The following is a 70,409-nucleotide window of genomic DNA, read 5'->3' as shown; positions in this document are numbered from 1 at the left end:
CTGTGGGATGCAAGGGCTTCTGTTCAAGGGTGTCCTCTGCCTACAGACACAGGAGAAGCCCTGCTTGGATCCAAACTGGGAAAAACAGAGCCACACACACACAGTTAGTTGTTGCCTTCCAATAACAGCTGTCCTGAAGCAGCACATCTCTGCCTTTTTGCTGTCGAGACTTTGCACTCTGCGAGGGCAGCCTCGATTAGAAGCTGCTTGTTGTGACAGCCTGGGGAGAAGTCTTTGTTGGATCAAAAACTCCCTCTTTGTCTTTGGAGAAGAAGGGTCCCCCTCTCCTTTCCAAGGTAACCTCTGAAGCAGCACTCAGTGCTCTCACCTCTGTTTTGGATAAAACTGTTCCCCCTCAGTGAGAAGCTGAGCCCAGCAGGTGAACAGCCAGGTACAAGGGACTCATCAAAACCAGCAGCTGTGCATGACTTTCCTCCTGCAACAACAAATTTGCAGCTGATAAGGGACATTGATTTTCAGTAGATTTCAGTAGAGTCAAGCCATTTGGGAGTGGGGAGCTAGAATTTCTTGGTGTAATTATATGGCCAGAACTTTGCCATTTCTTTGCTGTGAAAGAAGGGGCAGGGAAAATCACGTAAGAAAAACCTGCCAGAGAAAGCAAAGCTGGGAAGAAACTAAACCCAGGTCTTCGCTGGGGATGGTATTTAAGCTGGGTCACCATGCACCCCTGATGGCACCGAACCATGGGTGAGGGCTGCTGGCTCTATTCGTGGCAGAGGGAGGGAGCCAGGCTGGCACATCTGCAAACAGAGCCGCATAAGAGGTATCCTGGCAAGCCCTGCCCTGCTGAACTGGTGGCTTTCCAGCCCACTCCTGGCCTCCACACAGGCACCTACTGCCTGGCAAAGCCAGGACGCAGCTGCTTTTTGCAGTCATGTCTCCATCTCTTGGCTGCCACTCTCCCAGAGCCAAGGCAGCCCCTGCCTCTTCCATCCTTTTTGCCCATAAATGCTTCTGGCTCAAAGGCAGGAGCACCAAGAGCCCGTTCCCAACCCTGCACAGCTGCACGCTTTGCCTACACGACACATTTTGGAGGAGCGAGAGCCAGTGTGTGCTCCCAAACTGTCATATTGCACAATTCTTCCTTTTCCCCTGTAGCCCTTTTCCCAACAGCTTGGATGTTTCAGCTGGAGGATGGGGAGAAAGCTTTCCCCAGAGTGACAGTGGGAGGACAGATCCCACGGGACAGACATCTGCCACCCCTGCCTGCGGCCCCGAACGCATCAGAGCCGAGCTGTGCTCGTCGTGCCGGGGCTCGGTGGGAATTAAACCCAGGGGACCTCATCTCCTCTCCTTTGCTTGAAGCGCTGTGGGAGATGAAGATCAGATCTGTGCCACACACTTTGAAAATGTGAGGGATTAATTTAGTCCCTCGAAATATCCCTGCCTCCCAAAGTACACAGAGCGAGCACGGCTCTCGTTTAGCGCTCGCGCTCGGGGAAGAGGCTGTCATCCTCCCCGCGGGAAGGCAGGGATTGTTTTCAGTCAGAGCAAGCAAGAAAGGTGCATCTGATGTAGAGCAGACAAAAGATGCGATGAAGATGTAGTGCTGGGGAGGGAGGGGGATGGAGAAGCACTCGTGGCATGGCTTTCAATTAGGTGCCCTATTTTGTTGGCAGGGGTGGGGAGGCGTTTTCATCTGTTCCGTAGGCAGACAGCGATTGCTCAGGACCAGTGCCCTCTGCGAGGATGCTCATATCTCCACCCGAAAGCGAGTGAGAGAGGGACTATCAAACAAATGTTAAATCATGAAAGCAGCCACACAAGCAGCCTATTAAAGTCTGAGGGAGCGCTGTCACATCCGCTTTCCCGACCGGCAGCTGCACTTTCAACTTCATTTCACAATTCAGGAGCTGTTCATCACTCAGCACTCCCCCAGACTCCTCTTGCATTAGCAACACCCAGATCCAAGGCTTGTTTGCAATTAGCACATAGATACCATGGATTTAGAGTTGATTTGTCCTAGAAGGTGGGATTTAAGTGTTGGCTGTAACAAACTTGGTGGAAATTCAGCACGTTCCCTCATAGACTTCATGTGTTTTTTGAGTAGTTCAGCACAGCTGAGATCTGCAAATAAATTCCTTACCTGCTTCTATTCTATTCTTTAATGCAGTATTTCTTTGGATTAAATTGGACAGCATGATTGAACATGGCTCTGTCACCCACATGGCTTGGCAATGCAGCTCCTTCTGATTGCAGAAGTCTAGCAAGGCAATTTGCTCCCACCAGATGCCAGGGGAAAGCTGGGAGATGAGAAGCTGTTAAAAGCAGCTATTTGAGTGTGGTTCTGGGCTCCAGCCCAGCAGGAGAGCAGGTCAGGCAGCTGCTGGACAGAGCTGGATGAGCTGCTGGGGTGAGAGGCTTTGGAAAGTGGCCATTCAGAAAAACCAAGCACCCTGCTGGGGTCAGGACAGCGCTGTCTGCCTGTTGCTGTCTGAGATTCCTTTCTTTTTCTGGAGAAAAAGGAGTGCTCTGAAGGAAGTCACTTCAGCTCTGTCTTTAGGCCTTGTTTGGTTGTGAGAATCATCCAATTATGCTGTGCAAGAAAACAGAAATTCCAAGAGGTTCATAACCTCAAAAGTATAAAAAGCAATTAAAAATGTACAAAAGTTCCAGGATTTGCAAGTGTTTGTCTGAAGTGATGTTGCAGGTATCCTGGTATGTTATGCAGTTTTTGTGCTTTCTCATAAGATAAATTGTAGTGCTAATTGACCCTGTGAATTTAACTTGTCTGAAATTTCTCTTTGCTTGAGGTTCCTGGAAAAGGTTATACATTAGGAAATGTAATCATAAGAATTCATTAAATTCATGATTGAGGAGAGGTGGGGAACCTTCACCTCTGAGAGGGTCAGGAGCAAACGGTCTAATGAGGAAGGTTTCTGGCATTGCTGATCCTGCCCTGGTGCACAGGGGTGGAGGATGATCACCTTCCTAAATTCTCTTCCTACCTCATTTTCCCTCAGTGGCCAACCACAGACCAGCCTAAGAGGGGACTTCCCAGGCATATGTGTCTTTAAAGAGCATCAGGAGATCCTCAGCATTCAAAGAGAATGTGTCCCAGGAACTGTTAATTTTGCTCTCCAGTTCTTGGATTTGGCAGACTGCACACAGCTAGAGCATTTCCTCTCCTTGTGAGAAGCAGAGGAAGAGACAGAGGAAGCAGGAGCAGGCAGGGATCCACTGAAGGCCACACTCCTCTGGCACAGCCCACAGCTCCTCATTCCTGACATTTATATTGGCTCCACTGAGACACCACACTGAGCATGGGATTCATCCTGACTTAAATGCTTACAACGATTTTTCTCTTCCCAAACTTGTGCAGATGAATTATACCCTGGAAGAAAACCCCTCTCCCTGTTTGCTGTGGAGGGAATAGAGCCAAGGGCTGCACAGCACAGCCCTGGAAGAGACACTAAGGCAGGCAGGATGGGTCCCTGCTGCTCAGTTCTGCCTGGGAACACTTTGCCTGTACTGTAATCCACGGAATAAAATCAGGTTTCCATAAGGCATAGCCTCGTGGCAAAAGCATCTAACTTAAAGGATGCACAAATCACTTTGGAGCAGCAGAATCCATAAAAACTCATTACCAGTGTCCTGTTGTCCAGAAATTGAGCTCTGGCATGAGTTTTCTGATGCCTAATGAGAGCTAAACTAATGCTTCAAAGGCTTTGCCAGCAAGCTGGTATAAAAACTGCAGAAACAAAATATATTTAAGCGTGTCCCCCTCAGCCAAATTTGACCAAAGTCAGTCCCTGGGTTCAAAATGCTCACAAGCACACAAAGCACTGCAGTGTTGGTTTGATTTCTGCTAAAACCAAATGGAAATGAGATTTTGACTCAGCTGAAGTCAATCACATCTCTGTGCCCAGGAGTTCCCTCAGAGCAAACCTGAAATGATTTCTTTCCACAAGAGGATGTTGCCAACTGAGCTCTTTGGAATTGTAAACACTTCCCCATCATGCTTTATTTTCCCATTACCTTGAGTGCTCATAAACCTATTGTCTTAATTTTAATAAGATTACATACAGTTTGGTATAAATGCTTTCTATCCATCACTATATTAAAGAAAGGAGAAACAATAATAACTTAATTATCTGTTATGCAGAAACTAATTATAATTCTCTGGATTCATAATCAATACTTTAAAGCTGTTCTATCTCAGAGAACAGTTTGTCAATATTTTATATACTGTTAATAATTCATGGGTTCATTACACAAACAAACAGGAATCCAACTGCAGAAGGTCTCAGCACAAGAGGAAACAGCAGAGGAAAAGATGAAATGGAATGAACTTTCAGGGTACAAGGTGAGGGAGAGGGGGACAGCTGCACTCACACACACCACACCACCAGCTTGCCCCACCTCTGATCTTCAGGGGTAAGGCTCTTCAGTTTGGACAACAGAAGAGTTGGTTAGAGGAAAAAAATACACCAAAAATTCCCACTGAAAGAACCAGTTAGAAGGGAAAATAGCATTCAAGTGTGATGTCAAAAATTATTATTTTCACTGGGAGTTGTGCATTTGGGAGTGTAGGAGAGAAGGGTTGAGGAGTGCCCTATTGAAGAGACAATCAGCATTGTCCTGGCTCAGCTGTATCATCAGCTCTGCCCTGAAAAAATGCAGAGACATAAATTACAGTCTCCTTTCTTCATATCCTCCTGTCTTGAGCCAAACACTTGTCCAACACTCATCCTTTGTTGCTGCAGTGCTGGAAATGTCTCCCCTGTCCAAACGCCTGAGCCCAGTTCACCCAGGATGATTCAGACTCTCAGAAACCCTGCAGGGATCACCTCAGGAAGTACAAAGCTGCCTAAAACCAGCGACATGTGCAAGCACAATCTCTGCGATGTGAGAAAAACAAAGTGAAATATTAATTATTATGATCTAATTGGCATTTGGAGATCATCATCACCTTATGAAGAAGAGAGAGCCCAAAAAATGTAGGAAAATAGAGCTCCTCAGGTCAGCCTGAACATTTGTTGTCCCATGCGTGGGAAAACACTCTCACTGAAAATAAGATGTTACAGTCATGAGGACTTGGAACCAAAATGGGGAAAGTGTTGGCTGTGATCCGGAGCAATCAGGGACAGCTGCCTGTGCTAGTGGGCTAACGTGTGCTGTGGGAGAACGCAGAGCCTGCTGCAGAGAGGCAGCTCTGGAATCTGCACAGAGAGGGGATCAAAGAGGACTTCTGCCTCCAGAAGTCCAAGCTGGTGCAGCACTGGAATCAAGACTCCCTCACCAAAGGGCAGCCCAGCAGTGAAGCAGCAAATGCCCTTGTTGGTCTGAGAGCGTGACTGTCACCCTCAAAGTGCTGCTGCAGCGTCCAGCACACAAAACCATCCTCCCCATCAGTGTGTTCTATTTAATGAGTGCAGCACTGGGTTTGCATGGTGAGGTCCTGTAGCAGGGGGTGCTGCAAGGGTCACTTCTGGGAAAAGCTGCCAGCAGCTCCCCATGTCCCACAGAGCCAATGGTGGCCAAGGTGGACCCGCCACTGACCAAGGATGGTTGGTAGCAACTCTGGGGTAACACATTTAAGTGAGGGAAAAAGCTGCTGTATAACAGCAGCTGAAGAAAGGAATGAGAATTTATTAGAGAAACAGTTCTGCAGACACTAAGATCAGTGAAAATGGAGGAGAAGTTGCTCCAGCCAGCAGAGAAGTGATCACCCTGAGCCCGTGATGCAGCCCACGGTGAGCAGCTGTGCCCCTGAGCCCACGGAGGAGCAGAGATCCACCTGCAGAGCCTGGAGAACCCCACAGCAGAGCAGCTGGATGCCTGAAGGAGCCTGTGACCCACCACAGTGGGAATGCTCTCTGTTTTTTCTCTCTCTTAGCATTTGTACTGTGTTGCCACAGGCCCCCAGCCAGGTAATAATTAGCACTGACTCCATGATTGCAGAAGGCTAATTAATTGTTTTATTATATCATCTTATACTATATTATACTATACCTATTAATAAACTCAGTAACCCTTATAGCCAGTCTGATACAGCTTTGACCTGACTGGTCAATCCATCCAAACACCATCCAGCGTCCAATTAAGAAATCACCTTTTGGTAAACAAATCTCCATGACACATTGGAGGTGCAACAGCAGGTGCAACAAGTGGAGATCAGAATTGTTTCTCATTCTTTCTCTGATCTTCTCACAGAAAATACCTGGGAAAGTCTGTGCCTGTTCTCTGTGGCCAGAGAGCTGCTGCCACAGTGCTGCTCTTCATGAGGAGCAGTTTTGGTAGGTCTGTAAAACAGGCTGGGACAGAATAGTTCTTACTGCACACTGACATTTTTGTTTTGATTACATTTTTCTTTTCACATCATTATCAACTTTTATAAGTGTCTATAAAATAGGTGCAGGGTAGTAAAAGTCTTCGGAGTAAGTAAATGGACATTGTGCTAAATGAGTTCTGCCTTTGATGCTATTATCTCTAAATCAGCATAGATTTTTCAGGCTAGGGGCTTTTAGAATCATAAGTGGCTGGGATCATTTCTCAGTTCATCAGCCTATTACCCATAATGAGAAAATACTTCTAAATATGAAGATTACTCTTCCAAAAGATCCCTTGAGAACAATTCCCCCGGCGCTGACAATATTTATTAACTCTTTTCTTTCTGCATGGAAGGGGCTGAGAGAAATTCAAAATCTTCAATGATTATCCTGAAACATTCTGCAACTCTGACTTTGCTGTCACTCTCCTGGGACCCCTTTGGCTCTGCATTCCCATCTCTAACAGAACTTGTTTAGCTTCCATCTCTGTGGCTTCTTCCCTGCAGTTATGTAAATCCAGCTGCTGGGGCTGAACCTGGAGTACCATAAAATCTTTTAAAACTTCATTTCATTATTTTTGAGTGCATCTGTTTATGCTGGTATTAAGTTTCCATTTCATCAAGCATAAGTTTTGCTGTCTCTCCAGCCAATGATTTCTACTTGCAAGCTTGAAAAAATGACAGCTCCCTTCCCTGCCCAAATTTGGAACACCCTCAGCGTAACTATGATGAAGCTTCTCTGTCATTCCTTCATTTTTCCACACCTTTACTGGCTCATTTCCTTACTGTATGGGTAGAATTACTGGGTTTATTTACTGGGCTGCACATTTCTAAGAACCTATTTAATGCACAGTTTCATGAGACGGTTTTCATGGAATATAAACTTCATATTCCAGCTCTCCAGTAACAGATTCCTTTTACCTTGCTCTGAAACAATACCTTATTTTTCTGCTGGGTAAGGTGAGATTTCAGCACACCACACCTAGGAGCTAATCCCATCTGGGAAGGCTGCTCTTGCTGAGTTTGGTCCCGTTGTATTTCCAAGGAAGAAGTTCAGGTCTGTGATTAAGGAGCTGGTTTGGTGTCAAGAGCTTCCATACAGTCCTGAATGTCCCTTGCAACCATTTCAACGCCATTTTACATCGGTTTCTGCTACCTGCATTATAGAATTCCCCTCTAATATCCATTTACTCAGGTGGTAAAAATCAAACCAGCCACAAAAATCACTCACAGCCTGGCTATGAGCTGTGAGTGACTGGGCACCTCAGAGGTTTCAGAAAAACTTCAGCATTTCACTGCAAAAATTACCATGCTCAGGTTGGCCAAATCAGCACCATATTTTCATTTCTGTGAACCATACTTCTGTAAGTCATCTATAAATAACAGAGATAATGTCTTTTCCTTTTACAACAGAGCAGGGAGCAAATGCAAACAAAGTTTTCTTCTCCAGATGAACTGGGATATTTTGCATGATATATAAAGAGCAATGCTACCTCCAGCTTCTGCCCTACTTTGCTACTGTTCTCTTAACCTGTTTTCACAGAAAATTACCTGTGCTGACCTAATTATTTATTACAATTTGTGTGGTAGTAAGGCATTGTCAGAGATCTGCATCTGCAAACAGCACATGACGTTTGCAAGTGTTTTATTTCAGAATTGTTTGAACAATTTGCTGGGCAGGCACCAGCCCAGGTGTTAACAAGCAGCTCTTTGATGGCACTTTATGACAGACTTTTCTTGAATCATCACAAAAGTTGAAAGAGTCCCCTGTTAGCACCATGTCATACCAGAAACCCAAGGTTTACTTGCTGAAATCATTTAGTGATATTAAACATGAGTAGCAAGAATTTACAAAAAAAGAGAGACTGAAAGAGAGTGTGACAAGTGAATTATTTTACAATTGTTTCCTGTGTGATCTTTACTCTTTCATGCACAGCAATTCCTGGCAGCTGCTGGCAGAGGCAGCACGGTGGGTTAGAAGGACCCTCATCCAAGCCAGTTTGACAGCCACATTCATCAAAAATAGATCCTGGTTATTTGTCTGGTCTTTCATCAGGAGATAATTCTCCATCCAGCTCCATAACTACAGCTAAAATACACTGCAAAATGTCAACATTTAGAAAAACATCCCTGGAACTCTCAGTGTCTTGTTCCCCCACAATTTTGCACACATATGTATATGTGATGATGAGAGGTTTATGCATTACAAAATTCAGTGTTTAAATTAGATGTGGGTGTTTTAACATAGCTGTTTTATTTCATGCTATCTTGTCATACAAAGTCTTTCAAATTCTGTGTCATTCTGGGATGGTTTTTTGTTTTTGTTTTTTTGGTTGTTTTTTTTTTTGTTTTTTTTTTGTGAAATTTATTTTCTTTGCTTAGGCAGGGATGGATAAATCAGCAGGGCCACATATCTTGTTTTCCTTGACAGAGAGTCACATTTTCTCTGTAAATGCTGAACATTGCATTGGGTGTCAGACCTTGGTTTTTGTTTTCTTCTTGTGCTAAAAAGCACCCTCCTAAATAGTAAAAGTCCATTTATTTTCACCTCACTGGCATTTAAGATGACAATTGTCCCAGAGATCCCAGAGTGGGACTGGACAGAATAGTCCTGTTATATCCCTGCAAGGAATCCTCATATTAACCTGAGATCACTTTTTTCTGAACCATGTTATTGTTGCTTTCTGAATTTAGGGTTATATACAAATCTGCCAATTTCAGCTGCATTTAAGAGCCAGTGCTATTTCATTTTTCCTGTGTCTTGAAACCTCCCATAAAGCACATTAATTGTTTTTAAAATAACAACAATAATAAAATAAATAGCCTATGTATTTTCTCAAACATGTATTTTATAATTTCAGAATGTCTTGTTTAATGACCATTATCCAGCCATTTAAAATAAAGTCTCTCAGGAAAGATGTCTTCCTCCTAAAGAATATTTTAAATTGATTTTTCTATTTTTCATTAAGATTCATCATAAAAAAAAAAGCAAAGACTGCTTTTCAGTATAGACAGGCTCCCAACATGTGCTGCCAAAATCTGTGCTTGTCACTTTTTTGGTGGAAATAGTTATTTTAGAACTGTTTATATATTATCAAAATTAGCTTCCAAAATGAGCTGCAGTATCTATTAAAAAAGGGGATAATATTATTTTAGAGAAACTAATTGGAAACTTGTTTTTAGCTAAAGTAGTTATTATTTCCATTATGACAAGCTGGAAGCAGATGAAATTCACCTTTATCTTCCACAGCCTGGTGTCTCACACTATTTATTCAAACTGAAATTAAAACCTGAGAAAATCCCAGTGAGACATTTTGCACCAGTTAAAGATTATTCTTCTGGAAAAGAACTTTTGCTCAACAATTTCATTATGTTGTTACAAACGTATTTATTACAAAAAGGGGATACACCAATTAAAATATACCTGGCCTTGCATATCTCCCCCTACCCTTAATAAAAAAATAGCTTAAAATTGTACTTTTCTAAGGAAACTAAATGTAAGGAAATGAGCACCTGAAGGAGGGGTGTTGCAGCACCAGGAAAACCCATGGGAAAGCAGATGTTCTGCCAGCTTTGGGAACCAACTGGGCCTTGCAGTGCTGTGTAAGGGCAGAGCCCAGCGAGTCCATGCAAGAGAAGGGCAGAAAATAGGGCAGAAAATAGGGCAGAAATCTCTGTCTGCACCAGGCTGCTTTACCCTGCCCTGCCAACATGTAGCTCTGTGTCCAGGGTCTCCTAGTTTAGGGCAAATTTGGGGAAAACCCTCTGGAAGGAGCCCCCAGAAAACAGAACCCCATGGCCCCTCACCACCCACCTGGTTCGGGAAAAACAAATTTCTCTGAGAGAAGTGGAAAAGAACCTGTTTATTGAACGAACAAAGCACTCCCCAGCACCAAAGAAAATAATAACACCAGATGACAACAAAACTCTTTCACCACTCTGAAGAGATGAACAAATCCAGAAAGTCTTTCCTGGGTCTGGGCGCTGGGGATTGCTCTGGGCGCTGGGGATGGCTGCTGCAGATCACAATGCAGGCTCTGGGTGTTCCTTGGTGTTTCCCAGTCCAGAGCAGGTTGGATGGTATTCAGGAGAAGGAAAGGAAAGGAAACAGTCCAGGGAAAGAATTGGACTGCTCAGCTAAACTAACTAGGAAGCAAAGGCAAAAGCAGAAGCAAGCCAAGCCAAGCAAGCACCAGCCTCTTCTAGACAGCAGACCATGGGTGGAGGTGAGCCAGCTGATAACAAGGCAAAACAAACCTTCACTTTCAGAGTCAGTTCTGAAAGCACAGAACAGAATATCAAACATAAACAGAACACATGATTGGAGATACAAACACCATAATGTCACCCTAGGACACAGGGAAAAAAAAAGAATGTCCTGCTTGGACTTGTATGGGGAAAAAGGACAATGTTGATCCTGCATATTGCACAATTAAAAATAAGCCCAAAAAAGCAGCTGGATGTAAACTTTGCCAAGGGTTGCACACACAGGTGGTGCCCTTGGGTGAGTTTAAAGCTCTGAGTCCTGTCCCCCTGGGAGGAGTGCCCCACACAAAGCCACTGGATCCATGGAGTGCCCAGCCTGGCAGTGCACTGGGAAAGCATCACCCACACATGGAAGCAGTGGGGTTAAAAATTGTTTTCTACTCTACTGCCTGAAGTATATTAAAAGGGATAAGGTTACAGTGGTGCAGGCTACTTTTCATATTCTGAAGAATTTTTTTCCAGAAGTGTAAAATGATAATTGCATGAGAAAAGGGTGGTTAATAATTTTCCGTATTAATTCAAACACACAAAAGTTAATTGCAGCTTGGCAGTCTGAGATATACAAATTAGGAGAGTTTAATTCTGTTAATCCTCAGTTTAAGTTGCAGGGTATTGAATATAAATATGATTGTCTCACAAAGAGATGAATCCTGCCTCCACCAAAGCCTGTAGGAGCTTTCCCCTGGCTTCAGCAGGAGCTGGGCTCAGTCCCACGTGTCTGGGCTAGCTGTGCATGGATGAGAGAACTGGCTCAGGGAAAGGAACTCTAATATGATTTTTCTCTCAGAATATGGGCCAAGAATTCCTTGGAGATCCTGAAAAACTTTGGAAAACTTCCACAACCAGCTATTTTTGGCTACTCCCATGCACTGTGGATGAAGTTGAGTTCTCTGTGGTTTTCCATTTCCCACTTCATTGTCTGACTGATCAAAGAGCCAATGCCAAAATTCCCTAAAATTCAAGGGTGTAACACAGCCTGTGCCATTTCATATTCAAGAGCTTGCAGCAGTCCATCAGCTTGACCAAACCCTCCTCCTTCCCTGAATGCTGTTTCAACCACTAGTTTTATACATCTCCTTTGAGAACATGTCAGACTTTAGCCCGTTCCTCCTGTGAGTAAACTCTGGGAGATCTGAAGAAAGCCAAGCAAACTTACTGCCAAAGGCTGGATATTCTAGGTGAAAATGTTTCTGTAGGCTTCAGTGAATGCAGGATGAGGAATGGTGCAGTTCAGACCTCTGCCCCTGAGCTAATGCACGCTTTGGGGACAATTCTTGTCTTTGAACAACTCTAAAATGGCAATAAAGCTATTTATCCCTCTTTGCAAAGTATCTGCATACTTGTATAGCTGAGATGTGTAATCTAAGGTTGATCAAGTGAGAAGCATTTCATCTCTTATGGTGTGATATATCTGGGTCAAGCACCCTGCCATCATTTGATTTGAATTCATGTGCACAAACAACGTGATATAAATGCAATGATCAGCCCAATCAGAAATCTATATGGCTTGAAAATACCTACTTGGCTTCAAATATTGCAAGAAAATCCAGGATCTCTATAGACTTAATAAGAACACAAGTTACCACACACACCTGATATGAGCCAAACCACCTCATTTTGAGTACAGTTATTGCTGACGTTTGAGCCATTATTCATCAGTTTAAGGGGAAAATCTGAACCCAGGGTATTTTCCAAACACTTCTCCTGCCTTCCTGGTGATGACTATTATATGCTGTTTTAATTAAACAGATTAATTTATATCTCCCACCATGAGGGGATATGAGCACCAGAGCAGATTTATCTCTCTGGACTGCTTCCCTCAGTCACTATGAGGCTGCAGCAGTATTTTCCCCCTGGACTTTCAAAAATGCAGAAATAGAGATGGTCTGTGATTCTAAGTGAAATAATTTTGATGTCATAAGAAATACCATTAAAACCACTGTGGTCTTTTAATAAGCTCCTTCTTGGGAGGATGGATGTTCAGCCTCCTCACATCAGTGCTCACCAGAGTAACTGCAGGGGAGCTTTGTGCCCATGTCCCTATTACAAAATCTGTTTCTCGAGGGTTTATAATTATGGCATGCCTATAAAAATTTACTTTAGTCTGAAGCTCAGGATATAGTTTCTCAGATGGGAAAAAAATATTGCCAGCTGAACTTGGCTTAAATCAATTTTGAGTTTCAAGAATACAAAAATAATAAGGTTTGTGGGTTTTATATGCTTTTTCAATGGTTCTATAATTCAGAATTAAATCACTTTGTAGAATAAAGTGTCATGTTTATTTATACAGCAGAGCAGGAGAAAAAAAAAATAACACAGATAAAACTTTTTATAGTGGCTAGTGAAAATTCTCAGAAATTCATTTTCTTAAAGAATTTCCCTATAGTGTCCTCAGACCAAAGCCTTGCCCTGAATAGATATGATAATGCATTTTGGAGGAAATCAGTGGGTTGGGGGAAAATAAGGGATGGTGGTTCCTACATCAGATGAAGATTAATCTGCTTTCCCAGCCCTGGACAGCAGAAGAGTCATGGATGGGCAAAGGGGCAAAAGGCATTGCTGAGACACCCTGGCCCTGTGGCTGGGCACAGGACAGAGATGTGTTCAATCAAAATTGGCTCGTGCTTAGCTAATTCCAACAGGCATCTTCCTCATTTCCACATTACAGCACTGAGGAGGAAAGCAGAATGTGCCCTTACAAAGATTGCTAATGAAAACATCAATAACTGGGCTGTACACAACCGAGGATTTCCATTAATACTGGCATTGCCAAATATCTTGCAATATTTAGCCTTTGGCTTTTATCAATAAAGAATGGTATTGTGCTGCTAAACTGAAATATTGGCGACACGAGCAAAGTCCAGCAAACATAGACAGAAAAAAAAGGATAGAAAACAAACCCTATAAATCTTAGTGTAATATTTTTAATTTCATTTGGAATTCAAAATCAACTCAGTTTTATCCATTTAAGTATTATTCAGTCTGTCTTTGTCAGTTCTTCCCTATTAGACAAAATGTTCTCAATATTCTACTTCTGTGTCAAATTGACAGGGTCATTTTTCACATGACAAGCTGAGATTAAGGTGACATTAAACCACTTTGCATGCAACAACCAAAACCATGCTGCAACAACAACAAAAAAAAAAAAAAAACCTTGCTATTTTATTCTGCTGGTGTCATTAAGGATGCCCTTCCTAGCTAATCTGGTGGATTCCTGAATATATACAGCTTTCCTTGCCCCAGGGAATATTGATATGATATTGCAGGTTTAGAAGTTCTGTTTGGGCACCTAACACTCTTTTTTTTCCCATTAGCAGTTTTCAGCATGAAGCAGCAAGATACAGCCAGTCCTGGGTAACCTCAGGGCTACTAACAGGCAGTGCAAGGGCACACCCAAAATATTGCCAATAAGATACATTTGCCACAGGTGAGCTTTTTCCTTTCAAGAGGAAAGGAAGAGGTTTTAACTAATGCATTTAAATTATAAATTTTAAGCCTAGCACTAGTAGTTCTTTAAAGTCAATCTATATAAGGAGAATTACCTCGGTGTGTGTTATTTCCACCTTGCAATGGATCAAGTATGTCACTCCCACAAAATGATTGAATAAATGATGTTTTTAAAAAAAATAAAAACCTTATGAAGAAACACAGCTATAAATGTGTTTATCCTTCCCTCAACTTCAGGCTTTTAGTATTACTGATTCAGTTTCCATATGTAAAGGAATATATTGAGTGTGTGAGTGGGTATAAGAGGAAGTATGTATATCTTCCACGCCTGGCTGAAATCCAAATGAGTTCCTAAATCCCAAAGAAATTCTGCCCATCTGACATCCTGGCAGTGTAGGAGCGTGTAACTGTGGGGGAAAGGGTGGGCTCCAAGGAGGAGACAGTGCTGGGCAGAGAGATGCAGAGAAAACTTGATGAGGATGCTTTACTCCAGCAGAAAGGCTGCCCAGGAGTTTAAACCCACCATCTCTGCAGCAGCTCTGGGAATCCTGCAGCAGATGTTGGACATAATTCAGATATTTGGGGATTTGAGTCTCAGCTTTCTGCTGTTGCACCATGTTTGGTTTTCTATCAATTCAGTCATGGCTCTAGGAAGATGTGCTCTTTGGTGCTAAAAGGCATTAGAAATCAGATTTTTTTGTCAATTTGGGCTGAAATCATCAGGACTAAACTATGCAACCACAGTTCCTGCAACACAGGAAAAAAAAAAAAAGATACAGGAGCACCATCACAAAACTAGTCATTTGACATTAAACAATCAATACACCACAAAACTTCACTGTTTGTCTACCATCTCTTTTCAATATTTTCCTTTTAAATGTCATGGAAAGCTAAGCAGTCTGATTTTTCTGAGTGAACCTTCAAAAATGCATTTTTCTTTCTTACTAGGAAATTTCTCATGATCGCTCCTGTGCTTCCTTTGGCAAAACAAAAGTGATATTCACCCATATTAAAACAGTGTTACGCAATGGTCCATTGCACGAGACTTCAGGAAGAAAAATAAAAAAAACAAACTGCAAGAAGGGTAGCCAGACAACAGATATGCTTCCCAAATGAGGACCCAGGGCAGACCTAAGCCAGTAGCTTTTCCCATTCTTTTACAATATTACTTCACTGCTTTTATTGGCCTTTTAGACCCTGCAGTTTCTTAGCCAGTATTGGACAAAGTCAGGGGAGGTTCATCTCTTCGGCTCTTCTCTGCTGTACAAAACTTTCAGACAGTAATTTTTTTTCCTCTCTCATACTCAGGTAACTTCGTAATGAAATGCTAACTTGGAACCCATAAATCCAATTGCTTTCAAATAAGTTTCACATGGGCATCAGGACTTTAAAGGACATATTAAAAAGAAATGGATTTTTTCTGAGTTTGTCCAGTAGCATCCAGGACTCATAAAACCACATTAAATATCAGCTTCACTTTTCATAATATTGCAGTGATGAAGAACTAGCTCAAAATTGATTTATTGATCTCTAAAAAGACAGATATATAAGGTTATTAAGTTAATACATCAATATGCGAAAAATCTATTACTTGGGCTTGCTAACATTCCTGTGTTGGTTAACAGTGGACATAAAAAGGACAAGGCAGACCCCTCCCCTCTGAAACAACTGCTGACAGGCAAGGATTCAGCACAATGCCTTTTCTGGCATCCTACTTCTAGGATGGAGTCAGTGAGAAGCATCAGTTGATTTTTATTTGCTTCCAAAATTAATTTTTGTATGTAGTCCACGTTCCAAAATTTGTACTCCATTTTTCCAACCTCAGTGTCTATAGTTGTACCAGGACCTGACACAGACTTACACTTACACATATGTCTGAATTATTACACATACACATATGTTTAATTCTTTTTCCAATGAAATTACATGCAAGGAGAATAAGTGTATGTTCAGTGTTTGAAAAGCAGCCATGAGCATGAAAGTATGGATTAAAGGATATATATGCATATATAGATATATTCAGAGAAAAGTATTTCACTTCACAGCCACAAACAAAATCCTTTTTCAGTCAGAGAAAGCAGGGTTCTTGTGGTCCTTCATTTTGAATCCATTAGAGTTTTCAATGATTTATGCATATGCAGAGTTTCTGTGCACTGGGTTTCCTTTTGTCACATCACCTCAATTTTTCTAATGAGTCGCTAATGAGAGGTCAATTACTTATGGAAATTAGAAAAACATTCATTGAGGAACTGGTCCGAGGCTAAGTGTGCTACCCCATAATGTTTTGATATGAATCATTACAGCATTAATGAATATTTTACTCTTTTTCATGTTACAGCTTATTTCCCCAACCTATAAAATAGCCTTAATATGACTTTGAAACAAACATGAGTAACTGTCCAAAAAACATAATCATACTGTATTTATGATAACTGCAGAATATCTTTTTGCTTTTGCTAGAAATGGTTTCCTCAGGCATCAACATCTTGCTGTGAAACCTTCAGAACAGCGCTGTCAGGAACACCAGGTTTGCTGTGCTGAATCAGAGCCCTGATCTGACACCTGCCCTGGCTCCATTTCCAGGCTCTACAGGGTAGGAAAAGGACATCCTGTACAGCACCCAGCAGGCTGGATCGAATCCAAACTGGTGCTTGCAAATTGTCCTCCTGACCCCAGGTGCCCAGCACCACAGGAAAACATCCAGAGCCTGCAGCACCTCATCCTGACCCCACTGCTGGTGAACCCTACCTCCCTTTTTAGTTAAAGACTGTCAAGAACTGGTGGCAGGTACGAATTCTTTCACAATTCACCTTCTTTCTGGGCACCTATTTTGTGTTTTCTAAGGGTCTCGAATGAATGGTGTAGAAGCAAAAGAAAAGAGGTAGAAAGAATTCCAGGGACCAAGATGGATAGTGGGTTAGTTGCAGTACCATGCAATTAAATTTAGAGGCCAGGGATATAATTCACTGCTGAAATTCAGCTTTGTGCCACTGTAAGTTATTATTTCAGAGCAGAAGCTGAAATGGCCAGAAAGGGGAAAGCGTACAAGCAGAAGTATAATTGGACTTCAGTATTTCATATTGATACCCTGAGATTTCCACTGCTAAGCACTGCTTCAGAGTCTGACCAGGGTAACTGCAGTGTAAGATCTCCCATATTCAGGCCACTAGATTATCCCGTTTCCCCTGCAGGCACTGTAAATCAAAAGCAAAAGATATCCTGTTATGTTCTAGAGGACAGTTTTGTTGGCCTTTCTTTTCAAACACAATCTGAAAACACATGTTTTTTATGCGAGTCTCATTTACTTCAGCTTTACTGTCTTGAATACAGATTTAAAATGGGGGGAGTGAAGGAAAATAAAAAAAAAGCAGACCTTGAAACCCAGCAGTTATCCATAGAGAAGAAAGGTGGCAGCTGGTTAAATAAAAAAATTAATGCATCATCACGTGGATGTGATTTTCTCAGTTTATAAAGAATTACAAGGTCTTTGTCCCTTTGAACTAGGCTCAGCCTGGATTTAGGTGAAAGCCCTGCAGGTTTGTGACCCATCAGTTTGGAGCAAAGAAATCCATTGTGCATATTAAGGGGTTGGTTCAAAGTACAGTGCTACCACTTACTCTTAATATCACACTGGGTGGCACTCATTTTATGTTTCTAATTCTCCCTCCCTCCCTTCCTTCCTCCTCGGAAAGATAAATGTGTGAACAACAATGAGATATCTGACTCCTAATCGAAAGCAATATAGCTCTGCACAGATCAGCTCCGTGATGGAATAAAGAAGTGAGCATGGATCTAAGCACCTTCTCTTCATATCATAGCCTTCATGTTGTTTTCAGGAGCATTTTTGTCAGGCAGTGATGAAAGGCTGAGAACAAAGTGAACAAAATTTCCTTTTACTGCTTAAAAATTCTCAGCTGCTTTGCTATATCAAAATGCTGTCTCTTTAAACAAATCGCATGGTTAAAAATGCCAAGTTATAATTCAGCAACTAACTCTGAAAATGACAATTTAATCAATCAGAACCAACCCTCCTGAAAAAGATGGGTGGAAAAAAAAATCTTAAAGCCTTCATGCAATGCGAGTGGTTGAAACTATAAAAATGTTCAATCACTGTAGAACAAGCCCGCAGCATCAATGTTTATTAAAGTCAGGGGAGCCATTTATTGACCTGGGAAACAGCAAAGCACCAGCAGCACTGCTGGATTGCATTTTTATGGTTAACAAACAGAGGGTGATATTTTCTTTTTCTCTTTTAATTGCGATTCCTTCAAATCCAAAAAGTTAAAAGCCTCCTGATTTTTAAAGGAAAGCAAAGAGAAGGATGCTCCACACTGTTCTGCAGTCATTCTCTTTGCTCTGGCTCCTAACATGGGCATATATCAAATAATTTCAAATATTTAGGCTTCTCCACATGCCAGCAGAATGACAGACCAGAATGAGTTCTCTCCACCATTTCAGCTGAAGGAAGAATATAGGGAGCTGCCATTAGGAGGCTGGTTCTTTCTGTAATCAAAAAGGAATGACTCTATTTATTCATACAAAGGTCACCCTGCCAGTGGACCAGCCAAAAGCATTTAGAATGAATCGTCCTCTCCCAAACTGACACCAGGCGTTTTCTCCAAAGACACATCTTAGTTGTTCTGGAGATTTTGTAACTCTTGCCACAAGCATATTTTTAAAACATACCTTCCCATGCTGCACAAATAGGAACTACTGAAGGCTATTAAAAGGAAAGAGTCAGCAACATGAACTGCCCTCACAGATCCGTGTTACCCAAATTACAGGAGTCTGGCTCCTGCTGCATTCTTTCCACATCATTCCCATCCACAGAAAAACCCACGGTCAGCTGAGGGACACAAGGCAGGGATTTAATACACCCTCTGTGTGTCAGCTGCTGCAGGAAACAGGACTTCTGTACAACTAACCAATATCATTAAGCAGAAGACATTTATTGTTTACATTTTGCACTTATTTATACATTCTAGATCTACTGCACATGCTGATCACACTCTTCTTCATCTGTGCCTCTATCTTGTCCATGCGTTCTCCATGCACTTCTCAGAGTATGTGATCTGTTACAGGCCAGGGTGTTCACAGCCCTCTTTATCTAGTTCTTGGGGTCTTGGTATCCCATTTCTCAGCCTCTTCTTTCCTAATTCAGCACAGTTTTTGTCTTAGCAACCTTGATGCATTCCAAAGGGTTCTGAGAGAGCTCTGATAAGCACAGTTACAAGCTGTATGGCTGGTGCACAATGGGACCCAAGTTATTACTTTGCTAAAAGCTGCCACCTAAACGGTGTCAGTGCCAGAAAAGGAGACTTCAAAAGTGAAGAGAGTCAGAGCGGTGTGAAGAGAGCCGGAGCTACGCTGTATCCTCTGTGGATGAGGTGAGGATGAGCGGCACAGGTGGTACATGAGCACACCGAAGGTGATGACTACTGCAACAAACCCCCCGGCACCCAGCACCTCAGCAGCTGGCCATGTGTGGGAACCCAGGGCTTCCCTCTGGCTGCCCTGGGACTCTGGCAGGGGACAGGAACCCCCCTGGACAGAGCCCCAGAGACACTGGCTGTGATCTCTGGCCATGGAAAAGAGTTTTCAATCTTACAGGATCAATTACCAGCTCTGAGTGTTTGATATACGTAATACTTAAGTGTGGCACGGGTGCAAAAGTAAAATTTTAAGATTCTATATTAGGGGTTCAAAGTGGACAAGATGGAGGAAATTGGGTGTGCCTTGTCCTTTTTCTCCTTCTTCATGCCCTCCATGTCTCACTGTGGTGTTGGCATTTTTCTGTTGGTTCAGGCTGGGGACACACTGTCCAACGTAGGTGACAGATATTGGCACGTTCTTGTAAATCCAGCCCAGGGAGTTTCTGGTATTTAATGTTTGTCACATCCCACTGAGGGCAGAGCCCCACACGCTGCCCTGCAGGACAGAGCTGGGCAGGGCAGCAGATATGTTAGAGATAAACAGAATAAACAACCTTTAAACCAGCACAGATGAATTATGACTTCTTTGGCAATGAAAGAGAGAGACTTTTTACAATCTCGGAATCATCAATACCTCAGATTCCGACATCCATGCACCAGATGCATTAGCGGCTCAGAGCAGGGTGGGAGTAGGAGAGATAAAAAACGAGTCCTCCACATGAAAATGGCACCACTGCCACTCTCTCCGTGCAGCACAGGGGACAAAACTGCTTTCCCAGTCACACCCAGCCACACGCAGCGCTTCACGCCTTCCTTTCAGGTTTGCAAACAGATCTCCAGCAGCTCCACTTCTCAATTTCTTCTCCTCATTCATAGAGAAAAACACATAATGTCCTTACTTAAAACACAGTGGAGGAGTTTGACACAAATTAATGATTCCCCTGTCATACTTCAAGAATTTTGATATTTGCAAGGAGGGGAAGAAGGCTTCAGGTATTCTGAGAGCTGTAAAAAGCTGCCTCGGAATTCAAAGACAGCTCATAAGAAATCAAATCAAATCAACTGATGGATTGCTGTAAGGTTTGAGATACCCATTTAACGCTAAAATCACACTACTGTATCCCTGATTTTTAAGATTTTATAAGCCTTCTGAGTTTACATTCTTGTAAAAAACTTTCTCACCAATTTTCTGTAAATAACCTATTGTTTTACATTCCTTCATAGAGGCAGAGATATTTGATGTACTAGTAGTTTATCCAGTGTCATTGGTGAGGTAGTATGTTCACCCTCCAATCCAGTGTCACCTTTAGAAAAACATAAATGTTAAAGTCAGAAATAAAACCTCCTCTTTGTTACCTTTACAATAGCAGCAGCTTGCTGCTATTCATACTTTCACGTGTCCTATAGTGACACACTACTACAGTAATAAAATAATAATAAATAAAAAGTTATGGAAAAAGTAAGCCATGAGTTCCCTCAAATTAGATCCCATTGGCATGAAATTACTTCACAGCTGCCACATGTGTTGCTCCAAGAGAGATTACTCCTTAAATAATGTTAATGACAACTTTGATTTGACTTTTGTAATTACTAGAGGGAGAAGAGACCACATTTCCTAGGAAGAAAAATCTTTTATCTGCTTGTTTAATGTACAATCTTTGATGAGATGGAACTCCTTTCCCCCAAGTTATTTCCCGAGTATTTTTGTTTTGAAAAAGAAATTGGTTTCCAGGTTGAAAATGGAGCTGCTGTGCAGCACTCAGCTGTGGGAGAGCATCTAATTGTCATTTACAATGACCCTTGTCTCTTCTCTAAACATAGAGAGATTATTTTTCTCTCCCAACTCTTCTCACCCTCACTCCACAAGCAGGTGTGTTTACAGGGCTGGATTCTTCTCTGAGTTACCTCCATAACTACCAGTAAATCATAAAAATTTCTCCTGCAATCAATGGACTGTCTTCACATTTACCAGACAGCATAATCTGGTCCAAAAGGCAGCTGATTGTTATCTATAACCTCCCCATCCAATTCAAGTGATGGGAGATGCAACCCAAAAATTTCCTTTGGGCTTTTTTACTGCCAAAATAGATCACATTCTTTGGCAGCCTTTTTACAGTCTCCACTTTTCTAAATAAACATCACAGAACCTATACTGCTTTTACTGCAAAATGCTTCTCCCTGCCTGTATCGAGGCAGGTTTTTAGCTGATGTGCCAACAGACAGTGACAGAAACTCTGTGCAAGCCTGGGGTGCAGCACCAAGACACGGGGTGCAGTGGGGACCAGGGAGCACCAGGAATAATCTTCATGGTTAGATAAGGTGAAAACCCCTTGCACTCCCCCCATCCCAGTTAGACATTGCATGGTGATGTAAATTATCAGAATGCAGCTCCCAGAGAATTTGGGGGCAGGATGCTCCTTCTCAAGAAAGGTAGAGAGGAACTGTGGTGTGCAATGCCCAAATCCCAAACAGGCTGTGAGCAGAGTCTGCTGAGGAATTGTTGAGCTGGGATGTTCTGCAGGATGGAGGGACAGAAACAGCTCTTGAAAAGGCCACCAAGCAAAGCCAGGCTCTACCACAGCGCAATGGCTGCAGAAGTGCTGAGGAGAGCACAGTATTTAGAAGAAATCATTCAAAGTACATTCCCGGACTGTAAATGGACTGCAACTGCTCAGAAAAGCCCTGACGTTGAAGGTCATGCAATTTAACACAGGGCTCTGATTTGCAATGAACAACAAAAAGTAAATGCATTATTAAAATGCATGGCAAATAGAACATACAACCAAAAATGACAGATTCTGGCTGTACTGTGCCACTACATTAATTAACAGCTTTCCCCTATTGGTTTGCTCACTAAGATTCAAACATATTCATTCTTTGATGAACATTTGTATTCAGAAAATGGCAAATTTCTTCCCAGCTTTCTTTTGTTGGGAAGGGACGATAGCTGTTAATGGGAAAGGGAACAGAGAAGGAGCCAAACAGCACAGCTGCCACACTCACAATGTGACTTTCTCACTGGGGCCTTGAACTTCAGAGCAGCTTCAACTCATTTACAGAGCCTGGGAGTGAAGGTGCCTTCCCTACATGAAAATTAAATATTTTCACGCAGTGTTATGACTTTGCCTTGAAGCATTTGTGGCTCCATGTTTCATTGGCATTTGTGTCATTTTAGTCCACTGAGCTTAAATGTGTAATAAGGATGCCTGGATGTGGATAATTCTCCCTCCTTTCCCACTGCAATCAGGTTTTGTCCTTCATTATACCTTTCTGTAGAGTCTATTAGAGCATAAATCTTTACAGAGTTCTTCAAGCTTTGACCTACATCTTGCATATACGGGAACTTTTCTCCCTAAATTGTCTTTGGGAGCACACCAGTTCATTAAAGTTTTGAATGCTGAACCCTCACTCTTATTGCTTTATCACCCAGTTTATGTGCCAAATGTCAAAACAGGCATCAGAAATCTGATTTATGAGGATATATAGAAAAATTGTGGTACATGCTTCTGACTGGGAGTCAGCTGGCAATTCCCTATCAGAATTTCCTCCTCAGCTCCCCATGCCCAGCAGGGCAGTCCAACACCAGCGCTGCCTACACTGAATTCACAAATCATGATTCAGGACTAACAAAGCTTTGAGACTTTTTGTAATATCTTTCAATTTGTGTGTTTTCCAGTTTTAATCACATCTGACTGTTTTGTGATTTTCTTTTTAATAAAAGTCAGTGCTGATTGTAAAAAAATAAACGCCTATAAAGTCAAGCAGTCTCCAAATACCAGTGTGGGAAGAATTTTATACTCTTTTTGAAATATCAGAAAATTATGGATGAAGCATCAGCAGTACTACACAACACACAAGCATGGATAAGGCATGTTCACATACTGATTTACCATGTCATACCAGAGCGGAATTATGTCCTGCTCACACCCCCGATCTCCCTGTGAAAAACACCAATCATTTCGTTGTTAAAATTTTAAAAGTTTAATAATAATAAAATGGTTATAAAAATAGTAATACAATTAGAGTAATAAAGTTTAGAGTTAGGACAATTACAAGACAATAAAAAACAAAGAATTATGGACGTCCAGATGCTCTCGGACACTAAGTCAGGAAAAGCATCCTTTGTGAGCAAAGGAATAACCTTAAAATCAATAGCCTGTTGCATATTCATATAACCTTCCTGGTTATGCATACATTCTATTTAAAACAAGAACTCTGTCTGTTGTATGTCAACTGTTTCCTATAATCCCCAAGGCGTCTTCGAGTCTGAGCAAGGCCTGAAGAAATTAGCTTCTTCTGATAAGAAAACCATAAATTCCTTTTCTCTGGAAGATTTAGGTGTTAAATGAAGTATCTCATTGCTAAAAGAAAAAATTCCCCCCACATACAGTCTCTATTTTAACATTATGTTGGAACCTAAAACTATATTTAACACGCTACTTAAGAGAATTAATACAGCATAACTTTCTAACATTACACATATAGTAATATTTGCGAAAAGCCAATCATAAAATATGCATTTTTCACATCCCCCAGCCCGCACAGCCGTAAAGTTTATTTCTACCGCTGGTTTCGCACCAGCAGCGCACCCCCCGGCCCCGGCGGCTCCCGGGCCGTGGGCAGGGAGGCGGCCCGTGCCCGCGGCCGGAGGGCGGAGCCCGCCGCCGCCGCGCCCCGCTCCTCCCGCGGCGTGCGCGGCCTCGGCGCTACGCGAGCGCGGGGATCCGCCGCGGCCTGCGGGCCGCCATGGCCGGGGAGGTGAAAACCAAGCTGTCCAAGAACCTGCTGCGCATGAAGGTGACGGGGGAAGGAGGGGAGGGCTGGAAGCGGCGGCCCGGAGGGCAGCAGGGGCAGGCCGAGCCGTGCCGGCACCCGTGGCGAGCGGGGCCCGGCGCCGTGAGGCGCGGCCGGGGTGCGGAGCCCCGGTGTGGGGCATTCCCGTGCCCAACCCCGGCCACACTTGGAGCCCTGGTGTGGGGCATTCCCGTGCCCATCCCGGCCCCACACGGAGCCCTGATGTGGGGCATTCCCGTGCCCATCCCGGCCACACTTGGAGCTCTGGTGTGGGGCATTCCCGTGCCCATCCCCGGCCACACACGGAGCCCTGGTGTGGGGCATTTCCGTGCCCATCCCCGGCCACACACGGAGCCCTGGTGTGGGGCATTCCTGTGCCCATCCCGGCCACACTTGGAGCCCTGGTGTGGGGCATTTCCGTGCCCATCCCAGCCACACTTGGAGCCCTGGTGTGGGGCATTCCCGTGCCCATCCCGGCCACACTTGGAGCCCTGGCTCTCCTCAGCCAGGCGCTGAATACAGATGTGGTCATCCATGTGTTATCTCGGGCTGCTGCCCCGGCAAAGACATCGCTGGTGCCAGAAAAAGTCTGGGCTCCAGGGCCAGCTCCAGCGCATCTTCTGGGAGTTCTTCGTTCCACCTTGCTCTTCTGCCTCTGGGTTGGTTGTTGTGGGTTTAGATAAAAATATTTCAACAGCACTTTGAAATAAAGGTATCAATGCTGCTTGCTTTGCGTGGGGCTTTTAGTATTGAGGGAAAAGAAGTTTAGGTTTTGGTGTGAGCATTTTTACCTTGCTGGCTAAGGAAATCCCAGCCTGAATGGGGATTAATATCCAGTATTTACCAGCTTTCCCAACTCATAAATGCCAGGGATCTTAGTAACATCCCGATGTGCTTATTGCCCTTGGTATTGTGAATTTCATGTCACCAGTGTGAAATTAGTCTCTGCTCACTGGCTAATGCATTGTGCTTCACACCATGTACTACAACTCCTAATTCAGTAGAGTACATTCTCTGATTGATGGTCCTTTATTGCTGGAAAACAACCAGAAAAAGTTGAGTACTTTTTTTTTAATGTTAATATTCAATTTTTTAACTGAACATGATGGGGCCTTCGTGGCTTCTTGCTTGTGGTGTTTTATTTAGCCATTTTTTCCCTACGTATTTATATGGGCCTATATTTCACATTCTGGCTGAAAAAAGAGTTAGCTGGCTTCAGTTCAATTTTTCACATAAAGTGCACGCTGCTACAGTTGGATGATGGAATATTTACCCTAATTAATAGATACTTCTAAATCTAAAACTTGTACACAGAAGGAATAAAATACATCTTGCCTCGCTTTCAAAAGGGAGTAGATGTTGAACTTGAGTCAGCCAGCAATATGTGACACGGTCAGTCAGACTCCCATAACCTGGATGGCAACATCATTATTTTTTTCTTGTTTTTATATAATACTCCTTTAAAATGAAATTTTTCTTTGTTTTTTGCCACTATACTAACCCCCTGGAGATTTCAAAAGCAGGGTTTTTTTATTGTTTTTCTCTGGAAGGCCATGGAGAACCAGCCATGTGCATATGCTGCCATGACATTTGCAGGTTCACAGTCAAGGCAGTGATAACCAGCTTTGAAGAGATCAGTAGGTTTTGAAAAGGTCATACACAGATCTTGCATTTAGCACTTTGTTTCTGCAGATCTTCCTGTTTACAAATGTTTTAATTAAGCCTTTAGCAGCTGCCTCTGCAGGTAGTGATCCAATGTATTACCATGTGGCACCCAGAGGTGACATGTGGTTGGTGGTGTTGGAAGGACCATTTGCAATAAATACTGGAGACAAATGGACACAGACTTTAGATCTTGTACCATTTGGTCCAGGTCTCATAGCTTGGGGAAATACACCCAAACAGCTCCTCAGATACTGACTTATATATTCCGTGCCTACCACAGCGGGTATATTTTTAATTCATCAGTGTGTGTTTACATTAGAGAGAAACCTGATCACATAATTTTTATCTAGGTTTTTCCTGTAGTAATCTTTGGCAACATAATCTTTAAAATGGAGTGTGAAATGATTATTTAATTGGGTTCTTGTAGCAGAATTTCTTGTGTTGAGGTTTCTGACTGGCTAACCAATTTCCTCGAGCAGTATGTTTTTCCACATGATAGATTCACTTATTTTCCTCAAGAAGATACTGTAATTTTAATTGGAAAGCTTTGACATATTCTGAATCGACTCAGAAAACAGAAGTCAATTTTTCTTTCATTAAAGATCTTGTACAGTGGATGCAAATAGAAATAGAAATGGAAAATAAATCACTAGCTCTGTTGGCTCGTACTTCTGAGTTTGTTTTGGTTGGGCATTTTGTAAAGACTGAAAATACATGTGGGTTGTTCATAATACATTGCACACCTGTACCACCTATGTATTCTTAAAGGACTGTGTGTGAACTGTATTGTTAGACTTGCCACTGTCTGGGAGTTAGGTTGGTATAAATGTAGACCTCTGACAGGTACAGTTATACAACCACTTTCTGTAGATCCTCAGGGAGGTCTCAACTTCCAGGAGGGTGGGATTATATGGATTATCACCATAAAATTTTGAAGAGTCATGTTTTTTCCCAGCATATTTCATTGACATTGTTTAGACTTAATTGTCACTCAGTTCAGGCACCTGACTTGAGACAAATGGAAATTAAAATGCTGTTTCACAGGTCTCAGGTCTGTAGTTCTGTGCTCTCAGCAGTTTTTTATAGGCTGTGACAGATGTCTTCTTCTACTCCCAGCTGTTGAGAGGTTACTGTTTTACCTGTCTGTTCCCATCCTTTGACAGAGGTTATCACCAAGGAAGCAAGTGACAGGAGTGTCCTTGTATTAGAAAAAAACAGCAGACTTGCCGTAAATTTCCTTCTTGGTCTCAACTATTTTGCCAGACTGTTCTGCAGTGAGTTAACAGGTCCTTAAATACAGTGCTGGACCTGTACTTTGGTGGGTCAGTGAGAATTGAAGAGCTGGGAGCATCTTCCTTTAGCACAGCTGGATACAGTGGACTTTTCTTCGTAGTCTGGTTTCAAAGTCTGACATTCTGTAACTTCCAAAGACAGGTTTGTGCCTTCAGAGCTACAAGCACAATCCAGTTCATTAAATCTCAGAAAACAAGAGGATGGTTGAAAGTACAGATGTTTCAAAAAATAACCAGCCTGGTATGACCCACCTTTAGCTCTGAGCTCCAATGCTGTTTGTATGGGTGGGGTTTGTTCCTGATGTGCAGCAATAACATCAACACCAATATCTGCTTTCTGGCCTTTATTGAAACTTCAGAAAAACCTTAGCAAAATTAGGGAATTGTGACAACCCCAATCCATCAAAACTAGCCAGGACAGGTCTGTTTCTTTATATGTGAGTACAGATGTGACTGTTGACTTCCAGTAATAAATAAGTGTGATCAGCAGCTGTTTTAATTTTTCATTGTCTGTTTGCCCAAACTTTGACCAAACTCAGATTTAAAAAAAAAAAAAAAATCACAAACAAACATTTACTTTGTATCAACTGCTAAACATTATGTAATGGATAATTTCTATCATGTAATTACTGCATGTTCAGAACATACTCTTGATGCAGAAAACTGAAGCTGTGTGTTTGTGTCTTTCTTTGTAGTTCATGCAAAGGGGTTTGGATTCACAAACCAAAAAACAACTAGAAGAAGAAGAAAAGAAGATAATTAGTGAAGAACACTGGTATCTTGATGTACCAGATCTAAAGGAAAAAGAGTAAGCTTGTAATCTTTTGTACTTCTTATCATCATTGGATTGTTTTGAAATGGAAATAGCATATTCATATTTTTTCCTGTAAAATAAGTATTATAAATAACCAGTTAACAGAAGCAAGAATAGTGACAGACTGGCATTACACCTTTTTTTATTACATATTTTTAGGGCTGTTGAGGTTGCCTAGTGTAGTTTGACCTACTTTCAATTCTTGTGTCTGTTGTTTTCTTTCACTCACACATTCTTCTAGATGCATGTAATTAGTTTCTTTCAGTGAGGGTCCAGTTCATTCATTGCTGCTTTTTCCCTTCATTAGAAACAAAGTTTGAAACCTTGTGTTAGTAAATTCAGTTCCAGTCACATGGTTAAGTCGATTCAGGACAGTTCTGTCCTGTTGTGTCCAGCTCACTTCAAATCCTGGTTTTGAAATAGAAGAGATAATGGCAAAAATAAAGGAAGGCTTAGCTAATAAGGAAAAAAGTGTCCTGCTCTTTAGAAAGGTGCCTTAAATAGCAGGAGAACTACTTTTGAAATTGCTTGGGTTTCATCCTTTCAGAAGTGGAAAAAAATTCCACTGGGGGAGAACATACATAATTTTGAAAAAGCTAGGAGCCAAGGAATTAACTGTAGCTGAAAAAGGCCATTGATAAACTTTTCCATTACTCTTGGTGGATATGACAAAAAGGTATTTGAGCTTCAGTTGCAGCAAGGAATGTTCAAGCTGGACATTGGGAGAACTTTTGTAACAATAAGACTATTGAAGTTCTGGACTAGATTGCCTGAGGAGACGCTGGATTCTTCATCCTGGGAAGTCTTTTGAGGACAGGTTAGCTGGACCTCTGCTGTTCATGGCACACGTGTAACTGCTACTGCCTTGAGGCAGGACAATGAGCTCAATCTCTTCAGCCTAAGTTCTGTGATCATGAGAGTTTGATTTACATGGGAGATGAAGAGGATGAGGTGAGGGAACAGGTACATATGTGTGAGGAAAAGGATGGAACAATCCACCAAAGTACTTTTATCTGACACGTGTATTATGAATGCCTCAGGGTCATGTTTCTTTTCTCACTCCATGCTCATTAAAAGAGGAAAAAAAGGAGGGAGAAGGGGGAAATCTGCTGAACAGAGAGTGACACAGTGTTTTATACCCTGACAGACTCAACTAACACCAGGTCTAACAACACAATGAAAAATTAATTAGAAGCTTTTTCTGGTATAGTAGTGCCACCTGGGGAGTGATATTTATGTGGTATTTTTATTCTGGCAAAACTAGTAATGTAGGCAGAACCATACCAGCAGAGAGTGCTTTTTGTCAGAAAAGTTAATTTTGCTTGTGGACCTGGCACAGCTTTACTGGCAAAAAGGATTCCTTGGCGCTCCAAGCCCTTTGTACTGAAAGATTTATCAGAGCAATTAAGCAGAAAGTAGTTGATGGCTTAAAATATACTGTGGCTTTGTTTATTTTATTTGGGGGGGGTGGGGGGGGGAAAGCACATCCCTTTTCCATTTATTTAACTTGGTTATTTTAAAGTGCATGGTTTGACAAAATGCTGGGTTTGGGGTTTCGTGCAGGAGCTGTATAATAGAAGAGAGGAGCTTTCTGCGATGTGAGGATCTCGTTTATGGTAGAATGTCCTTCAAAGGATTCAATCCAGAAATTGAGGTACCATTTCAGTGTCCTGGTCTGAGGTTGTTTCACATTAAGATTGAAGCCCTTGGGTTTCGGGATTTGAGTGTTCACACTGCAGTCTTATTGGCCTTTGCAGCACCTTCCATAAATCCTCCCATGTCCAGAAACTCCATCATCCAACCCTAAATGTTGATCAATGCAGCACCTGGTAAATAGAATCTTTTTACCACCCTGTGTTGTTGGTCAGTAATTGCATGACTCCTGCAGATTTTCCCTCCCTGAAGTGAGGAAACCATCCCACATGCTGCTCACCAAAACGAAAGCTCACTTTTCCTCCTGACATAGAATGCAGAGTCCAATCTACAAACATTCAACCCTATTTGTTCAACACTTAGAGTTCCAAATTAAAAATGCTGGGCAAGAGTCTTTAATTTCTTTCTGCCATGATTCACACTGATAGAAGTACACAGGGACAGTAATAAAGAGGTTACCACTGAACCTGAAGCAGGAGGATGAAGGTGTAAAGACTAAGAGATTGGCAGAAGGCTATATAAGGTAATTTACTAGAGGATTCTTTTAGTTACTTTGAACTTGATTGTCCCTGTGACTCAGCATATGATTGTTTCATGGCTTTTACTGTAAATCCTTGAAGATATTCTTTCTTTTTAACAAAACTATTTCAAGGTCTGTGTGCTAACATCACAATGAAAAATTAATTATGATCTAACTCTCTGATCTCCTGGAGATGTTTGGAGTGTCCTTTAGGGTGTTTGAGTAGTACAAAACACTGAAAACACTGTCTCTGTTGCCTTTTCTTCATGAGCTTTCATAATGATGGCTCTAGCCTAACCAGGAACAGAAAGTAATTACTAAATTTGATTCTTACCTCTTATGCTCTTCTACCAGTGAATTTCAGCACTGTTGCCATTGTGTCATGGTTACATGCTTAAGCTATTTCTCATTTCATTTTCAGAAGTTAATGATTAAAATGAACTCTAAGTGCAAGGAGGAAGAAATTGAAGAGGATGATAAAATGGAGGCTGATGTGTCAGATGAAGAAATGGCCAGAAGGTAAGTTACCTTTTATGACATAATCAGTACTAGCTAGGAATATACGTTACTGCATGTGTGGAGAAATAAAACCCAAAAAGGAAACAAACAAAACAAAAAAAAAAACTACAATAGCTATGGAACTGTACCAGATTGATTTTCCAGGAATGCTGGTATATATTCACTTGAATCTCTGTCACATTTGGGGGTAAATTCTCCATCACTTGTAGGGGTTTTCTGCCCTTTGATATCCAGGTATTCCATGCTAATTCCCTTCTTGTTACCAGTTGCTAACAAATTGAAACTATCAGAGTGAATAATAATGTAATAAGTCATGCAGTACTTGTGCTTCTCCAAGCTTTTAATGACCAGGTTTTTATACCACTTGAATTGTTGATTATGTTTAGGATATGCGCCACGATTTTTCCTCTGATTTTAGTAAAAGCTATATTTTTTTTAATTCTCTCTACAGATATGAAACATTAGTGGGAACAATAGGGAAGAAATTTTTGAGAAAAAGGGACCAACGTGTACTCAAGGATGATGATGAAGATGATGAAGTTGAAGAGGGAAATAGTAACATAAGACCTAGTAAAAGAGCTAAGAAAATGTTCTTAAAACCTCAGGATTAATGTCATCTGCACAAGTGGAGCTTATTACCTAACGCCTACCAAACAGAGTACCAAGAACTGGAGATTGTTTGGAGTTTTTGCTATTTAATGTAAAGGGTGGATTTGTAAATCTGTTCTATTCTCATTGAAATTTCTACCATCCACAGGACAGACACTTTCCAAAGTGGGTGTTTATATAATGGATGTTGTACATCCTTTCCTCTCTCAGCAGCTTTTCATGAGTGGGGCACTCATCCCATCAGTCTCTTTAAATGTTCTACATAGTTAAATTGAGTGTTGCATGCAATCGAAAGCAACATTATTTACAATTTAGGATAGCATCTGAAAGAAGTATTTGGAGTAAAGATGAGCTGTGTCCAATTCAGTAAGGCAGTTCAGCATTCACTGCTTGCTTTGTTATGAGAACGAAACATGCACTCTCTTCAAATTGAAAAAAGTCAGCAGAAACATGCTTGGTTTGTGAGCTTTTTTACTGTGATAAAAATAAGATGGGAGAAGAACAGAGAGATAAAATCCACTTTATTGAATTTTATTTTTTATAAAGTTTATTTAAAAATAGAGGATTTTGTAGTGAAACTTTTTTTATATAGCAAGCCAAATATTGGGCGACGGTTACAGTTTGACATCTGAGCAGATTGTGAGTCTTAGTTTCTGCCTTCCAGAAGAAATTTGCTAATTTTGCCTCTTTTTCAGCAAAAAAATCCAATCTTATAATTATGTAAGTCTTATCATAAAAGCATAATAACAGTTTCTGGAACATACTTGAAAGCAGAATAAAAACTATGGGGTTTTGTGTTAATGATTGTGGATTAGCTTATTTAGTGTAAAAAAAATATGTTTAATACAGTCTGATACGAGGAGAGATCCTGTTTTGTGCTGGCCACAGCTGTCCCCCAACATTTAGCTGAGTGCATTAATTTATTTAGCATGTGATGGAGACATCTTGAAGTAGTGTTAGGATAGAAACACGATTCTCTTTGGTCAGTTGGTGCTCTGGGTCTTTTGAAAAACATCAGTGTGTTCTTATCTAAAATCATAGCAGTTCTCTGTGCATGGCCTTTCAACAAGAAATATTGCTATTGCTACATTTCCTCAGGAGGTCCAAGCTTCTCATCCTTAATGCTGGCTCTCTGCAGAAAGGAATTTGTTAATTGACGTGAGGAGTGGCCATTTTGCCATAGGCACAAGGCTTTTTTTTTTGGTCTTTTTTTAACAGCTTAGGGAAGCACGATGTGAAACTCAATTATTTAAAGAAGGACACACCGTGTCTGCTGTATTTTGCATGTGATATGTGAACTATGATCCATATATCAGGAGCACCTAATTAGATATTCAAGATAGATCACACATGGAAAGAGAAATATACTTCTAACCTAGTATGGGGACTTTTTGCAGGGAGGAAGGCTGTGATTCATGATCTGAGATAGTTTTTCGGAGCTAATTAAATGCTACTGGTTCAATTACTTAAAACCTGATCATATATTACTGTTAGCTGAAAAGGACTTAATGATGGCAAGACATTTTTCTTCCCATGGAAGATGTGACCTGAGCTATGAAATGATTTATTGTTGGTCATCACAAGAAAAACTTGGAATACATCCCATTTTTCTTCTTGCTTATTAGTAAGAAAATTATTCCTCTGCATTTCTTGAATGGAGAGTGAATTTCTGCATAGCTGTGCTGAATAAGTGAGGGGAAGGGTGTGTTCTGGTAAGCCACCAGCAACCAGGAGATGTCACTGCAATTGCATGTCCTGAGAGACTGGGGGTTGGGGGCGTGTCCAGTGGTGCCATGTAAAGAAGCTTTTGGGTTATTTTGATAACAGCAGTGGCTGAGATTAATTCTATGTGGCGTCTTCCTTTGTCAGTGTTCTGCAGAGAGCTCTCCTGCATTGCAGGGTTCTGTTCAGTCCAGTGGGGAGTAATTCTCATCAAAGGGCATTCTGCCTCCTTAATTTCATGTCATTTCCTGAAGGATAGCTGGGCATGACAGTGGCATGGTGCATGGATAAGCACATGAGAAGCTAAAAAGAGCTTCCTAGAAAATCCATGATTTTGGAATTAGGACAGAGGAAGGTTGGCTCTGTTTCCTAAATATACCCAATGCCAGCTGTGAAGGAAAGGTAGATTTTAGTTTATTGTCTTTAAATCTGGGAGCTTTGCTGTTCACATTCAACTGGTGACTCAGTGCTACAGTAAGACCAGCTACTTATTTTTAGCACAATCTTTTATTCATGAGGCATTTGCAAAATGTGACTTTAAAAGTACCATCCAGAGTGTGTTATTGTGAGCAAAACAAACCCAAACTCAACCCTGTATGTACTTTAAGTATAGTTACAAGCAGACATGGTGGGATGTTCTGAAATACCTGTCTGCATTTCCAATGGTATAAATACATTTATGGATGGATTTAAGTCCAACTCAAGCTTCCTATCTGAGGTAGAAACATTCTTCTGTATAAAATCTGTGCTTGAACTACTCTTGACAGAGGTGTAAGCGTAGCAGTGAAATATTTGTAAAGAAACCTGCATTGATTCAGGCTTTCTTAGCTCTGACACGGACGCCAGTACATTTTATGTGCAAGCTCCTAAGCTATAGAACTTGCCCATGTGGTCATGTTTCTAAATGAAGCACTTCTTTGAAAAAGCAAGTTGGGTAAGTAATGTTTTTATTAAAGAAAATTGCTATCTGCAAACTGGTAAATTGTTACCAGACAGCAGAAGTGTTCATGCCTGTGACCCTGAAGTGTGGTTTTAGGTGGTGCTCACTGATAGCTCACGTATGTCTGTCCCTTGTCATGTGAAGTCCCTTCCTTTGGCAGGCTGATGGTGCTTATTTTGTAATAACTACTGGGCCTTAAAATATGGGAGTATTGAACAACTTTTTCTTGCTGATGTTTCTCTTTTACTTCTATTTTGCTTACTATTGGATCTTAACATGTCCAGGACCAGAGTCCAACTGAAGTGAGCTATCCAGTGTGAATTTAGTAATGCTTGAGCTGATTAAACTTTGGTTCTTGGGGAGGGGCAGGATGTTCAATGATGCTGTGGAGTTTGAACCATGTTTCTTGTGCTCTGTGACTTGTTCTCTAATGAGACTCTCCATTATGCAATGCTACAACCATGAGTGGCTGTCGTTGCCATTGGCCATTGCCTGTGTGTGTAACAGGCAGCTGGGCTGGGGTTCTGGGACTTCATTCAGCATTCAGACTTTAAAAGAAATTGTTTGTCTTTCTCTTTATTGGAATTCCATACTTTTAAATTGTATTTGGAATTGGATGAGTCTGGGGGCGGAGGGGGTGGTTTCTCACCATTTTTGTTTTGCTTCATTTGAACAATAGTCCACAACTAAAACTGCAAAATCACTTAGGCTCTCATTAAAGCCTTCTTTGAGAATGCTAATAAAGCATTGTGGTAGGGAAGGATGGCAGCCATCCCACAGTTCCTTACCACATGAATCCAAGTTTCTGTGAGAGCTGATGCTTCAAGGACTTGGTGGTTTGTTTTCTTTTCAGGCTGGGAGAACATCAGCTTCCACAATACTGCCTTGCTAATGGAACCCCAGCATGAGGCCTCAGGGTTGTTTGGTTTTACACCATTCTCATCTCAAACCTCTGAGGGATTTCAGGCCTGGCATTCACACCTCAATAACCTGTTTTCATCAGCTTTCGGGGAGCTTTAGTTAAACTGTGAAACTGTTTCTTAGCTGTATGTGTTGACATTTCTTTGTGTGATTTCATGTCTCTCAGTGAGGACCTGCTTGTAATTGTCACATGAAGATGAGAAATTAACAGATGGGAGTCAGGGAGATGGTTGGAACCTCAATCACCAGCAGCTCTGTAGATCTTTGGTAAGAACCAAACAGTAGAAGGGGTAGCTGGATGAGTCCCATCACTGCAGGTTCAGTTAAATGCTGATAAGAGCCCATTGATCCCCAAGACACTCTTGCATACCAAAATCCAAGCAATTTTACCTGGGAGCAACAGCAGGAAAACCTCTAGGGAAACTGGGAGGCAAAATAACCACACTGTTAATGGCTGTCCTCAAGAAAACAGCTGTGGTTGCTGGCACAGAGAAATGTGGTTTGGTGAGCTGGGTAAATGAGAATCCCATCAGATAGAATGGAGGTGGTCAGTGTTTCGAAGCTCATAATGTTCCCTGAGGACCTGAGGAGCACCTTGCTGTGATCAATTATTAAAAAGGGGTAAAAACCCTTAATGGGACATTATTACGAGGGAATAACTAAACACAAATTACTGAACAAATTCCATAATTACATTATTAAAAGAAAAGCTGTGTTCTGGCCTCAGTAAGATCTTTCAGTGTCCCGTGTCACCTCTTGCGTGGCTCTCAGTGTCTCATCCCTGTAACTGTCTGTGTACCGAGGCCACGAGCTGCCACCACAGCCGGTCACACAAAGGGCTGGCACACACCAGAATAAAACCAGAGCTGCTGGATGCCAAGCCAAGCACCTCCTGGGCCTCCTCTTCAGTGACCATCTTCAGCCTATGACCTCTTCATCCTACAAACCTGTAAGAACTCACCATCTCCAACACTGCCTGTGATACTGGCCTGTGTAGGTCCAGAAGTGTCAGGTAACAGGTTCCACGGAACAGGTAACAAGTGACTGGATGTCAGGAAATGGCCTCCAATTATGCCAGGGAAGATTTTGATTAGATACTAGGAAAATGTTTTCACAGGGTTGGAAAGGACTGGAAGACTTCCAAGGACAGTGATGGAGTCACTATCCCTGGAAGTGGCACCTGAGGACAGTTTAACGGTGAACATGGTTGTGATGTTGGGCTGATTGTTGAACTCTATGATCTTAAAGGGCTTTTCCAACCTCAGTGATCCTGTGATCCTAAGAAGTTTGAGGTGGGCAGGGTTGGCCAACAGATCAGCATGAGTGAGCAGCCCTCACAGATGGGGTGTGTAGGAGTCAGTGCTGCTGGGGACAGCTGTACCTAAAACAACTTATAATGTCTTTATTTTCCTTTTATTTATTTTCAGGTATACACTTACAGCATTTCTGAGATTAATGATCAGATGATGTCTTTGAGCAAAAAGACTGTGGGAGGAATCAACATTTGACTGATACTCAGGCTTATTACAGACTGGGGAGAAAGAGTGTTTTTCAATGTTTCTGCTATTTTTTTGATGCATTTAAGAATGTTTCCCCTTTCTTAGTGGTTTCCTTGGCTGGGCTTTTTCAGAGAACCATGGTAGAAGGAAGAGCATTTTCTGGAAAATTAGGAAACACGATTGTGAAAAAAGAAAAGGTTTCCTTTAGATTTGGGTGTCTCCTTGGGTTGTTTTTTTCACTTTGATAGAGATGAACAAATACTAATGGCACTACAGCTCCTGTGCTAAGGGGTACCCATTCAGGACAGCCATATGGATACTCACGTTTGCAGAACAAAATTAAGAGTATAGTGGGCTTAGCTTCATATACAAATATAATGCAGTCCTAAAAGTACAGAATTTCCACCCCTTTTGTGACAAAAGTAAATCTAAGCCACCTGTGACATTTAAGTACCAGTCATAGTTCATAGGATGATTATATCTCAGAAACAAAGCTTAGTAGTTATGTCCTTAGAGCCCATCAGCCACTGCAATATATAGAATTTTCATCACCAGAAGAATAGCTTCATACCAAAAATTACTTGGGGCAGTTTACTGGAGTAATGACTGGAGGGATGCACATGGTGATGATTTTCATTTTGTACTATGGTTTGTCTAAGGATGATGGTGAAAGAATTATGCCTCTTAATGCTCCTTTCCAATATGACAGTGTTTTACTCATATTAAAGGAAGAGGAATTAGATGAGCTGTGAGTGGTTGGATCTTATGAAAAATGAAGTTTTAAATGTGTACTTCATTGTCTAAATGCTCACAGATTACTTGTCTCCCTATAATAACCTTAGAAAGTGTGTTGGCAGCATATCACAATTAATAATCCATACTTATGTGCTACAGGCAGTCCAAAATTCCCCAAACATATTTCTTACCCAAGCTTATAACCAGATTCAAATCAAATCCTACATTTGTGCCAAAAATTGAACAGCAGTCATCTCCCAGCAAATAATTTTACCTAACCAACTCAAGAGTCTTAAATTCCTGATTTTTTCCAAAGTGAAATTCACATTAATCTCATACTAATGTATATATCCTTCAGTCACCTGGAAAAGAATCCCATAACCTTGCAGTAGGGATTGCACAGACAGTGGAAGCTGCTGTACACACATAGCATTACTGTAGGTTTACCTGGCCATCTAGATTGTGTAAGATCCTTTAACATTAATGGGGACAAGTTTTCTCTCTAGGGTGATGTTAAATTTCTCTTTGAGGGTTTTTTCCACCTCTTCATCTTCAAGAGTTACAAATTCCACCAGATCCATGTTTTCCTTGTAGTTGTACGTGGTCTCAGTGAGCGTCCACCCAATTAGCGCTCGGAATCCATCGGTTGTCTGGAGGGTGCAGATGGACTTCTTTGTGAAGAGGGAATCTGGAGATGTCTGGAGGTATGTGCACTGGAAGCGGAAATCTTCCACTGTCCGTGGCTCAAGGCTGAACATATAAACTTTGCGACACTCTTTTTTCTCCAGCAGATCAGAGTTGGAGAAGCTCTGATTGGGGATGTATTGTTTCCGTCTCATTTTCTCCAGGTACCAGACACCGTTTTTCTCTGTGAAGCGGAAAACGCCGGGAGCCTGGGGCTGGTCTTTCCCTGACACGAGCTCCATGGGCTGCCACATCTGGTAGGACACCCCGAAGCCTCCATCAACGACGTAGGCTTTGCCATCGATGACGACCTTTACCACCAGGTGGGTCATGAGGGTGGCGTAGGCGTTCTGGTGGGGGTTGAACACGTAGGCTCCCAGGAAGCTGGTCTCATACCCCAGGCCCCTCAGCACCCAGCCCAGCAGCTGGTTGTTCTCCATGCACCAGCCACCCCGCTTCCTCCGCACAATCTTGTTGTAAACGTGTTCCAACTCCAAAGTAATTTTCTCCCCACAGTGGATGCTGAGGTTTTCGAAGGGAACGGCACGGATGTGATGCTGGAATATATCGGTTAAGGTTTCCAAATCTTGTTTTTCAGTGGAGCCTTTATAGCCAGTTCTTGCAAAATACTCTTCAAGGTTCATCTCACCTGTAAAGGAAGGAATTGTGTTTTGGTTTCTTTACATCAGTGATTTATGACACTGTGAGAAGCTGCCCTGGCTCTGCCAGCAAAGATTCTTTAATCTACTGAACCTCATCAGAACAGCTTTTAAAGGAAACAAGCATTCCTATCAAATGGTTCCCTGAGCAAAGAGCAGTGCACATGAGGGTTTGCTTTTGTCTTAGAGTCATCCCTCTGGCAAACAGCTGATGCCATTTCAGTTTCATACGAGGCGGCTGGGAGATGAGGATTTGTTGTATTTGCATTGTAACAGCAGGGTTAAGAAGAAATGTAAGATCTTGCTGGGGAGTGTGTACAAGGGTTCATGAGAAATGGTCCGAAGCCACTGCTCAGTGACAGGACTGAGGCAGTCACTGGGGGAGGCAGTGTCATCTGCCAGTGGGAGGGAAGATGTTCTGAGCCAGGATTCACGTTCTTTTCATGAGTCTGCCACTGATGGACGTGACAGTAAATGAATCTCTCGTTCAGTACATGTTGCTCTTCCACCACTTACAACATGAAAAGTAAAGTAACAAGCTTTATTCAGATAATTATAACTGAAAAAACTCTGAGAGTCTTGTATCTGCTCAGAGTGTTGTAGAAACTCATTTTGGTGTTGGAATAATGGATCTGAATGGAGGGCAGTGAGTGGCCTAAAAGACAAGGAGCACACCTCCATTCCCTCCTGTGCCCTGTGTCTCACAGGCCACCCTGAAAATGAACAGGGGCTGCTTTACTTTTTCTCATCCTCAGCTTTCTCAAAACTCACCAATTCTTTAACTCAGCAGTGAACTATTGAATGTTTACTGCAAACTAGAATTTCTCGAGATGATTCTCAGTGGCAGATTCATGCTGTGCATATTCATGGTGTGGAAGCAGCTCTACACCATTCACTGTCCCAAGTTAATGGAGAGCACCAGCAAAAACTACACATTACCTGCTACAGAGAGGAATTTAACTTCCAGTGATGTGCTTATTGTTGGAGGATATGTTCAAGGTAGTATTTATTAACTGTAACATAAAAGTCATGGCACTTTTGATTTGCAGAATCTGAGCATATCTGATCCTATCACTCTGACTGTGAATGCTAAATAGATCACACCAGTATAAAGCCAGTTCTCAAGTTTGTGTTATTTGTTTCTTTCTGCAGCTCCGTAATATGCTTGATCAGCACTAGATCTGGACTGCAGGAGATGAAAGTCACTGTTCTTTTGAAATGTGAGCAGACCAGATGAAAAGGCAGGTACTGACTAGGTTGTCCCACAAATGTGGTTATGATTTATGTAGAGAAAAACATTAGCAGAAGAATATTAAAGGTGCAAATGAAGATGTTCATACAAAACTATTCCTTACCAGGACTATACACAGTATCAGCAATTCCACTTTTGAAAATGTGTTATCTTCTTTATCCTAATACATCAGCACATGGACTTCTGGGTTGCACAACCCAGAATCTGTAATTTTTTTAAGTTCTTTTTAAAGAGCTGTAATCTTACTCCCTTAAAGCAGAATCTATTGATTATTAGACTGAACTTTTGCTTCCTTTGCACTTGCAATACTTTTAAATAAATTTAAGTATCTAAAAGCACGACTTCCAACAAGAAGTGCCAGTTCTAAATTTATATCTACTATTGTACCTAAACAAAAGAATCTATTTTATAGTGAAGTGAAGCTTCTCCTGAAGAGTGAAAGGTACAAGAATTGAAATTGCATATCACTGTTTTGCCCTTTAACTGCCCCTGTTTAGCAGGTGATATTTTAGCTTTATATGCACACATTTTAGAACATTTCTCCTAGAGAATGTTGCTTACATTATTGTCCATGACCTTTACCATGATAAAGAAACCAGGGTTTTGGTATCTTTCTTTGGAGGGGTTTTTTAAGAAAATAAACTTACCTCTTATGAGATCCCTTTTTATTTATTGAGGTATTCAGTTTCTGGGTAGTTTATTAGAGGGGCAGCAGTCAGTGAAGCCAGAAGTGGATACAGATTGTGAGGGTTGTCTTTCTAAGCTCTGCTGGCCCTCGCTTCTGAATCTTAAGTTCCAAGAAAGGGCAGAGTCCACCCAAAAAGAATTCACATTTTTGGACTTCGCTGATCCGTGAGCAAATTAAACTTTGTTTCTTCCTATTAGTAGATGTTTATGCCTTCCCCTAGTTAAGACCAGAATGAACTCCTTCTCTATGTAAAATAATTAGAGTCGGCAGTTGCAAATGGCGTTGTAACTGTTTTTAATTAAACACTGTTATTTTGCAAACCAGCACTTTGCAATGGAGGATGTTCATCTGTGCCCTGGTGGGTACACTGAGGTGCCAGGTGTTGCAGGCTCCATGTCCCTGAGCTCCATGGACGCACAAATGACCCTTCTTCCACATAGGAACTTACTCAAACTGTTCAAATCCTCGCTGGGGCAGGGAGTTACTGTGGAGCTGCCACACCTAACAAATGCCATGGCAAATATTTATTTGCATGAAGTAATACATTTCTGCTCTAAAACCTGGCCTCCTGCATCCTCACAGCGTTTATTTAATTCTCCCCAGGTCAAGCCTGTCCCCCCTTCATTGGATGGAGGTGGAATATCAGAGGATTTCTTTTGCATCCACATATTTTAAGGTAGCTTTTGTGCAGAATACTGTTTGTAATAAATACAAAGACTTTTATCTATAATACTGTCATCTCCTCTTGATAGCACATGAAGGCATGGTCCCAAAAGTTTAGATTATAGTTTGCAAAGATTGATCTAACTTTTTTCCTAGTTTTGATACCAAAAGCCTGATTTTCAAGAACTGTTGAATCATCTCATCTTCTACAGATTTTATTTTGAATTCAGAGACACAGATAAATCAGACTCAGAAAAAGTGTGTACTCAAAATTAGAGAGATTTTAAGGGGGTTTAGGTACCCTTGGATAAATATCTTACTTTAAGTTTATTTCTGAAAAGGGAACAGGGCTTAAGTCTTTCAACTTTTTTAAGCTAATCAGAACCTAATGGTGGCTTGTTTTGAGAAAGTCTTAACCTTTCTTTTTTTCTACATCATTTAAAAGCCAAATTCAGCTCAACTGAAGTGCATAATTTGTAAAAGTCACTGAGAAGCTTGGAAATAATGCCAAAAAAAGTTAGAGGTCTTTTGTGCAAAATGGTAACAAAGCCTCTCCTTCTGCATAATTTTGGTCTCATTTGCCACAAAATATATCTGCAATAAGAGTGAAAAACCAATTTCCATATGAGTAAAACAGAGCTCGTAAGATGTTTTGGTTTCTAAAGAAGGAGAAGTTTAATAAAAAATATGCAATCAATATATGCAGTTAATTAGCAGTGTGCTAGAATTTACCAAGCTTTGTGACTAGCTCGAGTTAAAAATGAGATTACTGTAATTAATGTTAATTTTAGAATTTTCCTCTCAGCTATTTAAAGATCCACCTAGCACATTGTTACAATTAGATTTTATCCACTAAATTAGGTGGCAAGCCACGAACATTTACTGGTACAAGTTTGTTCTCCAGTACTATATTGAATTTATCTTTCAGTGTCTTCTCAACCTCTTCATCTGTAAGGGTTGTGATGTTCACCAGGTCCATGTCCTCTGTGTAGTTATACTTCATCTCAGTGAGGGTCCATCCAACTAAGGCAAGGACCCCACTGGTGGTTTGGAGACTGCAGATTGACTTCTTCCGAAGGATATTATCTGGAGACACTTGGAGGTATGCATTTAGCTCCTGGAAGTCATCTATATGCCGTGGCTCGAGAGTAAATCTATATATTTTTCGGATATTCCCCAGTTCTGGAGTATGAGGGAAGTCATTCTTGCTGTGCTCAGGAATATAATGCTTCCTTTTGACTTTTTCAAAGTACCAGGTGCCATTGTCTTCCATGAAGTGGAAAATGCCAGGAACCTGGGGTTGGTCCTTCCCAGAAATCAACATCAGTGGCTGCCACATCTGGTAGGCACCACCAAACCCAGGATCTACTATGTAGGACTCTCCCTTGATCACCACCTTCAGCAGGATATGGTTTATCTGAGCAGTGTATCCCTTCTCTGCTGGGTCATAGCTGTTTGCACCCAGAATACAGACATCATACCCTAATTCTTGCAGGGCCCAGAAGAGGAGGTGGGTGGTTTCCAGGCACCATCCACCACGTTTCTTTCTCACAATCTTATTGTAAGTAGACTGCAAATCCAGTTCAATGGCCTCCCCGCAGTGCATGCTGAGGTTCTCGAAAGGAATGCTCTGGATGTGATGCTGGAAGATGGCTGTCAGGGTTTGCAAGTCTGCATCCTTATGGGGCTTGTTGTAAGATATTCTTCCAAAATACTCCTGAATGTTCATTTTGCCTGTGTGAGCAGAAAAGTAGCCAGTTACTGCTGTGCAGCTGTCAAGGGTTTCATTCCTGTTTCTGTAGCACAGGTTAACCAGCCTGCAAATGTAGTCTGGGCCATTTTATTGAGGATCTAAAAGAATTTTAAGTATTTCTTTAAAAAGAGACAGGAACAGGAGCAGGTGGCAGTAATGCTCTCCCTCTCTCAGGGGCTGCCTTCAAACCAGGAGGATGTTTTTCCCATGGATAGACACAGCACATGCCATAACAGAATCTCTGGCCACAGAGGAAGATCCCACATGACAAATTTTTTCAATAATCAAGAAACAGGTTTGCAGAAAAGCTGCCACACCATACCAGCATAAAAGTCACAGCAAGATCTTACTGTTTCTTTTACTGCACCAGATAAGCAATTCTTTCTTTGTCCCACAGGTAATTTAACTGGAAGGTTTTGCATTCATGGATTCAGTTAACTAGGATTAACATCTCAGTGTGTCACCATTTCAGACAGGTTTCCATGTGAAATAGATCATTTTTTTTCTTAATCTCTTAAAATTCCCTGAGGAGTTTAGACAGGGCTTTCACTGTGAAAGGAAGGGACTTCAATTTTTCTAGCCTAAGGATCAAAGAACTTGATCTAAAAGTACATACTAGGCGAGTCATAATCTTTTCGTTTCTTTGACCATCTTTTACAAACTAAAGGCTTTAGTTTCAGATCAAATTGTTGGAAATATTTTCCAGTTTTCTGTCTGTGTCTCTCATCCCCTTTCACTAGCAGAAAGACACTCATTGGCACTGATTGTGTGGCCAAGATACAAAAGGTTCCCTGTAAGACTTTTAATTCAGTGACTCATCTTCTCTCTGCAAGGATTTCTTTTGCCCTTAGTTTAGATTTAATTTGGCTTTTTTCCATGCAAGGATATTTGTTGTTCAGAACAATTCACAATCTGTTAAGAGCTATGTTAATTTCCAGAAAGTCTGAGGATTTCTTACTTCAACTGGTTGAACGTTCCCTGGGAGGATTTTCCATAAATATTTTGATGTGGATGAGATGGGACAAACTCCCTTCCACTGAATATTCTCAGCTTTGGTCCAACTGTTTCCCCCCAGCAGTTTGACCCCATGTCCATGCCAAAAGCTTGTGAAAATCCCAACTCAAATCCATGGGTGGAAGTGCCCCCACCTGAGCAGATGAGCACATCCAGTGGTGTAATCTCTAGACTTTAACCCAATCTTGATGACAGCAGCACAACTCACATGACTTGGTTGTATTGTTCCTGATCTGCACTAGTACCAACATTCAGACTGGGTAATACAAACACACAGGAAAATGTGATAGAGGATCATCCCAATAAGGGAATAAGAAATAAACATTATCACTTCAAAAGGACCCAAAGAGTCTACATGAAAAAAACAGTACTGTCTCTTTGATACTGCATTTTATTATTTTTTACATCCCTTTTTTAGGACAAGGGCACTCATTTCTGGCAGGATCTCCTTGGATACAGTTGTAGAAAGCCATTTCCTTCCCAACACACAGCACATGTGTTCACTGGCAGACTCATCCTGAGGTCTTCTGCCTCATTTTTCTTTCTATTCCCACTTTCAGCAATTTTACATAGGAAGATAGAAACATCTTTACCCCATGAGAGTGTGCAGCTGAATGTCTGTGACCAGCAGGAGCCCAGAGGAATGCATCAGCCTGGTGGGTCTGACATGCTTGGAATTTGCCTTCAAGAAAAACAGATCAGTCCCTGCTCTGGGTCAGCAGCAAAAGGCCTGATACCCTCTCTATAACCCATCTCCTGGGTCTGGGTGTCCCCATTACATGGGGAAAGCACAGGATAAAACCAGCTCCCCTCATCCAGCCATGCAGCGCTCCCATGGGGCGCTGCCAGTGAAGCTTTGGGAAAATACATTGGGAAATTCCCTGCCCATGCCTCATTTTCCCCAGATGCCCCTTCTCTGATCTCATCAATTTAAAATCTGCTTCAGAGACAGCCTTGTGGTGGCTGACAAACTGTGCTCTGATCTCAATGAATACTTAAAGAGGTTTAAGTATAATAAAGCTGCACTACAACATCACTGACATTAGGGAGCATCCACATAAATCAGCGTTTACTCCCTCACCTCCATGGAGGCAGATTTTTCCTTGGCACAGCCATTCCTGCTCTGAGAGCCGCTGCAGCAGTGAGCAAACCCTCTCCCAAGGGACAGTCTGCATTCCCAAACTGCACTGCCAAATAACCCGAGCCTCAGTACACATCTTAGCCTTGGTTGTTTCTGCCCCTGCAGCAGCTGAGCTTAGCTCAGTGTTCCTGCAGCTTCGAGGGCAGTGGGATTCAGATGTTAGTTCTGCCTGTCTGTTCACAGTCCCTCGGGATCATTGGGTCCTTGGGTAATTAGGCTGAATATTAAGATCAGTACTTCTCAGCTAAAAATCACGAGAGATTTCCAAGGCTGGATACTCTTGCACATGCCTACACTGTTTGTTTGATTCCAAGTTACACTGTGAGTCAATAGCTGCATTTTTCATACACTCTGGCTCAAAATAAAGGGTTAGTTTAACTGTCAAACACTGGATGTTGCACTTGGAAAATGCCCTTGCAATGCTCACTCACCATCAGCCCTGGGGTGCCTGTAGTTTGTGCTTTGCTAATGCTCCTGCAGTGCTGTGCACAGGGTGTGCAGGCTCACAGGGGTGGGCTTTCCCAGCGGGGCTGACCCAAAGCTGCAGGATGAAATTAAAGATCAGGCATGCAGAGCTTACCTCGAAGGCAGCCAGCTCAGGCTTTCCACTCTGGACTGTTCCAAAGTTCCCAGGAAGAGCTGCACTGGCAACTGCTGCTCTTAAAGGTCCAGGCTGCCTTTAGTGCCTGTCAGGGACAGCCTTATCCTCCAGCAGAGCAGCCAAAGAGGGGAGAGAGTTTCTCCTTTAATAGTACTTTCTATTCTGATGGTTTTATTGCTTTATTTGTACTGGCATAGGTGTGGAAATCGCTGTCATGCAATTTGTTGTGTTAGGTGCTGCACAGAGAGCCTGGAAATGATCCAGTCCCCAAACTGCTTATAATATTGAGGACATTTTAACCTTCCAAGTCACTGAATGACGGCTGAAACCCTCCAGGAGTGCAAAGCATGGGTATCATCAGCAACTTCTCTAAGTGGTTATAACCCAGAAAGCCATCCTCAACCCTGCAGGTCACCCAGGGGCTTCAGTGTCTGAGGCACCTTGCTGGGTGCTCCCATGCTAAAGCAGCAAAGCACTCGTGCAAAAACGATGCCGATTTTACATTGTTGACACTGATGTGCTCTGGATCCCTGTGGGAAGTGACTTATGATAGACAGAGAATAATCCAGAGCAGGAATTTGTTGATTTATTGGTGGGGATGGGAGCTCTTGAACAAATCCCACCACACCAAGCTATTCCTTGTGGCTGACACAAGTCCCACCAAGAAGCAAGGTCAGATTTGCCAAGTCAAGCAGTTCCCTAAATTCCCCTGGATTCAAAGAGAAGCCCTGTCCTTCAAAAGGGAAGATTCTGCTCCTGGAGAACTCTGAGCTCCCTGAACCTGCTGTGCCTTTAAGTATTTGCCTCCAAAGTTAGTGATAAGGAAAAAAAACAAACTAGTGCAAACTGAAATGAAAGCCTCTTTTGTTTTTTTTCCTTCCAAGAGCAAGTTTCCCTGCACTGCTCAGCAGTGCCCTGTGCCTCTGTGCTGAGCAGGAGGCAGGAGCTCTGAGCTGTGCCCTGCAGGGGCAGCTCCCGGGCAGGGCCGGGCACAGGCTCCAGGTGAGTCAGCAGAAGGAAAAGTGCCCTTCCGTGTTCCTGCCCTCCACACGCTGCATCTCGGGACAAGGGGCACAATGCCCTAATCTGATCCTAAAGTCTGGGATTGTATAGCTCTGGACTCGTTCCCCAAGCCTATGGAGCAGCACAAAGTGCAGGAAACATCCTGACACAGGGAGAGAGGAATGGGCACAACCCTTTTCAAGTGGTTCCTATGTTTGTTCCCACAAAGGATGGACATTCTTGGCTCTGCCTGGACCTTCTCCTGCTCCACAGCTTTGCAAGACCTGCCTGGACTTTCACCTGCATCCCAATGCTCTGTCCCTGCTGTCCTGCTCAGTTTAGCTCCTTTAGCTCTCCCACTAATTTAGGGGGAAAACACAGGTTAAAAACAAGCCAGATCCTGGGACAATTTCTTCTGATCATTTCTGTTGAAAGCTGATGATCCACACCCACAAGAAGCCTCTCCTTTTACAGCCACATTTCATTTTCTCATAGGATGGGGGGGCCTCATGTGCTATAAAGAAATATTGCACCCCTGCAGCCAAGCACATGTGAATGAATTTGGGAAGACACGGGTTTCAGGAGCTTGCCATGTCTCTAAGAAATATGTTCTGAACATGCAGAAAAGCAGCTTTTATTAAATCTAGAACTGCTTGTTCTAGAAAGCTGCACATGCTGTACAACAAGGGAAAAAGGTTCAGTGTGGTGTTATCTTTTTAAAAACCTTAGCTGGAAAATATTAGCATGTACAAATAATCAGGACAACTTCAGTGATTAACAACATTTATTTTTTTCCACGGGAATACATGCTGTAATTTAAGGGGGAAAGAAATCAGAATATTTCTAGTTCACAGTGCCTAATTTTTTTATTTAATTGTAATTCACTACTTTAATTTGCTTAATTTTAAGTGCATAGTTGTAATGCTTCCAATATTCGTACATAAAGGAACACCAAGCATCTTCTCAAAGGGCAAAGTGGTCACATTTGAGTAGTTTCTCCTACTAGAAATCTTAGTTGTTAGGTATGTGATTAAGATTCATTACTTCTCCTTATATCAATATAATCAGTATCACTGCAAACACTTCCTCAGTAGAACAAAAAGAATTTTGTGCATGTGTTTGGGTTCAGCTGTAATAATTAACATGCGATAGCACCCAGTGTCTGAGGAGAGGAACGTGTATTCCCAGCACTCTGCTGCTGAGTGTGAGCAAACAAAATGCTCAGGAGATGCTTTCAGTTCAAAGAAATGCTGCTCTTTGGTTATGTCACTGAGAGAACAGGAGCTGTGCAAAGTCTCAAACAACACAGAATTGTCACTGACATTTCTTATTCTCAGTTCTAAGTCATAAAGAACCTGTCCTCACATGGTGAGTTTGCACAGGTGTGGGATGGCCTGAATGCCATGGGAGAGGCTGTTGTGGATGTGAGAGCAAAAAGAACAGCCTTATGGCTATACTGGAGAAAATCAGCACAGGATGGCTTTGGTTTTCTGTCTATTACACTCCCAAAATAATATAGTATTCATTTAAGAGGGAGGTGTGATTTTCCCAAGGAGCAGCATCAGGAAATAAAGACAAAGACATACGGCTCCATCATTCTGCCCAGCTACACTGGGTGTGTTTAGAAAAGCTTCTAAGAGATTAAAACATTAGGGAATGGGCTGAGTCTGCTTCCCACTAAGCACAAATAGAAGGATAGTGATTTGATTGAGCTAGGCAGAAATTACTGGTACCCAACCTACAATGAAATGCAGGAATAGTTGTGTAAACCCATTTGTTTTCCAGATTCAGGATAGTATGTTCTGCCTTACACTGGTGTAGTTGGAAGGAGAAAGATTAACCTTTGGATGCTTGTCAGAAAGAAAGGGAAGAATTGCCTATAATGCCACTGAATTGAATTGTAATTCAGGCAGTGAGTTAAAAAAACCTGGGGAAATCAACAGGTACAAATTTCTTGTCAAGTGTTATACTGAATTTCTCCTTCAGTATTTTCTCTAGTTCTTCCTCTGCAAGCGTTCTGATTTCCACAAGATCCATATTGTCCCTATAATTGTACTTTACCTCAGTGAGTTTCCACCCCACCAGTGTCCGGATGCCATCAGCAGTCTGCATGCTGCACATGGACTTCAAAACAAACTTTGAGTCAGGTGCTGTCTGCAGGTGGAGATTGCAGCCCATGAACTCCTCAATGTCTCGTGGCTGAAGGGTGAAGAGATAAATCCGATGACAAACTTCATTTTCCACATTTGGGGAAGTCGAGGTGCTTGGGTTCAGAACCCACTGCTTTCTTTTCACTTTCTCAAGGTACCAGGTACCATTTTCCTCCTGAAAACGAAAGATCCCAGGAATCTGAGGCTGATCTGTCCCTGAAATCAGTTCCATTGGCTGCCACATCTGATAGGCCATCCCAAATCCCCCATCTATAATGTAGGATTTGCCATCAAGCTCCACCTGTAACAGCAGATGATTGATTTCATCTGGATAGGCCTTGCGCTCAGGGACATAAACTTTTGCTCCCAGAAGGATGATGTCATAGCCAAGAGTTTTCAGGACCCAAGACAGAAGGTAGTTGTTTTCCATACACCAGCCCCCACGTTTGTTCCTCACTATCTTCTTGTAGATCACTTCCAGGTCCAGCTCAATTCTTTCTCCACAGTGGATGCTGAGGTTTTCATAAGGGATAGCTTGGATGTGGTGCTGGAATATATCTGACAAGGTAGCCAGGTCTGGATTATTGGGGGAACCCTGGTAAGAAATTCTGTCAAAATACTCCTTGATGTCCATGCTGCCTCTGAAAGAAGGGTGGGAAAAAATAATAGGCTGTGTCAGAGGAGGTGGAAAGCTCTTCCCCATCCCTTATAATGGGGTGCTCAAAAGAGGAGCAGGATTTGACTAATATCTGTATCAAAGGCAGCTGAGCAATAGTGCTGAGAGTAGCCAAAGAGACGCTGCTGATGAGCACAAATGTTATTTTTATTTGCCTCTTTTACAGCTGTGATGAGAGGCTCCAGCTGTGCTAAGCATATTTCAGCAGAGTTCCTGCCCAGCAAAGCTACAAATCTCTGTAGGAAGGAACAAAAGCAGTAGCAGCAGCAGCAGTGATGTTTCCCTGCAAGAAATTATAGCAACTGAGACTCTCCAGATCTGAACTGCTTTACTGGTGGCTTCAGCACAGCAGAAGCAGAAAACAAACCCTCCCACTCTTGCAGTGTGATCCAGAGCCACTTCTGCAACCAAATCTGTCCTGCCACAGTGTTTCATTCATTCTTTAGGCAGCCAGGCCTGAGCTGGTCTCACCTGCTCCTGCTCTCTGTGCCAGCGGTAGCAGATGTGGCCTGGAGTGCAGAAGGGTTTTTTAGGGCAGAAAAGGCTGGGGGAGAGGTTTTGCTGCATCTGTGAACTGCCTCCCCATTCCTGCTCATCACAGCCCTTCTCCAGCAACAGGAGGAAACCAAGGTTGGGGCCTAAACAAGGTTCAGAGGCCTCACACTTTCTGAGATCATCCTTTGGGATCCATTGCTCCTTCTGTTCATGATCTTCCCATTGCTGAGTGGCTGCCCATGGGTGAAGGAGAAGACATTGCCCTCCTCTGGTATGGCAGAGAGCTCAGTGCAAGGCTATTTCACAAACACAGGGTGGAAAGCAGCTCGAGCCTTCCCAGCCCTTGATGGAAGCAGTGGGATTTTGATGGAGCCAAGTACTCTTGTTATTCCTCCCCAGGCACTGCTAAATTTCAGACATCTGTAAATATGAAGCAATGTTCTTCCCATTATTGACCCAAGAGGTCCAGAAATGCTCTCAAGTTCCTGTGCGCAACTCCCAAAGTAAAATCAAAAGAAAAATATCCAAATGTTCAACAGGATTATATTCCCAATCTGATGAAAAATGGCAAACCCAAAATTGTATGGGGATTTAGGGAGGGTACATTCAGTACATAAACAAAGAACATGAAAAATTCCCTTTTGGTGTAATATCCTGGCAGAAGCAGAGGGTGGGTCCCCACATAACCTTTAGGATAGAGGCTTTACAGAACTCCGACTATTGATCAGGGCCACCGCTCTGTCTCAACATCCAAGCAGGCCTGAGTGATCCACGATGGGGTTAAGAGCATCAGAGTCAGGAGCTTCTCTTTATTCAGCTTTTGGCTGTCCCCAGGATTTTCCCAGAACTACAGTTCTATTCATTTCTGAAAACTTGGCACAAGCTTAGATCTGTTGTGTGAATTTTAAACCAGTGTCCCAGTTAATCCAGTTTTTTTCCTTTTTTCCTCTTCCTTTCTCTCTGCCACAGGAAGCAGAACATGTGCAGTAACTTTTTACTTACAGGGAAAAGGATGGTGTGGGTTTGTCTGTCTGTCCATCTCTTGAGGGTGCTTACAGGGCTGTTTTTATGGGGGTTGCTGAAATGAGGCAGATGGCACAAATGCCCGACTTGCTCAGCGTATCCACAACAGCGAGCAGCTGAGCTCCCTGCTCTGCCCTTACACCATTTCTGCTGTGTTTTGTCCCCAGACAGATTTAACTTCCTGCTTAGAGAGCGCCCAGCTACCGAGATCCGGGGGTTAAGAAAAAGGCTTACCTGGAAAATCAATTCCAGTGCCAGTGTGCCTCCGGGCTTGGGCTTGGGGTGTTCTAGGCTAAAGCAAGTGGCATTGCTGGCTGTCCTATATTTAGCACTGACAGGGCTTGAGGACTGCTCTCCAGCTGCTCTTCCGGGGAATGTCCTTTCCCTCGACTGGCTTTCACACGCCTCTGTCAGATAGCAGAAGCAAAAAAAAAAAAAAAAAAAAAAGAAAAGAAAACCCGGAAGTGTGGTGCCTGAGAGCTGGAGTGAGCCAGCAAAGCCAGCAGCAGGCTGTTATAGATACGTATTACAATATTGTCTTTTTGTAAATATTAGATGGATTTTTTTATGTGTGGTGTTACAGTAACTTTGCTGCAAAGATATAGTTTTTATTTCTGATGTAAATTAAGTTTAGAACATTGTACTGAAATAGCTGATATAAGTATGCTTGTGTTAAAATGCCTGCTTGGATTGGATAACATCCAGTGAACATATGATGCGGGCACCTGCTACAGATATGCCAACTATCAGCATTCACCATGTGAAAACAGTGTGGCCCAATGCCCAAAAACTGGAGGTGGTAATGGAACAGACTAAAACCACAGCCAAGGAATACGCATGCTCTAAACAGGAGGGCCCAAGGAAGAGTCACACTAAACAGTTCTTGGAACACATAAACGAGTTTGGGGGAAAAGCTTACTATGCATAATTGTTTATGATTATGTAACAGGCCAATGCAATGAGAAATGCTATATAAATGGTGTTTCCAAACTAACTGGTGCACTCTTGGCTGAGTACCAGGATAGAACTCGCCATAATAACATTTGCTCTATGGTCTTTGTCACCTATTGTCATTTCTTGAACATTTAAACTGTTACAGGACAGTGAACTGTGTTCTTCCCAAGTGCAAACCTGGCTCTTGTTAGAGCAGAGGCTGCTTCCCACTTGTTTGATGCTGTCTGCAGGGGCCTACTCAGGCTGTCACCAAAATGTTTTTGTTCCAGTTGCTTCCTGCATGTGCTCAGGTGATGCAGTTTTTTACTCCCAGTCTTTAGATTACTGTTTGCTTGGAAATGTGGGGAAGGAAAGCTTGCAGGAACTCAGCCCAAGAAGCTTTTTGCACTGTTTCTGAAGAACAGCAAGATTTCAGCACAGCAACCTGCACCTGTAACCTCCTTAGCCCAGTCTGCAGCACAGGGACTTCACTGATGCCTTTGCTTCCTTCTCTCGGTGAGATTTCCATGTGGGTCTCATTACAGCAAATGTCACGGAATGTAAGAAAGCACTGGGCCAGCAGTGTGTCTCCTTTGGTCTTTGCCCACAGGAATCACCTGCAGATGCTGTTGATGGTGAAGGTGCTCTTGGCACAGTGGTGACTATGAAGTATTAACACATGGGGAGCTCCATCCTCTCCAAATATTTCATGTTGCTTTTGTATCTCCCAATTTTACTTGCATTTTGTCAAGTCTCATTCATTCCCTGACAGCTGTAGCTGATCTTCCCTGTTAGCTCCCCAACTGTACTCCCAGTGCTTTTACATTCAGTGTCAATGCCAAGTTCCATTCAAACACTGATTTATTGGGATAATTAGCAGAGCTAATAAATCAGATGAAACTAAGATGTCTGTGATAACCCATTACACAGCTTCACTCCCATATCCAAATTTGGCTCTTTATCATCCCATCAGTGGCCCATGTGTGACCCCACAAGAGAAAACCCATGCCCAAGCCATAAGATGCTGAAGGGAAAGGAGAACCTGCCCTCATCAGGCTCATCTGGGCAGATCCAAATGAGTACAAAGAGAAATTCATACTCCTGTCTGGAACTTGGTGATCTGCTCTTCCCACAGACCTTCATTTTGACAGGGAGAAGCCAGAAGTCCAGCAGGCAGAGCCCAGTCCTGACGGAAACCATCCAGAAATGCTGTGGATCTGTCTCTGTACATCATGTGAGGAGAGCCATCCATGCTTCTAGTTCAGATTTATTGGGACAAGTAACAATATTTATTGTTATATAGGATGGCAAAACTGAACCATTGCCATGTTCTCTTATGTGAACTCGCTCAGGGTCAGCTGCAGGGAACTTTGGGGTCCTTTTTAAATACTGCTATTTTCTCACCCAGAGGGAGCCAAACCCATTCGCCCTGGTTCCCGTAGTTTGTGCTTTGCTAATGCTCCTGCAGTGCTGTGCACAGGGTGTGCAGGCTCACAGGGGTGGGCTTTCCCAGCGGGCCTGACCCAAAGCTGCAGGATGAAGTTAAAGATCAGACACGCAGAGCTTACCTCGAAGGCAGCCAGCTCAGGCTTTCCACTCTGGACTGTTCCAAAGTTCCCAGGAAGAGCTGCACTGGCAACTGCTGCTCTTAAAGGTCCAGGCTGCCTTTAGTGCCTGTCAGGGACAGCCTTATCCTCCAGCAGAGCAGCCAAAGAGGGGAGAGAGTTTCTCCTTTAATAGTACTTTCTATTCTGATGGTTTTATTGCTTTATTTGTACTGGCATAGGTGTGGAAATCGCTGTCATGCAATTTGTTGTGTTAGGTGCTGCACAGAGAGCCTGGAAATGATCCAGTCCCCAAACTGCTTATAATATTGAGGACATTTTAACCTTCCAAGTCACTGAATGACAGCTGAAACCCTCCAGGAGTGCAAAGCATGGGTATCATCAGCAACTTCTCTAAGTGGTTATAACCCAGAAAGCCATCCTCAACCCTGCAGGTCACCCAGGGGCTTCAGTGTCTGAGGCACCTTGCTGGGTGCTCCCATGCTAAAGCAGCAAAGCACTCGTGCAAAAACGATGCCGATTTTACATTGTTGACACTGATGTGCTCTGGATCCCTGTGGGAAGTGACTTATGATAGACAGAGAATAATCCAGAGCAGGAATTTGTTGATTTATTGGTGGGGATGGGAGCTCTTGAACAAATCCCACCACACCAAGCTATTCCTTGTGGCTGACACAAGTCCCACCAAGAAGCAAGGTCAGATTTGCCAAGTCAAGCAGTTCCCTAAATTCCCCTGGGTTCAAAGAGAAGCCCTGTCCTTCAAAAGGGAAGATTCTGCTCCTGGAGAACTCTGAGCTCCCTGAACCTGCTGTGCCTTTAAGTATTTGCCTCCAAAGTTAGTGATAAGGAAAAAAAACAAACTAGTGCAAACTGAAATGAAAGCCTCTTTTGTTTTTTTTCCTTCCAAGAGCAAGTTTCCCTGCACTGCTCAGCAGTGCCCTGTGCCTCTGTGCTGAGCAGGAGGCAGGAGCTCTGAGCTGTGCCCTGCAGGGGCAGCTCCCGGGCAGGGCCGGGCACAGGCTCCAGGTGAGTCAGCAGAAGGAAAAGTGCCCTTCCGTGTTCCTGCCCTCCACACGCTGCATCTCGGGACAAGGGGCACAATGCCCTAATCTGATCCTAAAGTCTGGGATTGTATAGCTCTGGACTCGTTCCCCAAGCCTATGGAGCAGCACAAAGTGCAGGGAACACCCTGACACAGGGAGAGAGGAATGGGCACAACCCTTTTCAGGTGGTTCCTATGTTTGTTCCCACAAAGGATGGACATTCTTGGCTCTGCCTGGACCTTCTCCTGCTCCACAGCTTTGCAAGACCTGCCTGGACTTTCACCTGCATCCCAATGCTCTGTCCCTGCTGTCCTGCTCAGTTTAGCTCCTTTAGCTCTCCCACTAATTTAGGGGGAAAACACAGGTTAAAAACAAGCCAGATCCTGGGACAATTTCTTCTGATCATTTCTGTTGAAAGCTGATGATCCACACCCACAAGAAGCCTCTCCTTTTACAGCCACATTTCATTTTCTCATAGGATGGGGGGCCTCATGTGCTATAAAGAAATATTGCACCCCTGCAGCCAAGCGCATGTGAATGAATTTGGGAAGACACGGGTTTCAGGAGCTTGCCATGTCTCTAAGAAATATGTTCTGAACATGCAGAAAAGCAGCTTTTATTAAATCTAGAACTGCTTGTTCTAGAAAGCTGCACATGCTGTACAACAAGGGAAAAAGGTTCAGTGTGTTGTTATCTTTTTAAAAACCTTAGCTGGAAAATATTAGCATGTACAAATAATCAGGACAACTTCAGTGATTAACAACATTTATTTTATTCCATGGGTATTTATGCTGTAATTGAAGGGGGAAAAAATCTAAATAATTCTAGTTCACAGTGCCTAATTTTTTTATTTAATTGTGATTCACTACTACAATTTGCTTAATTTTAAGTGCATAGTTGTAATGCTTCCAAGATTTGTACACAAAGGAACACCAAGCATCTTCTCAAAGGGCAAAGGGGTCACATTTGAGTAGTTTCTCCTACTAGAAATCTTAGTTGTTAGGTATGTTAGGTATCCCTCCTCCTCCTTATATCAATATAATTAGTATCACTGCAAACACTTCCTCAGTAGAACAAAAAGAATTCTGTGCATGTGTTTGGGTTCAGCTGTAATAATTAACATGCGATAGCACCCAGTGTCTGAGGAGAGGAACGTGTATTCCCAGCACTCTGCTGCTGAGTGTGAGCAAACAAAATGCTCAGGAGATGCTTTCAGTTCAAAGAAATGCTGCTCTTTGGTTATGTCACTGAGAGAACAGGAGCTGTGCAAAGTCTCAAACAACACAGAATTGTCACTGACATTTCTTATCCTCAGTTCTAAGTCATAAAGAACCTGTCCTCACATGGTGAGTTTGCACAGGTGTGGGATGGCCTGAATGCCATGGGAGAGGCTGTTGTGGATGTGAGAGCAAAAAGAACAAACAGCCTTTTGGCTATACTGGAGAAAATCAGCACAGGATGGCTTTGGTTTTCTGTCTATTACACTCCCAAAATAATATAGTATTCATTTAAGAGGCAGGTGTGATTTTCCCAAGGAGCAGCATCAGGAAATAAAGACAAAGACATACAGCTCCATCATTCTGCCCAGCTACACTGGGTGTGTTTAGAAAAGCTTCTAAGAGATGAAAACATTTTTGCAGATTCAGGATAGAATATTCTGCTTTACAATGGTGTAGTTGGAAGGAGAAAGGTTAACCTTTGGAAGCTTGTCAGAAAGAGAGGGAAGAATTGCCTGTAATGCCACTGAATTAAATTGTAATTCAGGCAGTGAGTTAGAACAGAGATAACTTGCTCGTATTAACAGGTACAAATTTCTTGCCCAATGTTATATTGAATTTCTCCTTCAGTGTTTTCTCTAGTTCTTCATCTGCAAGCATTCTGATTTCCACAAGATCCATATTGTCCCTGTAATCGTATTTTATCTCAGTGAGTTTCCACCCCACCAGCGCCCGGATGCCATCGGTGGTCTGCAGGCTGCACATGGACTTGGTGACAAAGAGCGAGTCAGGTGCTGTCTGCAGGTGGACATTGCAGCCCATGAACTCCTCAATGTCTCGTGGCTGAAGGGTGAAGAGATAAATCCGATGACAAACTTCATTTTCCACATTTGGGGAAGTCGAGGTGCTTGGGTTCAGAACCCACTGCTTTCTTTTCACTTTCTCAAGGTACCAGGTACCATTTTCCTCCTGAAGACGAAAGATCCCAGGAATCTGAGGCTGATCTGTCCCTGAAATCAGTTCCATTGGCTGCCACAGCTGGTAGGCCATCCCAAATCCCCCATCCACAATGTAGGATTTGCCATCAAGCTCCACCTGTAGAAGCAGATGATCGATTTCATCTGGATAGGCATCAAGTTCTGGGACATAAACTTTTGCTCCCAGAAGGATGATGTCATAGCCAAGAGTTTTCAGGACCCAAGACAGAAGGTAGTTGTTTTCCATACACCAGCCACCACGTTTGTTCCTCACTATCTTCTTGTAGATCACTTCCAGGTCCAGCTCAATTCTTTCTCCACAGTGGATGCTGAGGTTTTCAAAAGGGACAGCTTGGATGTGGTGCTGGAATATATCTGACAAGGTAGCCAGGTCTGGATTATTGGGGGAACCCCGGTAAGAAATTCTGTCAAAATACTCCTTGATGTCCATGCTGCCGCTGAGAGAAGGGTGGGAAAAAATAATAGGCTGTGTCAGAGGAGGTGGAAAGCTCTTCCCCATCCCTTATAATGGGGTGCTCAAAAGAGGAGCAGGATTTGACTAATATCTGTATCAAAGGCAGCTGAGCAATAGTGCTGAGAGTAGCCAAAGAGACGCTGCTGATGAGCACAAATGTTATTTTTATTTGCCTCTTTTACAGCTGTGATGAGAGGTTCCAGCTGTGCTAAGCATATTTCAGCAGAGTTCCTGCCCAGCAAAGCTACAAATCTCTGTAGGAAGGAACAAAAGCAGTAGCAGCAGCAGCAGTGATGTTTCCCTGCAAGAAATTATAGCAACTGAGACTCTCCAGATCTGAACTGCTTTACTGGTGGCTTCAGCACAGCAGAAGCAGAAAACAAACCCTCCCACTCTTGCAGTGTGATCCAGAGCCACTTCTGCAACCAAATCTGTCCTGCCACAGTGTTTCATTCATTCTTTAGGCAGCCAGGCCTGAGCTGGTCTCACCTGCTCCTGCTCTCTGTGCCAGCGGTAGCAGATGTGGCCTGGAGTGCAGAAGGGTTTTTTAGGGCAGAAAAGGCTGGGGGAGAGGTTTTGCTGCATCTGTGAACTGCCTCCCCATTCCTGCTCATCACAGCCCTTCTCCAGCAACAGGAGGAAACCAAGGTTGGGGCCTAAACAAGGTTCAGAGGCCTCACACTTTCTGAGATCATCCTTTGGGATCCATTGCTCCTTCTGTTCATGATCTTCCCATTGCTGAGTGGCTGCCCATGGGTGAAGGAGAAGACATTGCCCTCCTCTGGTATGGCAGAGAGCTCAGTGCAAGGCTATTTCACAAACACAGGGTGGAAAGCAGCTCGAGCCTTCCCAGCCCTTGATGGAAGCAGTGGGATTTTGATGGAGCCAAGTACTCTTGTTATTCCTCCCCAGGCACTGCTAAATTTCAGACATCTGTAAATATGAAGCAATGTTCTTCCCATTATTGACCCAAGAGGTCCAGAAATGCTCTCAAGTTCCTGTGCGCAACTCCCAAAGTAAAATCAAAAGAAAAATATCCAAATGTTCAACAGGATTATACTCCCAATCTGATGAAAAATGGCAAACCCAAAATTGTATGGGGATTTAGGGAGGGTACATTCAGTACATAAACAAAGAACATGAAAAATTCCCTTTTGGTGTAATATCCTGGCAGAAGCAGAGGGTGGGTCCCCACATAACCTTTAGGATAGAGGCTTTACAGAACTCCGACTATTGATCAGGGCCACCGCTCTGTCTCAACATCCAAGCAGGCCTGAGTGAGCCACGATGGGGTTAAGAGCATCAGAGTCAGGAGCTTCTCTTTATTCAGCTTTTGGCTGTCCCCAGGATTTTCCCAGAACTACAGTTCTATTCATTTCTGAAAACTTGGCACAAGCTGAGTTCTTGTTGTGTGAATTTTAAACCAGTGTCCCAGTTAATCCAGTTTTTTTCCTTTTTTCCTCTTCCTTTCTCTCTGCCACAGGAAGCAGAACGTGTGCAGTAACTTTTTACTTACAGGGAAAAGGATGGTGTGGGTTTGTCTGTCTGTCCATCTCTTGAGGGTGCTTACAGGGCTGTTTTTATGGGGGTTGCTGAAATGAGGCAGATGGCACAAATGCCCGACTTGCTCAGCGTATCCACAACAGCGAGCAGCTGAGCTCCCTGCTCTGCCCTTACACCATTTCTGCTGTGTTTTGTCCCCAGACAGATTTAACTTCCTGCTTAGAGAGCGCCCAGCTACCGAGATCCGGGGGTTAAGAAAAAGGCTTACCTGGAAAATCAATTCCAGTGCCAGTGTGCCTCCGGGCTTGGGGTGTTCTAGGCTAAAGCAAGTGCCTTGGCTGTCCTCTGCCTAGCACAGACAGGCAGACAGGGCTTGAGGACTGCTCTCCAGCTGCTCTTCAGGGGAATGTTCTTTGCCTCAACCTGCTTTCACCCGCCTCTGTCAGATTGCAAAAGCAGAAAAAAAAAGACAAGCCCCGAAGGGTGGAGCGAGAGAGCTGGAGCGAGCCAGCAGAGCCGGCAGCAGTGCAAACCTGGCTCTTGTTAGAGCACTGGCTGCTTCACATTTTCACTTGTTTGATGCTGTCTGCAGGGCCCTGATCAGGTTGTCACCAAAATGTTTTTGTTCCAGTTGCTTCCTGCATGTGCTCAGGTGATGCAGTTTTTTACTCCCAGTCTTTAGATTACTGTTTGCTTGGAAATGTGGGGAAGGAAAGCTTGCAGGAACTCAGCCCAAGAAGCTTTTTGCACTGTTTCTGAAGAACAGCAAGATTTCAGCACAGCAACCTGCACCTGTAACCTCCTTTGCCCAGTCTGCAGCACAGGGACTTCACTGATGCCTTTGCTTCCTTCTCTCGGTGAGATTTCCATGTGGGTCTCATTACAGCAAATGTCACAGAATGTAAGAAAGCACTGGGCCAGCAGTGTGTCTCCTTTGGTCTTTGCCCACAGGAATCACCTGCAGATGCTGTTGATGGTGAAGGTGCTCTTGGCACAGTGATGACTATGAAGTATTAACACATAGGGAGCTCCATCCTCTCCAAATATTTCATGTTGCTTTTGTATCTCCCAATTTTACTTGCATTTTGTCAAGTCTCATTCATTCCCTGACAGCTGTAGCTGATCTTCCCTGTTAGCTCCCCAACTGTACTCCCAGTGCTTTTACATTCAGTGTCAATGCCAAGTTCCATTCAAACACTGATTTATTGGGATAATTAGCAGAGCTAATAAATCAGATGAAACTAAGATATCTGTGATAACCCATTACACAGCTTCACTCCCATATCCAAATTTGGCTCTTTATCATCCCATCAGTGGCCCATGTGTGACCCCACAAGAGAAAACCCATGCCCAAGTCATAAGATGCTGAAGGGAAAGGAGAACCTGCCCTCATCAGGCTCATCTGGGCAGATCCAAATGAGTACAAAGAGAAATTCATACTCCTGTCTGGAACTTGGTGATCTGCTCTTCCCACAGACCTTCATTTTGACAGGGAGAAGCCAGAAGTCCAGCAGGCAGAGCCCAGTCCTGACGGAAACCATCCAGAAATGCTGTGGATCTGTCTCTGTACAACATGTGAGGAGAGCCATCCATGCTTCTAGTCCAGAGTTATTGGGACAAGTAACAATATTTATTGTTATATAGGATGGCAAAACTGAACCATTGCCATGTTCTCTTATGTGAACTGGTTCAGAGAACTATGGGGTCCTTTTTAAATACGGTTGTTTTCTGACCCAGAATGATCAAAACCCATTCTCTGTGGTACTTTTTCTCATCTCCTCTCCCTAAAACCTATCTGCTATTGAGCTTTTTCTTCCATGTCTTTCAAATTCTTATCCCAGCTCACTACCCTGCATCACTCTCCTTTTTCTTCAGGCACGTTTTACAGCCAAAACATTGAAACCACGAGCTGCCAGCCTCCCCAGGTGTGCCCGAGGCCAGCACAGGGCAAAGCTCAGTCAGGGAGTGCTAAAGCTTAGGAAAGGCTGATCTTGAGCCCAAGCCTTGCTGGAGTGTGTTCAGTGCCGTGCCAGATCAGCAGGGCTAATTCCAGGTGGGGCAATGAACTGCAATCACTCTGTGGTTATCACAACATGCCATGAACAACCTGAACCCAAGAGCCACAAAGGGCAGAGCCCAGCTTGGGCCAACTGGGGTGGGGAACACGACCACAGGAATGTCCTTGCTAAGGACACTGCTGTCCACCTGGACACTGAAATGCCATTTCCCAACTTTGGCAGCAGCTGGAGCTGCCTGAGACTTTTCCAGAAGGTCCTCAATTTAATTGCACTCACTTTTATAGAAATTTAAACTGCTGAACGCATTAAATTTAATACTGAAATCCTCTCATCCTCACTCTCCTGAGAGACCTCATCAAATATCTCTCCCTCCCTGCTTTAATGGAGCATTAGATGCTGCAATATTTGCTTGGGGAAATAAATGCATTGGGTGCCCTATTTGAGGTAAAAGTCAAGTGTCTGCTGCCTTCTATATTCAACTGTATGGCACACTGTATTAGAAATGAAGGTATTATTTTATATTTGTATTATGTTATGTTATTATACAAACTATAAATATATAAAGACAGACTCTTAAAATAAAACAATTGATGTGTTTTAAATGGAATTAGTCTAACATCTTAAACTACACAAGGTCAGATCCTACTGAGCTCTGACTTCCTGGGTAAGGAAACATTGCACATCCTGAGCCAATGAAAGGCACATCCATTGCCTTTCATTTCCAATGGTAATTTAATAGATGCAGGCTGCCCTAATCCCAGACTGGTAATAATGTTCACCCCTATAAACATATTCATAATGGCAGAACTCCCTCATGCTGGACATTCATTGTGCTCCTTATGTAGTTCCACCTCTCAAAGCTGTGGCTACGTGTCTTTCTGGATTTGTATCCTCAACATCCACCATGTGCAGCTGGGTGTTCTCCATCCCACCAGACAAAGGATGAGCCTGCAGCTCCAGCAGAAACTTTTCTCCATAGGACTGCAGAAGGAACCAGCTGTGCTCCCATTTCATGGCTTTTTCTCAGTGAAGAAGAGATCAAATCTTGCTTTTAGTGTTTCCTCTATCTTGATGCGTCTTTCTGGGGGCTGGTGAGTTACCATCTCTGAGGGTGTTAATTTAGACTGAGGAGACAACATTGGTCTGCAGATCCTTCCAGCTCTGAGGGTTTCAGCATGAATCTCTTACATGGAAATGGTCATAATTCAGTTAAATTCCATTACAAGGGGAACAGCTGGCTTTTCTACATTAATAGCTTTATCTCACAGAGATTTTAAAGGCAAAATAGAACATTTTAATAATTGTGTTGATGAAAAACGTGCCCATACATCTGCCAATTAGGAAGATGGAGAATCTGCTTCCGTTTCACAAATAATCACACCCTAACGTGCTGCTCCTGTCTCCATCTCATGGACCACCTCTCCCAGAGATGCCATCAGTGTTTTCAAATTCTGAACATGCTGAGGAGAAAGTCCTGGAGATTGGAAAGCTGAGACCACCATTATTGTCCATCACTCATCATTGGTAGCTGCTGGGTGATTGCAGGGCCGTGCATTCTCCTGTGCAGGGACAGAAAGGCCTTATATGAAAATATAAATGTTATGTTTTGGTCTAGTCCAAAAGTCAGCATAAGACATCCTGTTGCAATGAATTAGCTGATCATCTGAAAAAATTCCTGCTAAGCAAATACATAAAATAGCCTGGACACACATCATTATAGCCATTTGGGCATAGCTGCCTAACAAAGAGAGTTTTGAGGTCAACAGTCTCTGTCACTGCCAGGCCCGGGAATGGCTGGGTATTCCAACCTGTGCACCACATGCAAAAAATAGTGTTAGAATATTTTTTAAGAGGAAAATATTCTCAAATAATAAGGTAAAATGACCAAAGGAGAGTTACCTGTGTGTGAATACAAGGGGGCAATAAGAGTTTGCTCAGCCTCTGAAATTTCATTGGTGAGCTATCTATAGATAGATAGTATAATTTTTTTTTCTAACCTCTAAAGAAAAAAATCTTTGTAAATATGTCGAAATGCAGCAGCAGTCACCATTTACCAAGCCTCATCCTCAGTAGGGTTAAATTGTCCTCACTCCACCACAGCAATCTGGCAATGCTGCTTTCACTCACCTGGCTTTGGGTCTGCTCCTCAAAAAATTTCCTTTAAAACCAAACTGCTGTTTCAGTGAAAAAAAAAAAAAAAACCCCTCATAGACTTCAGTGGGAATCTGGATCAGTCATAGTTCAGGCAATCTGCCTGGCAGCATGCAAAGCAGGAACAATTACATGAGTTCTGTCATTCCCATTACTCAGGCTTTTTTCTTTTTTTTTTTTCTTTTTTTTTTTCTTTTTTTTTTTTGAGGTTGGTGGGAAGGAAACCTTTTATCTTGGTGAAGAGTGTTATAGTGACAGTAAAGGGGAAAAAAAGCAACTGTGCCTTTGGAAAACACATTTTCATTACAATGTACTAACACACATCACAGAAATAATATATGTTTGTGATGACAAAGTATTCCCATCACTCCACTGCTGAATTTGGTGTACAAGTGGGTAAAGGAAGGAGAGATACTCTGGATTAAAAATTCTCTCCCAGATTTACCTTTAGTGGGATTTTATTGCCTTTCTGCCCTGCAGTGTGCTCGGGGGACACACTGGTGTGACTTGCAGGTGGCAGTGCTGGGACTTGTGCACACTTAAATTCCATTTTCACAGGTTTTTTCTGCATGCCCTGTATGTTTACAGCTGATGTGGACAGCACAAAGCAATGTGCACCACATAGAGGTGCATGGGAAAGAAGAGAAGCGATGTTTTCATACCTGGAGCAGGAGGGGAGCAAATTCCTCCTGATGCTTAATGAGGCTGACCTGGAACAAAGGCTGGACAGAGTTAAAATAATAAAATAGGGATTTACACCTTGGGCAGCACAGGAGCCAGGCCATGGCTCTGCCCAAGATGGACCCAAGATGGACGATCAGTCACAAGTTTTCACACTTTTATAAGTTTTGGTCCATTTCCATATTGGAATCAACTGTCCAATTACACCTCCGGGTTATGAAGTCCCATCCTCGCAGTTTGTTCTCCTCAGTTTTCTGAGCTTTATACTTTTTGGGTCCAAAGCTACAATGGTGTCCTTGGTTCTCAGGCTGGAAAAGGATTTTGTGTCTGATTAAACTGTGAAGAGAACTTTCTAACACTATATATGAAATTCAGAGTCACACGCTAAGGCAGTACAGAATCAAAAAAATATAAAAGTTAAAACTTTAGGCATCACTTCCAGCTTGGGATGAATTGCCCATGGATTTGCTGACTGTCACACTACACTGTGGTACCTGAGCAGGAATGGGAGGAGAAGCAAGTCCTCCAGGAGTTTGGGAGGGGCTGAAAGCTGGGAAGCAGATTTTAAATGTGGTCAGTGCAAGGAGTCATATTCTGGAGTGCAGAGTGGGGAAGGACATTCCATGTAAATTTTCATAGCTGCTGGGATCTAAAATCTTATCCACTTCTTCTCTGGGAGCTGAGTGAATCTTGTAAAAAATAAAAATTCAGGTTACTGAATCTAGTCAGAAATCCAGCATCCAGGAATCCAGCTTTGCCAAGAATCATACCTTTCCTAAAAAAGCTCCATACCTGCTGTAATGACCCACACATTACCCATAATAATATTACTTTTTCTTTCTAGCAAGGAGAAATTTGATCCTTGATCATACAAGCTACTGAATGGGGCCTTAGCTGTGAAACGATGCACCTGATTGATTTGACATCATCCCTGGGTAAAATGCAACTCATTTCCTTGCACTGGTCATGTTGTTTCCTTTTCCTCATCACACCATTGCAAATTGATGCTACACCCAGGGCAGTGTTTCCTCACAGGCAGATGCTGAGGATTCTGTCATGATGGAAGATTGTCATCAGCCTTCCAAACCCTTATTTAAAAGGTGTGAAATTCTGGTCAAACAGTCCTTGAAAAGTAACCACCTGCTTTTTAAGCATCTGGAAGCACATCTCTTCTGCTCCTCTATTTGAAATAAATAGAGCTGTCATGGAGAAAAGCCTGTGGTTCAGCCAGGTCCCTCTGAGACCAAAGCAAGCACTAGATTTGTCAATTGACACTAATGCTATTTTTAATTGCTTTCTCAGCAGTTGTGCTGGGACCTGCCCAGCACCTTGTGTTGCAGCACAGCCCCTGCCATCCCCTGGGCCACACAAACAGACCCAAACATGATGGTGACAACTCCATTGTTGTCTCTGGGGCTGCAGGCTGAGACCCTGAACCCGGAGTGGTGATGGAATAAAGTGCCTTCAGCTCAGGATAGCTTTCTGCTAAAATATCTGAGCTGTGCAAGCCCTTTGGGAAATTTCCAAGATGCAGCAGGACTCAGCAGCCAGCCAGGCCAGCAAAGCAGCTGCAATGTCCTTTTTTCCTTGTTTTCCAGCTTCCATCAGTAGCACCAGGTGCTCCCCAGCTCTGCAGGGAAGATGGGGTGAGCAGGTCTGCAAATCCTTCAGCAAGTGAAACCCTTCCCCTTCATCCCCATGAAAGCACTAAGCAACCTCACCAAATCATCTGTCTTTTGCCAAGTCCTTACCCAATTTGCAATCTTTCCTCCATTTGCTGTCTATGTCAGCATAGCTGATTACTTTCCAGACAGAATTGTATCAAAATCTTTACTGAAATTCAGCGCCTGAAGTCCCCCTACACATTTCTTCCTCCTAGAAAATCTCATACCTAATCATAGAAACCCAGTAGTTAATTTGTGCTGCCATTTTTAATAAACTCCCATTCTGTGGCTGTTGCTCACAACAGTCAGAGGCAGCCACAGCATCTCATGTGCCTGAATCTGTCTCTCCCCTTGTGCATCTGTCTGAGGGATATTCTCCAGCGGCATCCAGAATCAGGCAGTGAGAATGTATATTCTGCTTTCAGCTAATAATTGAGAGACTAAACCTGCCTGTCTGCTGGGGACTCGAGGGAAGGGCTTGGAAACTGGCTGAGAGCTTCCTTCCCAACTTTTGTCAAAACAGCTCCTGAATGTTTCATCATGTGAAAATTTGCCTGCATATTTACATGGCCACAAAGATTCTGGGTTAAAGCTGCAAAATCAATTCACCCTCTGCATCAGTTCTCTATGCCCACTGTAACTCCAGCTAACCCATCTGATTGGGCTTTCATCACTCACAATGCACAATGAAGACATAAATAGGCAATGTCCTGCCCCATCCTCCTTGGAGAAAGAGTTTCTCTTAATCCTTTGCTCATTAATGGGTTCAGCCCCAGCAGGGGCAGGACAGCAGAACTGAACCCCAGCCTGGCCAAGTGGCCATGGCTGTGGCCAGATTGCCTGGCTGATACAACCAAAAGGAAAAACCTTTTTTTTTTTTTTAAACTGCCATCACTCAATCAGTAACCTGAAGTGGAAAACACTCAATCAACACCACAAAACCAGTCAGTTCCTTCTGCTGCCAAGCACAAACCCAAATCCCTCTTTGCTTCAAGATGCAAACCTGAAATGCAGCTCTGCTGCCCAGCTGGCATTCCCTCTTTATTTGCCTTTTCCTTCAGTGTCTGGCACTGAGGCAGAGCTGCTGCCACACCACATATTCCAGCCACGGAACAGGGCTCATTTTGCTTTCCCCTCCCTGGGGAATAGCTCACACTTTCAAAGCTGCACATCATTTTATTAGTTCTATTCCCAGGCTCCAAAACGTCAAGTTTCTTTTATATGAATGTGCTGCAATTTAGTATCATCTGCAAACTCTGCTGAAGCAGGGAGAAATGCAGGCCCAGGAAAGATCCCTGAAGAAATCATCCCCCAGCCCTTCCACAGCTGTGGCCCTGTGCTCTCTGTCAGCCCTGCAGCACTTTAATTCACATAATCTACCCTCTCTTGTAGCCCACCCTGGCTTCTGATTTTTTGTGCTAAGTGCTTCAAATGCTGATTTTTTTTTTTATTGAATGTTTATTGTTTCCACTGATAAACACCTTTGTCAAGCATTAGTGATCACTAGATGTCACTGTGATTTTATTCTGTCTCCAGCCCTACTGAACCTTTGTGATCCCTGGCCTCTAGAGAGCTTGCTTTAACATCCTTCTGAAGAAATTTTCAGTGATCAGAAAATTATCCAGCTGCTGTCCTGACAGAGAGTTTTCTGGACTGGGAGGGAAGAACCAGCTTTGGCTGAGTTTTTGAGGGAGACTTTGAGTTTTTGTTGGTTTGTGAATAATGCAAAACCAGGCAACTTTGGGGCCAGACACACAGGTGTGTGCACGTCATGTGTGGCTGCACACACAATTTCTGCTCAACACCTGAAAGTCCTGCTCATTTTCTGTGACTTATTGAATCTCTGCTGTGTGCAGCCCTGCAGAGCTCTGCCTGTGTGTGGTCACTGGGGCTGGGACATTTGTAAGGTTCTTCTGCAGATTTCCCTGTAGCTTTAATGACCAAATGCCCTTAAAATTTTGTTTTTCCTTAATAATCCCCTCGCTTCTCTCTCTCAAACACAGAGCCCAAGTTCTCTCACCATCATCTAAGCATTCCCATTTCCTTTTTTTCCATCCAACCATCCATTCCGACTCTAACTTCAGTTAAAACCACAGCTTTTAGAATCCAAAAACTCTATAGAAGCATCTTGCCTCTTTCCTTTATCTTAAAAGATGTTACAGAATACATTTCTTCAAGGCCAATGCAAATCCACACTCCCTATTTCCTGAATTGTTGATTTCTCAATTTTACTCAGCCTTTGGGATATGGCAATTTAAATATTATAGACCACACTCCTGCATGGGCACACATGGGATTTAGTATTTCCTTTTTTTTTTTTTTTTTTTTTTTAATTGGAAAAAATCCACCATTATAATTAGTGGAAATGCCTGCTTAAAAATCATTTGTCTCCATCTGATGACATTATCCAGATCAGCAGAATAAGGCTTCACTCTGCACTCCAGTCCCACTGGGGAATATGCCAAAATCAGGCCTTTCAAGAAAAATCAGCTCCCGGGTGTGCAGCACTGGCAGCTGAGCCCGAGGAACCAAAGCTCTTTGCTGGCATCTTTTGGTGAGCAGGGAGAAAGGACCAAGGGCCACCGTGGTGTCCATGTCCCTGCAGTGGCATCGGACAGAGTGGCAGAGCCTGGACACCTCCAGGAGAGCTTCAGAGCCAGGAAAGTGAATTTTCTGTGAAGCAGCTACAGGGAGTCAGGGTGGTGTGAGAGCTGCTTGCTGGGGGGTGTGGGCTGGGTACAAACCAGCTGAGATTTCTGAAACCACTTCTTGTCCTTTGAACTCATCCACGTTGACTTTGTCACCTCCTGCCAGGATGACAACAGGATTTTAAAGGCTCCTGGGTGCTGCCACTTCTGCAAGCCAGGGCTGGGCTGCCTGGGCAGGGGGAAATGCCAAAAATAAAGGCACCTTCTGGCTTGCTACTTTCACCCAAACTACATGGCCTGTCCATCTCCAGGATTCCCAACATCTTGGCTGCTCTGATGCACCTGGCAGCAACACCACCTCGGTTTTGATGAGCCATTCAGGACTCAAAGAAAGCCTAAATGAGCAATAATGCTTCTGGACAAGCATTTTATTTTTCTCTGGAGCCACCAGAGGAGATATGCTGGTGATAACATCAAACACCTTTTGCATTCTGTGTCAGCCACAGCCTAAAAAGTCCTAAATTTCCTTTGGATTCTCTTAATTAGTTGAAGAGGCTCAGTTCCCTCTTTAGAAACTCTCCTTCACTTCTCACTCAACAGCACACAACCACATATTGATGAGTAACAGCAGCAGACAAAATCAAAGGCAAAGAGACTATTAAAATTTTTGCCACTGAATTCAGGCAAACATTAGGATTTTGCTGCTGAATTCACTCTGACTGGCACTTTATGTCCTTGAATGAAATCATAGTACCCATAAACAGCTCTCACTTATTAACATGACTCGGAGCCTTGTTTGAGCCTTGTTACATCATTACAATCACATCTCTGTTAGATTAGCACCCAACAGACAGAATAAATTGTTAATTGGAGACTCATTAGCCCTGGGAAAAGGCTGACACAGAGCCACTGGTGGTTTACCTGGGGCAGGAGTGGGTTTGGGTTTGGGGGTGCAGCAGCTGGGCTTTGCACTCAACCCTTGTCACACTCAGGGTCCTGAGGGTCGATGTCTGTGCTGGGCACATGAAATCCTGCCACCTCCCATGGCATCCCTCTGCCAGGGACAGCACTGGAAGGTCTTTCCTGGAGATAACTGGTGAAAAACATAAGGAGGGAGAGAGAAAACAAAGGTCTAAAGCAAATAAGTAATGAAAATAACATCCTGAGTCTGCTTTCATATACATAGCAGGCTCCTCTTAAGGAATTGCATGCACCTTTTTACTACTCCTGAAGGACCACAGATTACCTGGAACCTGATTGTGCATACACAAAATACACTTTGAAACAGATCCATATCAGGTGTGACAGCTTTAAATACAGGTAACTCCCTAAATATAGAATGTCTCTCCAGGTCATTGACTTACTTCAATATAATTCAACTCAATCAGGAACCCTTTCAACAAAAGCCAGCATAAACCTCTGTCAGTCCAAAGTGAGGGATTGCATTTTAAGAGTTAGCACACATTTCATTTCATCAGTTGGAAAACAGATTAATATTGCATGGAAAACAGTTCAAAACAAGACTGAAGTTATGTAGAACACCCTTACATAAACATTGCTGTAAATCATATTTTTGAACAGATTTAATCTTTGTTTACCCAAAAATACCCCAGAAGACTAACTTGAACAACACAGGGCTATGAATTCATAGCAGAGATTAGTTAAAGCAGATGGTGAGCCTGTGTGGATGTGCTCCATCAGAGAAAACATGGCCATAATTGGATTTATTTTAATTCACTTACATTCTGACTACAGGAGAAATGCAGGTAGAGTTCCTCCTGCAGACAAGCCCCGAGGTTAGGGCTCCCAGAGAGCCTTGCTCTCAACTCCATTTTGAAAATTGGACTTGAATGCAAAAATAGCATTAGGTGTTTATAAACAAAAGTGAATCCCCAGTCTTGAAACATTTATTCATGGTCAGACCTTGCCTCCATAATTCACTCTGGCACTTTATGCACGTGGCCTTGAGTGAAGAGTCCCCACTGGCAGATCTGACAGCCTGAAGTGCTCTGTGCAGCCCAGGCTCACCTGCAGCGGGCTCAGCTCTCACCTGGGGTGCAGCAGGGGAAGGAGCCAGGTTCCCATGGGAGCTGCCACTCCTGCCAGGCAGCACAGAGCCAGGGAAGGCAGGCAAGAGCCTTCTCCAGCCACACCTGGAGCCTTGCATGTGCTGCATTCCCACCTCTGCAGCCTGCTCCCTCCAGGGGTTTTCTTTCTGCCTCTTCATTTGTAGGGCTCTTGCATTCCCACATAGCTTACCTGCTGCCTGATTGGTACCCAATCATCATTTTTCACATCATTTTTAAAAAGGAGACTGCTTGTTTGTCCTCCTAGGAGGTGCCGGTGGTCTGAGCCCTGCCTGCTCTGAGGATCTGTGCTGTTGCTGGCAGCACTGCAGCACGAAAGGGGAAGGGGTTCATTTCTGTCTGTACTGAGCTGTAATGGGTGTAAATATATCCAGTAATTACAGGCTTATTGCTGTGCAAACACAACATAATTGCAGCTCTCATTTCCTGATGAATTATACATGATGGGCTACCCCCCATTCCTAGCTGGACACGTGTTGTGTTGACTGGCCATGCTGAAATCTGCCAACTGCACTAGCACAAGCCT

The 70,409-nt window shown here is 42.9% G+C and overlaps 4 protein-coding genes, 1 long non-coding RNA gene and 1 pseudogene across 11 annotated transcripts; 2 read left to right on the top strand and 4 right to left on the bottom strand.

Annotated features, from left to right (window-relative positions):
- Positions 1-24,108: 24,108 nt before the first annotated feature.
- Positions 24,109-32,400, top strand: MPHOSPH6 (M-phase phosphoprotein 6). The gene is made up of 5 exons (XM_021541233.3): positions 24,109-24,234; positions 27,884-27,996; positions 29,566-29,656; positions 30,597-30,694; positions 31,146-32,400. Exons 1-5 carry the CDS (start codon positions 24,184-24,186, stop codon positions 31,303-31,305), a joined length of 513 nt encoding a protein of 170 aa, XP_021396908.1. The 5' UTR covers positions 24,109-24,183; the 3' UTR covers positions 31,306-32,400.
- Positions 32,401-36,283: 3,883 nt separating this feature from the next.
- On the bottom strand, positions 36,284-40,469 carry LOC110476356 (arylamine N-acetyltransferase, pineal gland isozyme NAT-10). Its single transcript, XM_021541232.3, has 2 exons — positions 40,363-40,469; positions 36,284-38,453 (listed from the first exon to the last, which is right to left on the bottom strand). Exon 2 carries the CDS (start codon positions 38,446-38,448, stop codon positions 37,576-37,578), a length of 873 nt encoding a protein of 290 aa, XP_021396907.1. The 5' UTR covers positions 38,449-38,453; positions 40,363-40,469; the 3' UTR covers positions 36,284-37,575.
- On the top strand, positions 37,722-40,053 carry LOC110476358 (uncharacterized). Its single transcript, XR_002466400.2, has 3 exons — positions 37,722-37,824; positions 37,969-38,127; positions 39,616-40,053. It is a non-coding gene; the product is annotated as an uncharacterized LOC110476358 (long non-coding RNA).
- A 211-nt stretch (positions 40,470-40,680) lies between the features above and the next one.
- On the bottom strand, positions 40,681-51,207 carry LOC110476355 (arylamine N-acetyltransferase, liver isozyme). 4 transcript variants are annotated; one of them, XM_021541230.3, is made up of 3 exons: positions 45,555-46,280; positions 44,427-44,515; positions 40,681-42,800 (listed from the first exon to the last, which is right to left on the bottom strand). In XM_021541230.3, the coding sequence occupies exon 3, from the start codon at positions 42,793-42,795 to the stop codon at positions 41,905-41,907; it is 891 nt and encodes a 296-aa protein (XP_021396905.2). In that variant the 5' UTR covers positions 42,796-42,800; positions 44,427-44,515; positions 45,555-46,280; the 3' UTR covers positions 40,681-41,904. The 4 variants fall into 4 exon arrangements, with proteins under 4 accessions (XP_021396905.2, XP_031361727.2, XP_021396904.2 ...); XM_031505867.2 differs by lacking the exons at positions 44,427-44,515; positions 45,555-46,280 and adding an exon at positions 51,156-51,207; XM_021541229.3 differs by lacking the exon at positions 44,427-44,515 and having other exon boundaries at positions 45,555-45,786.
- Positions 47,348-59,017, bottom strand: LOC144245856 (arylamine N-acetyltransferase, pineal gland isozyme NAT-3 pseudogene; annotated as a pseudogene). Of its 3 annotated transcripts, none has more exons than XR_013340763.1 (2): positions 58,903-59,017; positions 47,348-49,368 (listed from the first exon to the last, which is right to left on the bottom strand). The product of XR_013340763.1 is annotated as an arylamine N-acetyltransferase, pineal gland isozyme NAT-3 pseudogene, transcript variant X3 (transcript). The 3 variants fall into 3 exon arrangements; XR_013340762.1 differs by lacking the exon at positions 58,903-59,017 and adding an exon at positions 53,423-53,487; XR_013340761.1 differs by lacking the exon at positions 58,903-59,017 and adding an exon at positions 51,156-51,265.
- Positions 55,215-59,012, bottom strand: LOC110476354 (arylamine N-acetyltransferase, pineal gland isozyme NAT-3). Its single transcript, XM_021541228.3, has 2 exons — positions 58,903-59,012; positions 55,215-57,114 (listed from the first exon to the last, which is right to left on the bottom strand). The coding sequence occupies exon 2, from the start codon at positions 57,105-57,107 to the stop codon at positions 56,235-56,237; it is 873 nt and encodes a 290-aa protein (XP_021396903.2). The 5' UTR covers positions 57,108-57,114; positions 58,903-59,012; the 3' UTR covers positions 55,215-56,234.
- Positions 59,018-70,409: the final 11,392 nt, after the last annotated feature.

The sequence above is a fragment of the Lonchura striata genome, chromosome 13, assembly GCF_046129695.1.
Source record: "Lonchura striata isolate bLonStr1 chromosome 13, bLonStr1.mat, whole genome shotgun sequence".
Lineage (NCBI taxonomy): Eukaryota > Metazoa > Chordata > Aves > Passeriformes > Estrildidae > Lonchura > Lonchura striata.
Note: the sequence above shows the minus strand (reverse complement) of the source record. Positions and strands in the feature narration are given on the sequence as shown.

What these genes read in the sequence shown, in the direction of transcription:
- LOC110476356 (XM_021541232.3), bottom strand. Translation starts at nt 38,448, where the DNA reads ATGAACCTTGAAGAGTATTTTGCAAGAACTGGCTATAAAGGCTCCACT.
- MPHOSPH6 (XM_021541233.3), top strand. Translation starts at nt 24,184, where the DNA reads ATGGCCGGGGAGGTGAAAACCAAGCTGTCCAAGAACCTGCTGCGCATG. An exon ending in CCAGATCTAAAGGAAAAAGA is followed by an intron (nt 27,997 to 29,565) that starts GTAAGCTTGTAA and finishes GGTTTCGTGCAG; the next exon opens with GAGCTGTATAATAGAAGAGA. An exon ending in GATGAAGAAATGGCCAGAAG is followed by an intron (nt 30,695 to 31,145) that starts GTAAGTTACCTT and finishes TTCTCTCTACAG; the next exon opens with ATATGAAACATTAGTGGGAA.
- LOC110476355 (XM_031505867.2), bottom strand. Translation starts at nt 42,795, where the DNA reads ATGAACATTCAGGAGTATTTTGGAAGAATATCTTACAACAAGCCCCAT.
- LOC110476354 (XM_021541228.3), bottom strand. Translation starts at nt 57,107, where the DNA reads ATGGACATCAAGGAGTATTTTGACAGAATTTCTTACCGGGGTTCCCCC.